This window comes from Meles meles, chromosome 11, assembly GCF_922984935.1.
Source record: "Meles meles chromosome 11, mMelMel3.1 paternal haplotype, whole genome shotgun sequence".
Classification (NCBI taxonomy): domain Eukaryota; kingdom Metazoa; phylum Chordata; class Mammalia; order Carnivora; family Mustelidae; genus Meles; species Meles meles.
The window spans coordinates 90,960,996-91,032,851 of record NC_060076.1 but is presented as its reverse complement, the minus strand read 5'-3'; the positions used below and the strand labels follow the sequence as shown (position 1 = coordinate 91,032,851).

At 45.3% G+C, this 71,856-nt stretch overlaps 3 long non-coding RNA genes across 3 annotated transcripts; all 3 read left to right on the top strand.

Moving 5' to 3' along the window:
• The first annotated feature begins 23,580 nt into the window (after positions 1 to 23,580).
• On the top strand, positions 23,581 to 53,674 carry LOC123953182. The gene is made up of 7 exons (XR_006820831.1): positions 23,581 to 23,648; positions 33,220 to 33,372; positions 33,523 to 33,788; positions 36,827 to 36,909; positions 47,146 to 47,451; positions 50,709 to 50,834; positions 53,542 to 53,674. It is a non-coding gene; the product is annotated as an uncharacterized LOC123953182 (long non-coding RNA).
• Positions 53,675 to 54,494: 820 nt separating this feature from the next.
• LOC123953183 lies at positions 54,495 to 57,018 on the top strand. The gene is made up of 3 exons (XR_006820832.1): positions 54,495 to 54,697; positions 55,905 to 56,258; positions 56,839 to 57,018. It is a non-coding gene; the product is annotated as an uncharacterized LOC123953183 (long non-coding RNA).
• Positions 57,019 to 57,713: 695 nt separating this feature from the next.
• Positions 57,714 to 60,141, top strand: LOC123953180. Its single transcript, XR_006820830.1, has 3 exons — positions 57,714 to 58,119; positions 58,215 to 58,436; positions 60,030 to 60,141. It is a non-coding gene; the product is annotated as an uncharacterized LOC123953180 (long non-coding RNA).
• The last annotated feature ends 11,715 nt before the right edge of the window (positions 60,142 to 71,856 follow it).

Genomic DNA, 71,856 nt, shown 5'->3' with positions numbered 1-71,856 from the left:
ACTCCTCAAGAGGATTGAATGGTACTATGACGTGTGGTTGCGTAGGAATAAATACCTGAGCCCCCCCAGAGCGTACACCCCAGTGATGAGCAGTAGGTGGGTAGGTAGCATCATATTAAAAGTCTCTTATTGAATCTATTGGTTGTGTGGGTCCTTATTGCTGTCAGAAGTCTCTTCACAACTTTTCTAAATGAGGTAGAAAAATAATGATGAATTTGTGGGCAGGACTGGAAAAAGAACCATTGAGAATGGTGACCGAGTGGCTTGGCAAGAGCCATTCACCACAGTAAACTCTAATTATAGGTTCTTTTTCAGATATTGAATCGATTTTAAAAATTGCCATGGCAAGTTCCTGACGTCACGCTCCACACTCAATATCCGGTCCTTTCTTCTCATGCTTTGTTGGCAACCTCCCTGGTCTGTGAGAGTTTCAGCCGTGCCTCTTCTCTCAGTTCTTTCTCTCCTGTGTCTCTCTGTCTTCAAGTTCTGCCCCCGCTCGAGGTCTCCCTCCTGTCTTCCCCACCTTCCCCTGTTGCTCGGATCATTTTTCATTTCTGTTCCTGAAGACTCCTTACGAGCCCCGCGTAAGTTGGATCAGGTGAATCTGAGCTGTCCATATCCCTCCTTTCTTCCCAGGTCAGAAATCACTAGATAACCTGTTATGGGAAAGAAAGAAGGACGTAAAGGAATATAGATGTGAATTTACAGTTCTTACTTTGTTTTTTAAAACAACCTGTTTCCTGATTATAGAATACGTGTCCATTTTAGGAAATCTAGCAAAACAGAGAATACAACAAAGAAAATATAATCACCCACAATCCTACCACGCAGGGTAAACACTTCCTACTCGGTGGTGTTTTTCTTTGATGTCTTCATTGTAGTTTGTGTTTGTGGAGCCCTTACTATGTGCTAGATACTGCGCTAAACATTTTGTGTATTTTATTTCATTTAATCGTCACAACAGCTCTATGCAGCATGATTTATATTGTTCTCATGTTAAAGATGAGGAAATAGGACCCAGAGAATGAAATTTCTTGGCCAGGTAAATGGGGAAGAAAACAAGCTGATGGCAGCCCAGTATATTAATGCCATGATATTAATGCTATGATATTAATGCTAATTAATAGCATGATATTGGTGCTATTCTGATTACCATTGTGCTTTGTTGATATTAGAGCTCATTATTTACATTGAATCGATTGAGGTGCCTGGGTCAGTCGGTTAAGCATCCAACTCTTTTTTTTTTTTTTAAGACTTTATTTATTTATTTGACAGGCAGAGATCACAAGTAGGCAGAGAGGCAGGCAGAGAGAGAAGGGGAAGCAGGCTCCCCGCTGAGCAGAGAGCCCAATGTGGAGCTTGATCCGAGGACCCTGAGATCGTGACCTGAGTTGAAGGCAGAGGCTTAACCCACTGAGCCATCCAGGCGCCCCAAAGCATCCAGCTCTTGGTTTTGACTCAGGTCGTGATCTCAGGGTGGTGAGATCAAGCCCCACATCGGGCTCTGTACTGAGTGTGGAGCCTGCTTAAGATCATCTCTTTCCCTCTCTCTACCCCTCCCCCTTCCCTGCCCTGCACACATGTGCTCTCTTTCTCTTAAAAAAAAAAAAAAAAAAAAAAAAAAAGAATATATGAGTGATCAAAGGATCGACTTTTAAAAACCTGGTGAGTTTTCTTTCAAAACGCAATTAAATGTGTATTAATGATGGTTCAAAATACATACATTTTAATTTCTTAACCCAGTACCATTTTGCCTTCTATAAAATGAGGCGAGGAATATTACCCATACCAAATGCAGTGAACTGAACTCCCTTCTTGTCATTTTCCTCATTTCTCACTGTTCTGAACCAACTGATGAGTTTATCAGGTGAGGGAACGAGAAAGGAACTCGTTTCCTTAACCCCGCAAAGGATTCACATTCAACTTCTCCACTCACTCCTTCGGTCCCTCTGGCAGAGTGACCAGCACCACGGATACCAGACTCATGGCTTTCTCTCTCATTTGGCTCTCCTGATATTTCCCCAGTGGTATTAACCATGAAACGGGCAGAAGTTGAAGTTCCCAGCCGACTTAGCAACATCTGACAGAATTACGATTTCCTTCATGGTAGAGGGTGGATTCAATGCATATGAAATTTGGCTGTTCTGTGGTATTTTATTAGTATAGAAGGTGCGTTTTTCTTCTATCAGTGATTTATGTCCTCTGAAATAATACTCTACCAGAGTATGATTAGAAGTTCTACCTCATCTCCATCTAAAAATGTTTGTGTGGAAAATGTTATCTGCAGTCTTTATACATGTGCAATTTTATAAATCTGCTTTTCCGCATAATGGTGAGAGACTTACACATTTTAAAGGGCCGCACGGTCCTGATACTTTAGAGGTATTTGTACTGTTTGTGAGCCCGTCAAATATCTATTTTCTACATGAGCTTCAGGGGGCGGTGCTGCAGAATTCCTAAAAACTACTGTCATTTGATTCCTGGATTTCTTATGAAATGTCATAAGACATAAGCACTCCTGCCAGTTATCAAGAAAGCAGAATAAATAAGCATCCTAAAGGGTATTTTTGCACTACTTGATTTCAAGTGCTAATAACAAGGTTAATTTAGAACAGTAAGATGTGGTGCTAGCTATAACATATATGAGATAGAAAGAAAGATGTTTCATTTCAGTCTCTTCCTTTTATGGATCAGAAAACTGAGTTTATGGTTTGTCCAAAGTCAACAGCTGAAAGGGAAGTCCCCTGCCTGGGCACAGCCAAATCTTCGACAATAACTTAAAGTAGAAGACGTTTATTTATTTGCTGTTCCCCAAAGGTTTGGGATTTAGAAAAGCCTGGAAGAATGAACACTTCCCAGCATCCATAGTGTTTACAGTGGAGTTGCCTCCCCTTTCCCACAACTTCTGCAACCAGGGGTCTTCCAGACCATTCAGGGGTCACAATTTTGAGTTGCTTTTAGACTTACAGAAAAACTGCAAGAACAGTACAGAGAATTTCTATATGTCTCTGTCCTGGTATGCCTTATTATTAACATTTTATAAACTGTAATGTAGTAATCATAACCAGGAAATTAACACTGGTATAGTGCCATGAACTAAAGACACCATTTGAACTTCACTTGGAAATTTCCAACTCCCGTCCCTTCGCTGGGACAGGAGTTGGATTCCATATCGTATTTCACTGCCATTTCTCTATGATCTCCTATACTCTACAACAGTTCCTCAGTCTTTCCTTGACTTTTGTAAGCTTGATGGCCCCAAAGAATACAGATTAATGTCGTTTACTCCACGCTGCTCCTTTCAAGCCTGTCTGGAATCTTACGATTCGGTGGAAGTCACGCACCCCATCAAGAACAGCACAGAAATGGTTCCTCATCCTTCTCAGTGCATCAGGTTGAAGCACGCCTGATGTCAGTGTGTAATGTTCTTAGTGATGCTGGTACTGGCGACCTGGTCAGGATGGTCACTGCACTTTTCCACTATAAAGTGACTATCCCAGTAACCAAGGTGGAACAATTTGAGCACCAAAGTAGATGAGGATAATATTAGATTATAACCCAGAAAAATAATATCCATGAGTTAAGAGTGACATGAATCAGCAATTAATCAAATAGACACAGTCAGTTCTCGTGATTCTCAGTAGTTATATTCCATAAAGGCAGCCTGTGAACCTGAATTACCGAGCCATCGCTCTTACGGGGAATACAGGTTTGGGTTCCTGCAAGCCTTGGGTCCAAACCTTTCTATCAGTTGATCCACACCTAACCTGATTTTATTTTAATTTCTGTTTAAAGACTCTCTTTAGTTTGTCAATTCGTTAACACTGAGCTCACAGCCAACAGCACTGTGACTCCTGCCGGAATTCACACACACGTTTTCTCTGTAAGGCACATCGTACCCTCACAATTTAGGACACTGGACAGCATGTCAGCACTATTCGGGGGGGGGGGAGGCATTTTAAACAGGGAAATCACCAACCAAAAGCACAAAAATGTGAAAAGTGTGGCACGAAATCGATGAAGCAAAGGACACCTGTTTATGCAGGGGAGCTGACGCAAGGAGGCAGAGTGTTGCCTTGCTGGACCTCACGGGGGAGTGTGCGTTTCAGGTTTGTCACGGCTCTGCCCATGTCCACAAGGGACCAAGAAAGTGCTGTGAGTATAAATTGTAGCCTGAAGGTGAATTCTCAGATTCATAATCTGTGAATAATGAGGATGGACCGTATGTGGAGGAGCAGTGATAGCTCTGGTTTGCAGTAGAACTCCAATAAATGCGCAAAGAATGAAGGACCCAGAGAATCCCCACCCCCACAGGAAACCCCCACAGAGATCACTGTTGCAGATGGACCACCAGCGGATACTAGAACAGTGGGCAAAGCTAGAGGAAGAAAGGGTTTTGTGTAGTTTCAAAGGATTTCCCCCAAGACCTTAATTGACTACCGGGGGCGTGGGGGGGGTGAGAGAGGGTACATTTCTATTCATTTCAAATTTAATATTGCATGACTTGATTTTTCTAATATTACACAGCATTAGCAGATGTTGACTGCGAACGTATGTAAATAGGTGGTATGTTCTCACATTCTTGAAAAGGGGATCTCCACATTTTTATTCTATTTTCATATCTGGATAGTCAGCTAATTTCAGTAAAAGCTGTTCATTTATGTAACTGGAGAAAAGTCAAGAAGCCGTCACTTCACGGGCAGATCTGGGGGATGTAAGGATCGCTGCGTGTGTGAAATCATCCCAGGGAGAGGCGAGCACTTACTCTTCAGTGCCTCCACTGTGTCCTGTTGGATAGACTAGAAGTATCTATTTTACCCCGTAGATGTGTGCACTTGTCTCTTGAACAGGCTCTTTCCTGAATACAGTGGCTTCCCCCTCCACTTTTCTATCTCCAGTGGCAAGCACAGGGTCTCACACGCACTGGGTGCTCAGTAAACATTAACTGGACATGGGATGGCATGGGATGGGACATGGTGGGATCCAAGACGAAGAGCTCAGGTCTGCTGGCCTCCCACCATCCATATTTTTTCACAGGTGAATTTTTGTCCTTGCCATATTTTCCGATGCTAATGTTTATCTCCTGCCTAGGGTGAAAACAAGCGTGACCCTTGTAGTAGTAAAAGGCACACCGAAATGGAGACCTTCGTAAGCCCATTTGGTTCATGGGAAGGTTTTTGTTTCACGTATCTTATGTATCTTACGTATCTCATGTATCTTTGTTTCACGTATCACGTATCTTAGTTCAGATGTGATCTTAGGAGTATTATTCATATACCTACCTTTATCCTAATAATGGTAGTACTGTTATCAGGGATTTTGTGAAGCAGCTTATCTAAAAAAGGTTTTATTCTGGGGCGCCTGGGTGGCTCAGTGGGTTAAAGCCCTGCCTTTGGCTCAGGTCATGATCCCAAGGTCCTGGGATCGAGCCCCGCATCGGGCTCTCTGCTCAGCAGGGAGCCTGCTTCCTCCTCTCTCTCTGCCTGCTTCTCTGCCTACTTGTGATCTGTCAAATAAATAAACAAAATCTTAAAAAAAAAAGTTTTATTCTGAAAAATGTGTCATGGTTGGTTCTGAGCACTTGGATGGTTTCAGGTTGACTCAAATGCATTAGTCAGCGTAGCTAACAAAGGGAACAGCTCCCCAATTCCAGAGACTTAACACAGTACACTTCTTCTTGCTCGTTAACAGTGCAATGCAGTGTTCCTGGTTGGACAGTTGTGCCTCGGACAACGTTTCAAGGACTCTGGCTTCTTCTCTCTCATTGCTCTGCCCACCCCCAGGTCTTCAGAATCCTCTCCCCTCCACTGCAGGGTTTTCTGGCCCAGTCTAGGAGTGGTTTTCTGTCCTCCTCCCACATTCTCTTGGAAGTGAATCAATCATATTTCCACCCTTAACTGCGAGGCATGCTGGGAAATGTCTAACTTGGGTGCACAGGGGAAAAAAGGAGCAATTATTTGGTGAACAACCAGCTCGTCTGCCTCAGTAGCTCAGCCTGGCATCTCTCTCTCTCAATGCTCATGTCTCTTGTCCTCCTTATTCTTCTTCAGATACTTAACACTTGGTTCGTTGTATTCATTCATTCATTCTGAAACCCACTGGTACCATAAGGGGCTTCTGCAACATGGCAGTTGGTGGGTTTTTTTTAAAATATTTTATTTATTTATTTGACAGAGAGAGAGAGAGAGATCACAAGTAGGCAGAGAGGCAGGCAGAGAGAGAGGGGGAAGCAGACTCCCCGCTGAGCAGAGAGCCTGATGCGGGACTCAATCCCAGGACCCTGAGATTATGACCTGAGCCGAAGGCAGAAGCCTAACCCCCTGAGCTACCCAGGCACCCCCAGTTGATGGTTTTTAAAGAAAAAACAATGCAGGACCCACCCTGGAATTCAATCTGGTTCAGCACTATTCAGCTGTCAGAGTACTTGGAAGTCACGAAAAACAAGGCTGTGACTCCCTATCTCACAAAGTGTAAGTACTTTCAGCTACTCAGTACCTGAATTTTGCTTCAAGTATTTATTTGCTGTCCATTCATTTGTTCATATGTTATCTTTTTGTAGTCTGAGAACAGGCAGAAGCAGTTATTTAAGATTCAGGGGAAAATGTAAAGGCAAAGAACTTTAAATTCTCTCTCTGAATTTGATTATACTTGAAAATCTAGAAAAGATCGTTAGTCGGTCTTACTAGAGAATGACTTTTGAGAACCACTGGTCTTGTCTCCCATTATCTGTGGACATGATATTCCTTTTTTATTACTCTGTAAGCAGTTTGAATTTAGAGACCGCATGTAACATAAAAATTTTTTCTACCCCCTAAACCCTTACCTTATACACTTAACTGATCTCTTTTTTTAAGATTTTATATATCTTTTTATATAACCTTTATATAAATATATATAATTATATATATTTATATGATATTTATATATATTATAAATATATATAATTATATATACTTTATATGATATTTATATATATTATAAATATATATAAATATAAATATATATATAATTATATATAATTTTTAAGATTATATATATGTAAACACACACACACACACACACACACAAGAGTGCACATGCAAGTGGGGGAAGGGACAGAGGAGGGACAGGGAGGAAGGAAATCTCTAGCTTGTCATAGAGTCTGATTGGCCTCTGATTGACCGAAGTCACACAGTTAGGAAATAGTTTCTGATGATCAATTAATATGCCCAGAAAAAAGGTTAATACCATTCAATGCACCTGGTGTTTGTGGAGATCAAATGGAAGACTGTATTTAACTCTTGTGTAGACTATGAACTATGCAAGTATAGGTTAGTTCTAAGTCATATTCCTCAACTTTAAAGAAATCGTTTTCATTATTTTCCTACTGAAGTGTCTTTTTAGACATTTTTTTTACCTAATTACTTCCTCCTACCATGACATTTTAATACTACGGGTATGTAGCTATGAAGTACCATAGGATTGAGGGGTTGCGGGCCACACCCGCTGTGATATCCAAGAATTTTTTTGTCCCCCGAGAACCAATTTCATCTGTCTGGGGCAATATCCCCACCATTGAGAATGCAGATTTTAAATAATAAGGGAAGGAATTCTGAAAATAAGAAGGATTTTTTATGATGCTTTGATTACTTATTAAAATAAATGTAGCTTAATATCACCTGTACATTGTTGCACATTTGGCATCATACTGAGACAGCAAGAGGAAACTCAAAAATAATACCATTGATTTAAAATGCCTGCAGTCTCGGGACGCCCGGGTGGCTCAGTTGGTTAAGCGGCTGCCTTCGGCTCAGGTCATGATCCCGGCATCCTGGGATCGACGAGTCCCACATCTGGCTCCATGCTCAGCGGTGAGCCTGCTTCTCCCTCTGCCTCTGCCTGCCATTCTGTCTGCCTGTGCTTACTCTCTCTGACAAATAAATAAATAAAATCTTTAAAAAAAAAAGCCGCAGTCTAGATAAAGCTAACATGCCTCCAGCATTTTAAATGGACAGCGATGCTCATACAAATGAATGGAGATTTAGTAAAATCCGAAAATGCAAAAATAAAATCTGGTAGAGGACAAAGATAAGAGAAATTGAAGAGATGGAAGCTTTCTAGAGCGGCCGCTAATCTGAGTTTAAGCTCGCCATAAAAAGGAAACATAAAAAGAGGGTTTGTGAGGCAATAGGACGGAAGGAAAATTGTGCTGGATGAGGAAGCTGAAGGAAATGACATTCCCTTTTCTTTTTGTAGGCGACAGTTAATACAATAGCCACGTAGCTCCTTTTCCTGATTTGTTTGGAAAGGAAAGATGAGGCACAACTAAGTCTGCAAGGCTAGGCCATGTCTCACGTTGGGGAACGCGGGAAGCTTACCGCCTACAGGTCTCCCTTCCTCCTTCTTCCTTTCCGTTCCCGCTCCCGGACGCTGACACTGGGAGGTAGGCGTGAACCTCACTTTCCGGGTGCACGGCCGTCCCCAGATCACACAGCTGGTGTGTGTGTGCCCAGTTGCCAGGTCTCCGCCTCCGAGTCAGCTGGGCTGCCTACTGATGCTGCCTGGGCCTCTCTGGTCACTTGGCGGACATGCTGTGGGTCTTCACTGAGCATTTTTCTCCTGAAGAACGTACAGATGGTTGCCGGGTGTTCGGACGATGGATGAGCGATGGGAAATAGAGCTGCCACAGTGATCTGCATTCGAAGTTTTATGGTTTTCCCCTGCTCGTTTTTGGCATCTGTCAGCAAGTGGAAACAAAATTCCGAATCTCTGCTTCCCTGTCTGCAAATGGGTTGTTATGGTGCAAGGTGAGCGCTAAATGTTGACTCCACGGTGCGAGTACCATCCGTGTGAGCTCTGTGTAGTGTATCTTGAGTTTGTAGGTATGTGCGGTACGTCGTTGACCGCAGAGCAGTAGAGACCGAGGTGTTCACAGGCAGTGCTGGGTGTTATGCTGCTGAAAGGTGGAATTCGGTGCACTTATTTTTGTATCCGTGGGCCTAGACTGACCATGGGACCTCGTTGGTGCTTAATACATGTTTATCGAAGCAAAGGAGCTATTGTTTCCCTCCTCTACGTGGGGTGTCTGCCAAGTCCGTAACAATTCTCCCTTCTCTGGGAACCCAGAATTGGCACTGACTGTTTCTTCCCTGAATTCCTGCACCCACCCTCCCACCCCAGCCCTGGTTCACCTGACCATAGCGGCTGAATTTCCATCCTTGAGATCTGGAATTGAGACACTGCAGGGCTGAGGGCCAGTGTCTGTGGCTACACCCAGAGTATATAAATCCGGGGACTGCCGCAGAGCCATCTTACAGGTTGGAGTTGGGAGAAAGCTAGACTTGCAAACTCAAAGACTGAAGCCACCATACAGAGAAGAGCAGACGGAACATGGAGAGAAATTCTGGAGGGAGTTTGCCTGCCTTTAATCTTGGTCGCGTTTCCCATTCGGTTCCTTGAGACACCCTTGTGTTATTCTAGTAAATTCGTTTTTGTGTTGAAGTTGGTTCCGGCCGGTTTCAATTATTTGTGGCTGAAAGTCTTCCGCTACTCTCTCAAAATTTCAGGTTTCTCATTTCAGTGAAGGAGATCATACCTTGTGGAAAAACTGGAGAAGGAGGAGAGACCAAACATAGTTTAAGAATTGTGGGGCACCTGGGTGGTTCAGTGGGTTAAGCCGCTGCCTTCAGCTCAGGTCATGATCTCAGGGTCCTGGGATCGAGCCCCGCATTGGGCTCTCTGCTCAGCAGGGAGCCTGCTTCCTCCTCTCTCTCTCTGCCTGCGTCTCTGCCTACTTGTGATCTCTCTGTCAAATAAATAAATAAAATCTTAAAAAAAAAAAAAAAAGAATTGTAAACTGTCACCCTCCCCAAAAAACTGAATCAAAATGATCCCACATTGTATGTATTCGAAATAGATCGGAGGGGCTTGGTAGAATCGTGCTGAGGGCCTTGGTGCATCGTTGGTTTTGAAGCAGTGGGGACCTTTCCCTTCAGGGTGAAGCAGGGAAGCCAAGGGAGTAAAATAGTAGACACGAGTCGATGACACACCAGATAGTTCAGGAAAGATGCGTAAGAAATCCAGCCGTCCCTCCGCGCCTGCTCAACTTCACCGTCCTGTCCCGCCCATCGCCCAATCCTGTCCGTGGCTCCTCCGTCCACTCGGAGCGGTCATTCATTCTCAGGAGGTCTCCTGCAGTGACCTTCTCTAAGTGGACTGTGGGAAGCCACTCTTGCCACCAGGGTTTCCCTGCACCGGGGCCAGCACCGGGACCTGCACCGGGGCCAGCACCGGGGCCAGCACCGGGACCAGCACCGGGACAAGCAACGGGACCAGCACCGGGATCAGCACTGGGACCAGCACCGGGGCCAGCACCGGGACCAGCACTGGGACCTGCACCGGGACCAGGGTGGTCTTCTAGAAGTGCCCTCTGTGTCACCTGTCCCAGGAAGGACTGGCGGCGTCTTTCTTTTGCTCTGGCCCATAAATCCTGTAGGGCCCAGCTGCTGCCCTGCACCCATTGCTGCTGCCATCCTCTCCCCGTCCGTGCTTCTGGGTGGCCTCCTTTTCATTCCCTCACCCCACCAAGCTTTCTCCGCTGCTGGGCCTTTGCACACACCGTTCCCTCTACTGGAACCTTCATTTCTGCCGCTTTACCCGGCTTTCCTTGGCTTCTCTGACTCGATCACTTAATCCTAGCAGAGCACTGTACGCCCAATCTTTCTTTCTTTCTTTTTTTTTTTAAGATTTTATTTATTTATTTGACAGAGAGAGAGATCACAAGGAGGTAGAGAGAGAGGCAGAGAGAGAGGAGGAAGCAGGCTCACCCGCGGAGCAGAGAGCCCGATGCGGGGCTCGATCCCAGGACCCTGAGATCATGACCTGAGCCGAAGGCAGCGGCTTAATCCACTGAGCCACCCAGGTGCCCCGTACGCCCAATCTTTCTACCACGTGGCCTAGGTACACAGTGTTCCTTTCCTTTTTCTCCGTGTTTGGTTGCCTTTCTACTCTGCGGGGCTGTAAGCTCCACAGGGCCCGGAAACGTCTGCCTCAGACTGTTGTTTTAGTCCCGGCCCCTAAGAGGATGATCAACAAATATTTAATGAATGAATAACTATGTGAAAAGGTAAAGGAAAGAAAAAGCAAACAGTCTACCCCCCTCCCAAAAAGCAGCCTCCAATTTTCTTAATACTCTTTTTCAAAGACTGGTTTTATAATTCATTTGTTTGTAGCTCAGAGTTTTTCTTAGATACCAGGCTCCTGGTGAACGATATTATTAATGATGCTAAAATCCCTTCACAAGTAGGGGTGTGAGGTTATCAGCAGATAAAATATAACTAATGTCAGTAGGACTCCTAGGGCAGCCCACAGAGCCCTGTTTAACCCATAGTGTCTCTAAAACAGTTTTAAGTCCCCAAATCTAAGTGTCTTGTGTCCTGTGGTGATACAGGTAGTATGAAGGAGAGGGTTCCACTTACTAGTAAAGCAGATACGCTCTGAGATTGCTGTCTGGTTGGCTGTTCTGGTGGTAAGCACGGGACAGGAATAAAGGGCAGCCTTGGAGACCATTCAAGGGAGTAAGTTGCTCATTAGCCATTTGGTAGGACTAGCTAGGATAGGTCCCCTTTCCTTTCCCTTTGCATATGTATCTTTGAAACTGCATGTACTTAATCAGAAGACACAACCTACCCTGCTGGACAAAGACCTTTCATTGCTCTAGAACACAGACGTAGTCGTCCTTTGGCGGGGCACCTGGTGGCTTAGTCAGCAGAGCACGCGACTCTTGATCTCAGGGTTGTGAGTTCAAGCCCCATGTTGGGTGTGGAGCCCACTTAAAAAAAAAAAAAAAAAAAGAAAAGGAAAAAAAAAGGGAAGTGATTGTACTTTGGGCTGGAATTTCTGCATGAGCATTCTATCCTAAGAGGAAGAAAAGGAAAGGAGTTTCCACAGGCAGAAAGATTGTTACGAAGCCCTCAGAAAGCCGGAGAGTGAAGTCCCTTTGTGGAAGTCGTGCTGGATATTGATGGCTGAGGAGGAAGGTCGATGGTGCTCAGGGAATGAGAAGGTGGGAAGGGAATAGAAAGAAAACACAGCCTCCTTGTCTGAGAGTAAGGGACACACACATTCTGCTATTTCAAGGACCAGGTTTTCTGACCAATATCCCCAGAGCTCATGGCTGCACAGAAGGGCGAGTTACTTCGCGTAAATCTTTCTAGAGAATATCAGTTTTATTTTAGAAAGAATAGTCTGGCTGTGATGTTAAGGAAAACCCAAAATCCAGAAAATAGGGAGTTATCCAAACAGCTACATGGTGTGAGCTGTTTTCATGAAATGAAATAGAGTGCTCCGCAAAAGCTTTTTTGTTAAAATCCCATCAAAGAGGATTGCCTGAAATTAAACCCAGTGTTCTTTCCAAAGAGTTTTGCAAATACCATCCATGCAGTAGGGAAGCACAGGAATTCTGATGAGAACACATTTTTCCAGGACTCCTAACCCCCTTCTCTTTCACTTGCGAGGTGGCCTCTTATTCATGCTTGTTGGATGGAACCGGTGAACCAAGTACTTGAAACCAATTTGCTGGTTTGAGAACAGGTTATTGATTCTCCCAGCAGGTGTATACTGGGAAAATTGCATTGTTTAACTCTCCATGTGGATGATTCTCGTCTCATACTCCTTTAAGTCAGGCCGACTGAGTGAGGCACATGGATTCTTCTTGCTTTATTGTGGTCTTCAAAGGAGTTGAAAAGATGTCTAAGAGGTCTGACTGTTACCTTGAGTTAAAAGACTGCGTGTGCTTTTTGGAAACTGTCTGGTCAGGTGAGGGTTTTTTTTGTTGTTGTTTTTTTTTTTTGCCAAACTGTGCGTTATTTGGGGGATGGATATTGGGAGAGAAATTTACCTTGTGTCTTGCCCAGTACCAAGAGGACAATGGAGGTGATTGGCCCACAACGAAAATAAATAAATATATTTCTGGATCTTATTTAAAATGATCACTGCTTCAGCTCTTGGTGATTTATTGTTTTCACAACTGCAAAGCCCAGTCAATGTATTATATGCATCGTATTAGCATTTATTGATTATATGACCTAAATTTGTGTTCTTGAAATAGAAGGAAACTTCCTCCATCACTGATGGGAAGGAAGAATGGAGAGGATATGGTGTTGAGCACGCACATAATCCCCGAATGATTTTGTGCATTGGTGTTATTTCACTCAATAATAAAAGCTCACTCGAATCATTGATATTTAACTCTTTGGGTAAAAGTGAATAAAAACTCAATGCACTTCAGGTCAATATTTCTTCTGGGTATTGTTTAAGAATAGGTTTAAGGTAATGAAGCCACATGCTGCTGAATATTTCCTTTAAATCCTAGAAATGTGGGTTCTCTCCCATTCTAAACCTTCCCCTTATACTTTCCCCAGATGCATTATCGTCCCAGGGGAGGTTCACTACAACAGGAGGTTAACCATTCTGAACCAATCTGAGCAGGCTTTGTAGTGGGAGGAAATGATTTATTGTTCCCAATCACCATTAATAAGAAGACCGTTGTGAGCAAGTCTGCGGATAAATCTACAGCCACAGGGGAGGATTTTAATTTGTGACAGGGAAAATTTCTCTCTGCTTAATGGGGAGAGACATCTCTGACCCTTACCTGAATGGGTTTATGGTGAGCCATAGGCCCTCTGGGTATTTATTGACTTGAAACCAGGAGCCTTTCTGATACAGAGTTACGTTTTAGAAATAAAACTCCCAAGGTCCTCATTTGGGGTGGGCAGTTGGTGGAGAAAAGAATTAAGTTATATTTTATATTTTCCTCAAACATCTGCATTTTTGGCTTCAGTGTTTTTTTTTTTTTTTTAACTGACAAGTTATTTCTCCTTCGGGCCCCGTGGTTGATATAGAAGACTATCAAGCGGACCGGAGAGAGAACTAAAACCAAAGAAAGGATCTCAAAGAAGGCATGCCACAGGGATGAGAACTAGAAGTTTTGGCAAATTGGGCAAGAGCCAGAGTGCACAGGGACAGGTAGCCGTGGGGGAAATACTGAATTCCCTGTGGTGATTACTGGCACAGGAAACTTGTGAAACACGTGGCCCCACGTTAAGGGTCTCGTGTTGTAATTGCTCCAAGAATACACAGCAGGCCCACCAGCCACACAGTTAACATACAGACATCGTTACAATTCTAAGCCGTTGTACACTTTGGTGATTAGCAGCTTGGGGTTCCTTCTGCTGTGTTTCCTGAGAAAAACCTCCGGAGACTCAGCAGTAACTAAGACCGAGGCAGCTCTCGAGGTGTGAGGTTCATCTTCTTTTGGAAGATGGGGTCACCTTGGGATTCAGCCTCTAGTTGAGAGCAGGTCATGGGGAAGCAAAATTCTTCTGAGACCCAAGCGCAGGAAGGAGGGTATGGAGTAAGTCTTTCCCTCTTTGCTCAAGGGATGGACCAAATTTAAAGGTGGTGATAAGAACACTGACAGAATGTTATTTTTTATTTATTTATTTTTAAAGATTTTATTTATTTATTTGACAGAGAGATCACAAGCAGGCAGAGAGGCAGGCAGAGGGGGAGGGGGAAGCAGGCTCCCCGCTGAGCAGAGAGCCCGATGCGGGGCTCGATCCCAGGACCCTGAGATCATGATCCGAGCTGAGGGCAAAGGCTTAACCCACTGAGCCACTTAGGTGCCCCAGAATGTCATTTTTTAAATATTAACTGCTTTTCCTCCTCTGCAGTTCCTGTTGCCTCTGCCTCCTTCCCTCCCCATCCCACCCCAGCCCCATTTAGGCATCATTTACTCTATCAGGGAAGAAAGGAGTTTTACCAAAAAAAAAAAAAAAAAAAAATAGGGTGGAAAAGGGCTTTTAATTTTCAAAAGCCAAGACCCTAAAAGCACTTGGCGTAGTAATTATAAGATGGGCTGGAGCTAAGCTTCTAGCCTCTGGCAGAATGTGAAGTTTTGCAGGTGTACAGGTAGAGAGGTAGGGAGAGGTCTCGAGCCAGGGGGCAGGGCAGGAGCTCTCAGCTGTGGGTAGAGAGAGGAGGAGGAGGGAAGGAAGATGGTGGGGCAGAGGAGAAGCAGAGAAAGCCCTTGGATGCGGATAGCCTCTCTCTCCTCTGGAACGAGGCTTTGTGTCGAGCCCCTGGGAGAAAGCAGTAGGTACATCACTGTCCTGTGGGGCTCAAGGAGACTGCCAACCCCCAGAACAGAAGTGGCTCAGTGGTGTCCAAGACACCAGTCGTCTGAAGGAGTCTCTAGAACGTGAATGCGTCAGCCCAGCACGCACGTCTTGGAATGAGTCCCCAGTGCTCACAGGTGCCACCGGCGTGGTAACAAGGAACACACCGCCTTCCGCTGGCCTCTGAAGCACAGAGAGTCTTGGGAGACTAAGCCCTTAGCCTGTGGGTTCGGACTAACTCCAGATAGTGTCTGGAGCGCAAGGACTTGCAAGATACACAGGTGGTTCTAGAGACTTGGTTGGTGTGTTTGTGTGGACGGGGTGGGGGAGAACCCACCTGTTTGGGGTCAGAAGTGTTTTGAGTAAACCCAGTTCAGACCTCTTGACTCCTTCCCTGTTTTTTTCAAGGCATAATTCAAATTGCTTCTGTTCCCAGGCACCTTTCCAGACCTCTCCGTCCTTGTGTTCCTCCGGCATTTCCCACCCGGACCACAGCCCTTTATCAGAACCAGCTTCGCATCGCAGGTTGGGTTGGCGTCAGCTGCTGCGTGTGAACCCGGAAGGGCTCCGTCTTGTGTCCTCACAGCACCTGCCGTGAGTGTAGCATCCCAGGCCTCGTCCACGTGTGTTGGCGTCTGGGACATCATGGGGCTTCAGTACACACTTGTCAAATTGAATGTAAAATTCTAAAACACAGAATTACAGAGACATGAGACAGATCCTTGGAAGAATGTTGGGTTGACGTGGCTTTGATTCCCTCACTGCTTTTCTGTGTCTCCCCAACACTTTTTTTTCAAACCTTTTCAAACATGTGAAACAGCTCAAGTCTCCGTATAATGACCCCCAGCTCGTGTGATAGACTCAGTTGTATTCATGTGTCTGTGTGTATTTAGATATTTATGACATATTTCTTGGTCTATCCATCTACCCATCCATTGGTTCCATATTGTTTCTTCCTCACTGCTTTTCCAACACAACCAATGTCTGAGAGGCCTTCAGCTTTAGAGTAGGATCTGACTTTGGCCCCTATTTGTTGCACGACACTGGGGTGTTGCTTAACCTGACTCTGTTTCTGTCCTGGGGGTGGACAGTGCAGCCTACTTCTTAGGCTGTGGTGAGGAGTACATGAGGTGATGAAGTGTGTTCAGTACATGGTAGCAAGAGCATAAGCCTGAAGGACAGTGTAAATGTATATTTCAGCCGTCAGTACTGGTCGGCAACGGTTGGTGCCTCTTGCGTTCTTGCTTTCAGCCCCTGCTTTAGGCCCAGAAAGAAAAGAAATTCACAGGAGACACCGAGTCTCAGACTCTTTCTTGGATATAACCCAGAGGTCCCCGGATCTAAGAGGTGAGAGGGGGTCTGAGGTTTGGTGTGGAAACTGCATTCCCAAACGGCAGAATTTAAAGGCCAGAAATTAAAACTGCAGGATTAAAGGAAACTGGCACCATTTAAAGGCCATAGAGCTCAGAGTAGCATCAACAGTGATTTACTTACCCTAGGCAGGATGGGAGATGAGGTCTTGAACCCTCACCTACAATTCTGAAGAACATTGGCTAAAAAGATGGTGATTAAGGAGAGAGAGTCAGGAATCTCCCATAGCCACTGAAACCTCTTCCGAGTCCTCTGGTGGCGGGATTTGCCCATTTTCTGAGGGCAGGCCCCCATTAGGACAGAATTCTACTCTAAGGCTACAGACAATCCCCAAATCACGGAACCAGAATAGTGCCCAAATCGTTTTACTCCGGAAAGGGTCCTGCAAAGCTGTAGCCAGAGAGTGAAGGGCGGAACCAGCTCCCCTGTGGCCTCAGACCAGCCAGCATCTGGGACAGCTGGAAGGTTGGAGAAAGAAAATCTCGTCCTTTGTTTCCTGCCTGTGCTCTTGCCATGCCCATCCCGTGCCTGGTCGTGGCCATATCCTTCCTACCCCTTGGTTTAATCACGTTGAGTACAGAACGGTGTGACCGTGATGGCTTGGATAAAATCGGGGCCCACTCGCAGGAATTGTTTTCTGCTGCACACTCAGAGTTGCACGTTTGTGTTCGCGTGTGTCGGGAGAATTGTCCCTGCGTGAACTGGAAAATGCCTGGCGTCCTCCTCCTCCTCCTAAAGGTTTACAGCCTCTGTGACATGTCACACCAACCGATGGAACTCTTTGAAAAATACAAGTGCCTGCTTCCCCTCAATTCTGTCCCCACCCCTGAGAGTCTGAGCCAGTGGGTCTTGGGATAGTGCACTGGGATCTACAGTATTTTGCTTCACAGCCAGAGCTAAGAACTACCTCTGTACGGTCATGTCACAGAGCTCTCCTTCATAAAGACGGGGATGAAGCATGCCTTCTTTTGTGATACAAAATCTGGGTTGACCTTCCCATTTTTGCTTTGTCTTCCACCAGCTAGGAAAGCTAGTTGAAATGAAAAGATTAGGAAGACTTCTGAAGTAGAAAAGTTGGACATAAAGGAGAGATATGGGTAGCTCTTTTTGAGCTTTTTGAGGAGACTCCTAAGTGTCATGAAGAAGAACTAGTAGAGGGACACCTGGGTGGCTCAGTGGGTTAAAGCCTCTGCCTTCAGCTCAGGTCATGATCTCAGGGTCCTGGGATCGAGCCCCACATCGGGCTCTCTGCTCAGCAGGGAGCCTGCTTCCTCCTCTCTCTCTCTCTGCCTGCCTCTCTGCCTACTTGTGATCTCTGTCTGTCAAATAAATAAATAAAATCTTTAAAGAAAAGAACTAGTAGAGGTTATTACTCAGCTACCCTAGAGCAGGTAAAGGTTATAACCCAGGCCAGAAGGGCACAGGCAGATTGAATCACTGTATTTTACGCTGTAATACCCAGACTTCACATTCTAATATCCCAAGCATGTGTTGGCCAGGTGCCATTTGGGATTTTTGTTGTCATTTTCTATGCAGAACAGATTTTGTTACTCCTGGTGCCATTACTGGACAATGTCCCTTGGAGTTTCAGTCAGCAGACAATTTAAGGACTATTTGAAGAAAGAATCCAGTCCTTGTTATTGTATGAAAACCTATGTTTGCTGCTTAGATCAGAAAAGTAAGAACATCAAACCTTCAGATCGAATGTTACTTGTTCGGAAGAAAATTCTAGAAAAAATAGTGGAATGTTTTTTAAAGAAATACTGCATTCTTGATGCTCTTGATGGCACAGACACAAATAACATGTGGAAAATGGGAACAACATGCCAATTTGGAATTGAAAAGTGACCCAGAACAGTCAGATATGAAGGAGACTGGGGTATAATTGAATTGCTGGCATCTTTTCCTCTTCCTTAATGGCAGATAATAGCTATTCGTCTCAAAACCATTGGTGTCCTCTATTCAGTGTGATACGGTATTTGTGTTGGTCTGTATAAAGAATGCCAGATAGAATTCTCCTCTCCTGAAAAACGTATATAAAACAGAAAACTCCAACGGGGGCCCAGGGAATCACAGATCGATGTGTGTCCAACTTCCATAAAATAAGTTCTCCCCGAAAAGAGAAAGAACCAGCACCATACATTGACACAATAACACTCCTGAAGAAAGTAGCTGGTGTCGCTCAGAAGGAAGTCTTACTGTTTGAGTGCAGCTTTTTGGGAGAACTCTGTAGGCGTGTGAACCGGAAACTGATGGGCAGAGCCAGGCGCGCGGCTATCTGGAGTAGAACCCCGCAGGACCTGCAGCCCCCGGTCCCCTGTCTTCCACGTGCTCCCTTATAGTCGCTCTCCTATAAACCTCATATGCTCGTCTCCAGACTAACCATCTCTCTTTTCAAAGATTTACCTGTTTTTTAGTCTGTTTTTGAGCCGTCCCCATCCCCGAGCCTCTCCTCTGAAATACGTTTCGATATGTCCACATCCCTTCTCGGTACCGTAGATCCCAGGTCGCGGCTTCACGACTGAGGACAGACGACTGCATTAGTGACGTGCGGCGCACATCACACCATTGCCTTGTGTCAAGCTTGTGGCTGATCTCAGGCCTTTTCCACCAAGCCGTATCTCCCCTGTGTGGTGCTGCTGCTCATGGTTCTGTGGCGTGTCTTCCTGCCCAAGTTCACGATGTTGGAATTCCGCCCACGGTCAAGCACTTTGTCATCCGAAGGCATCCGTGCTGCCGTATCCCTTCCGACTTCCTGCTGTCAGAAGGCAGAGTCTTGCCTTGCTGTGTCATTCTCCACGTTCCGATTCAAGACACGGCATAGGACAGTCTGGTGCCTGTCACCTCAGTTCAGTGTGACCCCCGTTCACATCCCAGGAGTCACTGCACATCCCAAACGGCCCCGCCTCCTGCGTGATTAGATCTCGGGAGACCTCAGCAAATGCCTATGGAAACTTCACGTGTTTAATGTCAAGTCTGTTTTCTTACTCAATGCATCTAGATCTTGGACCGAAAAAAGGGGGGGAGGGGAAGAAAACAGAGTTAGGTCTAATGTGACTTCTTAGTGCCCTTCTTCGGCCTGCATGGGGCCTCAGAAATGGAATGAGTGACACAGACTAGGTCAGTGCTCCGTGAATATTTCTTGATCCGAGCATGATTTTTTATTGAAAAACAAGCAGAAGAGCTTGCTCATGGCTCTTGCTGTGAAAAAAAGACCATTTCTCTACACCTGCCCAGGACATCTGCTTAGGGAAGTCCCACCCCCCAGCTTAGGTCCACGCCGGAGTATGAATCGACTGTTTGCTAATCATGTAAATATTATTGCTGAAATGAAAACACGATTGAAGCCAGAAGTGTGAACCGAATGTAAGAGGTGCCAGCTCTGTAATGTAAGCAATTAATTAGGCATCATCTTTACGTCTGCTGATAGGTCCCAGGGTGTTAATCAAATCAAATATCACCAGCTGCTGAGACAACAGGCTCGTTCAGGAAGGATTCTTTGCACTGAAGGGGAGTGGGACGTGGCACCAAAATGACTTCCTGAGCCTTCAGGAGCTGAGGACCCTTCTGGGGGAACTGTGGGCATGTGCGGAAAACACTGTCTTGCGTTGGCTGAGGTGGAAAGGGCTAGACAGAGCTGGGCTCACCTCCTGGTTCTGCTTCCTTCCAGCCTTGGAAAAGAACAAGGTCTCCCTGAGCCTTCGTTTCTTCAACTGTAAAATGGAAGGGACAACTCCTACCTTATGGGGCTTTCGCGAAGGTAAGAGACTCTGCAGGTGGCCCGATGGGGCAATGCCCGGCCTGCGGGAAGGACTCAGCGAGGCAGTCGGGTGGTAGCGATGTGGTTGTGAGCATTTGAATGGGTTCCAAGCCCCACTGTGCTGCCTACATGTCTTCTTTGACCTTGGACATGCCCTTCACTTTCAGAGCTTGCTCTTCTGTCTCTGAAAAGGCAGGATTGGACCAGAAGGCGTCCCAGGGCGAAATGGCCATCATTCCACGACAGGAGAGGAATTGAGACACTTCGGTGGTAAGTGGGACGAGACACGGGCAGACTCCCCTGATATGTGGGAGGGCAGCCTCACCACCAAGGGTGACGCTTCCTAGGGCATTCATGTTCCTTATTCCGACCCCCCAGCCCCATCCCGGAACAGACTAGAGGCCGCCCGCAGTGAGCCATCATCTTCTAGGCCTCACCACCACGCCTGCGAGGCTTTCCTGGCAGGTGGGGGCTCACGACGGAGCACCGTGCGGTGTGCAGAGACGCTCAGCACCATGACAAGGGCACCTGGAAGTAAATTCTGGGAGGGAGGGAGGGCCTGTATTGAACTACTGGGAAATAACACTTCTTTTTCCTTGTTTTTCTTGTGGCAATTTAGTACATGGCGGATGAGGAGAGCTAGGAACACACAGAAGGTTAAAACTACCGTGCTTTGTAGGTCCTTCCAGCCGCTTCCATATAAAACGAAAACAACTGAGCATTACCACCCTATCTCAAAGTATACTTTTCTCGGCATTTCCCCCTTTCTTCATCACAGCCGTTGTAACTTTTGCCGGTTTCTGTTAATAGCGATGCCTTGGTTGTTTAGCAGAGGCCCCCGAGATAAGATGCTTGCCTCTAAGGCATCCGTACACAAAGCAATCAGGGAACAGGAAGAAGATTTTAGAATTTCCGTTTATATTTTTACCTCTTCTTTTTACAATTGTGTGTGTGTGCGTGTGTGTGTTTATTTCATATCATGTAAGAATACGGCTGGGAGGGGGTGCGGGGACACTGTTCGAGACTTGGGACTGTCACCTCCTGCCCTCCTTTTTTTTTTTTTTTTTAAGATTTTATTTATTCATTTACTAGAGAGAGGGAGAGCGCAAGCAAGGAGAGAGGCAGGCAGAGGGAGAAGCAGGCTCTCCACTGAGCAGGGAGCCCGAAGTAGGACTCGATCCCGGGACGCTGGGCTCATGACCTGAGCCGAAGGCAGACGCTTCACTAACTGAGCCACGCAGGCGCCCCGACTTCCTGCCCTCCTACCTCAGGTGTGGGCCTTCGTCCCCAGGCTGGCAGCCTCGTGAGCACCTGCTGCCTGCTTCTGTCTGTGCTTTCCGTCACATTTCAGGAAAGAATGAAGAGCAAAGGGTTTTCTCCTAGTGAGACTTTGCTTTTTGTTCAAGAAAGGACATTTTCCTTCTCAGGGATCAAAACAAAGAAAGTTGGCAAGTGGAGAATTTTCAGGTTCTCAGCTTCTGTGGCAAAGGAAGTCAGGGACACAGGGAATTGGGGATTGTTGTGGGTCTAGATCATCCGTTCGGTCAACTGCAGCCCTCCCTCCAGGAATACACATACATGTGTACACACACACACACGTACACACACGCATGCGCGCACACACACACACAGCTTTGCCAGGTGATTTCAGGGGATGGAGGGAGACCTGCTCTGTAGGGTCAGCCTGGGACCGAATGGATGCTCTGCTCAGCCCAAAGCCAGGGAGCGCGAGAGAAGCAGCAGGACAAGGAGCTGGAATAGAGAAGACAAGGTGAACCTCTATGAATGGGAGCGGCAGACAGGGAAAGCAGAGTGGCCCTGGAGATCATAAGCAGCAGGCAGGATAATAACAGTGAAAAAGAAATACAATGGCAAAGAGAAATACAAAGGAAAAAGCAGTCCTACCATGGGGAACAGGTAAACAGTCCTTTAGGTGTCTGAAGATCAAGGGCGTGCACCCCCGCAGGACGGAAGTCATCTCTCCGGGGCAGGTTCGGGGGACGGAGGTGGTGGTGAGGAGGAGGCCGTTCCGTAGAAGTCGGGCCAAGTTCTGAAAACTTCGGTAGAAACACAAGACGGGCATTAGGACTTCAAGGGAGTTTCTGCAGAAAGATTTGGTAACTTGGAGATCGGAAGTCTGATATCCGGGAATACCCGTCAGGATCCGCTCCGGCTGTAGAATGCTGCCACGTGGCGTTACGTCAGCTGTTGTAAATCCTTTCTAGTGCAGTTACACGTGGGGAGGAACTGGTCACAGTGCTCGCATGAGACGCGTTTCTGGTAACACATGCCTGAGCAGCACAAGAGCTAGCGGCTTCGCGGAGACGAGCCGTAGGACCCACGACCGACTCTTGCCAGGGGGACAAATCACAGACCCAGAGTCCAGTATCTTTGGACACTGTAGGTTGCAGGAGCCAAAAGTTTTTGAGAACAGTATGTGTTTGAGCCACATGTATTTTCCTCAAAGAAACTTGGTACCACGGGCGCCTGGGTGGCTCAGTGGGTTGAGCCCCTGCCTATGGCTCAGGTCATGATCTCAGGGTCCTGGGATCGAGCCCCGCATCGGGCTCTCTGCACGGCAGGGAGCCTGCTTCCTTCTCTCTCTCTGCCTACTTGTGATCTCTCTCTCTGTGTCAAGTAAATAAATTTTTAAAAATCCTTAAAAAAAGAAACTTGATACCAGAGAAGGATATTACTCTAGAAAATAAGTTAAAAAAAAAAAAAAAAAAGGAAAGAAAAAGGAAATCATGAAGATGAAGAATTCACTGATTTTTTTTTCCCCCCAGAGGAAGAAATACCCAATTTCTGAAAGCAGCCTGTATCTCGGAGGCACCACTTAGTCCACTGCAATTCGCTTGTATCTCTCCAACTGTATGTTTCATAGCGTCTCATAACCCCAGCAGTCCCTATACTCATCATCACGTGACCCTACTTCTGCAAGAAAGGATGGCGAGGCTGCTTAGGCAATTTAAGAAGACAGATGAGTGCTCGTGTTAGAAAAGGTACCATCTTCTGCAAAGCAGCAAGACAAATACCTCAGTGGAAAATGGGCAAAGAAGGGAAATTGAAATTCACAGAAAGGAAAAAAAAAAACCCAAAAGACTAAAAAAACAAAAACAAAAAGCTAACAGGAATATGAAGAGATACTCAAACTCATTAGCTGACGGAAAAATGCAAGTTAAATTAACAACATGGTATCCCTTTACATGTGCTAGACTGGCCAAATCAGGATTCTGCCGGGTGTTGGAGACACGGGAGCATGGGAGCCCTCACGCACTGCTGATGGGAGCGGAAAGTGGTCGAGAAATCCTGCAGGGGCTCTGGTCTGTGTATATTTCCTGACCCAGCAAGTCCGCTCTTGTGTGCGTATCAAGAAGGGATTCGCCCGGGCGCCTGGGTGGCTCAGTGGGTTAAAGCCTCTATCTTCGGCTCAGGTCATGATCTCAGGGTCCTGGGATCGAGCCCCGCATCAGGCTCTCTGCTCAGTGGGGAGCCTGCTTCCTCTCCTCTCTCTCTCTGCCTGCTTCTCTGCCTACTTGTGATCTCTCTCTGTCAAATAAATAAATAAATTAAAATTAAAAAAAAGAAGGGATTCACCCAGAGTTCACAAGGGTCCTCTATGAGGAAGGTGACAAGGCGTGTCAGCTTGCCTGGGACAGTCACAGTGCACAGCTGCCATAGCCAATGGCACCGTTTTCACTCTCAAAACCGTTCCTCCTGGGTCTAAGGGTTGTGTTCCCAGCATACGTGTGTTGGTGCTGGGAGCAGGCAGGGAGGGGGTCGGAGGCAGTTTGCGGAGGGGAGAGGCCAAATGTGTTGGGTTCCTGCTCTTCCGCAGAGAGAAGCAACAGAGTAGATGTACCCTTAGAAAAATATATGGGTCTTAAAAACACAGGCTGAATGGAAAAGAAGCAGATGGAGGCTTCTAACTATAGTTGCACAGCATTAAGGATTGATGCATATGAAACTATATGTTGTAGAAGAGCACAGAGTAGCGAAGGGACTTGCATTAAGCACATTGAAATGGTTGCCCCATTGGGACAGATGAGGCAGAGCAGTGAAATAAAAGGAAGGAAGAAAATGAAAAGGGTCCTCTTAGACCAAAGATGATAATGAACCGTTGAGAAGTGTGGTTATCTCAGGCCATAGTATCTGAAATCGAAAAGAAAGAGTCCCATCAGGATAGATAAAAGCAAAGAATTTTTTAAGCATTCAAAAAAATTAAACTAGAGCTTTCTTTCTTTTTTTTTTTTAAGATTTTATTTATTTATTTGACAGAGAGAGAGAGAGATCACAAGTAGGCAGAGAGGCAGGCAGAGAGAGGAGGGGAAGCAGGCTCCCTGCTGAGCAGAGCCTGAGAAAGGGCTTGATCCCAGGACCCTGAGATCATGACCTGAGCTGAAGGCAGAGGCTTAATCCACTGAGCCACCCAGGCACCCCAAACTATAGCTTTCTTGAGAAATTGGTATTTATTTATTGGTTTGCTTTTTTAGACTCTTAGGCTCTAAAAGACATTTAAATCTGCTTAATAAGTATCTTAAATAGGGGCTCCTGGGGAGACCAGTCAGCTAAGCATCAGACCCTTGATCTCAGCTCAGGTCTTGATCTCAGGGTTGTGAGTTCAGTTCCTGTGTTGGGCTCCATGCTGGGGTGAAGCCTACTTAGGGGGAAAAAATATCTTAAATAGGAAAAAAAATAAACATGCAGAATACAGAGTATACAGAACTAGAAAAGATAAGGCAAAATCAGGTGTGAAGTTAATATCTAATATTCACACCAAAAGATCCTATAGATTTTCCAGAATCATTCCAAGTGCTAAGAAGCAGCCCAGTTGTTCCCCATTCTGAGATCGGAGAGAAATTTCTCCCTTGGGCTCTCATAAGGAGGGCATCGTGTAATGAAACAGTAACCTAGAAAACTCATTGTTACAGAAAGACTCATCCCAAAGCCATGTTGAATACCTAAATGCTAATTTACTCTAACACAGTTTGGGCTCCTTGGATTTCTGCCAGATAACTAGGTTTCAGTTCCGGAATACTCGACGAAATGTTCCTATGAATGCAGTAAACTGGTGTGGCCCGCAGACATTTGGGCTTTTCCACTTGGTTATGAAACACAGGGCTATAAATTTCTGGTCATTATGGCATTTGCTAATGAAAAAAAAAAAAAAGAGAAAGTGTTCTTCTTCCAGATTCCATGAGCACCATTTTGCCTTTCTGCCCCTGAGAAGGGGGCAGGAGACGAAGAGAAAATGTTTTCCTCTATCTCTTCCTGAAGCAACTTTCGCAGCAATTACATTTTTATTGACTAAAAACCAAACATAGTGGTTACTCTAGTGGCTACGGGAAATTAAGTCTATTATGCGGAAACAGGTGCCACCAGCAGACCGAAGCCAGCGAGAAGCAGTGCATCATGGAAGGGTTTAGGGGCAGGTGTCTGCCGAAAGAGTCCACTCGGAGAGGTGACCTCCACATGGACCTTCAGGGTGTGTGGGAGGGAGTGTGAGGGGTCGGGGAGCCCAAAAGACAAGCTGGTGTTTGGTGCACTGTGGGTTTGGAGCAAGTATAGTTCATCAGATTCTTTGGGAACCTGATTGAATTAACCCCTGAGCACTGTCCAATTGTATTGGATTTTATTTTTATCAAGTGAACTCTGCTTATTAATTCAGTTTTTAAGAGCCCGAGAGAGGGAGGGATGGAAGGTTGATACCGAAATAGCGGTAATTACTACCTTTCCTGTACCCTGTATGTGACTTGGAAACTTGTCAATAGCTAGAGACTCTTTCTTAACCTCTGAATGTAGGAATGTAGGCTGGCTTGCGACTTGTGCCCACAGAATGTGCTGGGAGCCATGATGTGCCACTTCTAAGCATAGGTTCTCAAGAGGCTTTAAATACTTCTTTCTCTCTCCCTCTCTTTCCGTCTGTCTGACCGTTGCACAGCCGCAATGGAAACGCATCCAGGCCAACTTGTTCAGCGATGAGAAACAAGGCCCGTTTACTCTTACCGCTCTGGCTGATTGCCGGACTGTGCTAGCCCTGTGTTAGAGCAGCCAGCACGTGTGGCCCAAGCACCAGGGGAGCACAAGTGCTCGGAGCAAGCCCAGGAGAGAGCAGGGGAGCCTCTCCCAGGGCCGCAGAAGTGCCCTGCTACCCTGGATGTGTGAGCAACACCCCGTGCTAATTGTCCGAAGTCTTTGAGTTTGGACATGGTTGTTAGGCAGCAATAGCTAACTGATACAGGATGGTTCCCTGCAACCGTATTATAATTAATAGGAAAAAAATTTTCCTATGGCCATAAATAAAAGAATACAAACACAAATATTACAAAGAAAAACAATAACCACACCTTGACGTTCTGGTTTGTGTTTTAGGATCTTCTAAGCCAGTGAGCATGGACTCCCCTGAGAGCCTGAGTAGCTGTGAGGAAGTAGACAAACTATAGTTCCTAGACTTGCAAAATGGAGCATCAGACCCTAGACAACTGGTTTTTAAAACACTCCCGCCTGGGATTCCCAGCATGACTGTGAGGAGACGGCCATATGTCTGTCTGAGGAATAAAGTCTCTGAAATTTAAGTTCCCATTTTCCCCATCTCCTTCTACTTTACATGACAGAGGGTTGTTTTCCCTTCAAATATCTTTAATTACTCTTAAATTGCATTGCACCTGCTCCTGTGAATTCTCCAGCAGCTCCTTTCTTGGGGCAGTGTTTTCCACTCCGCTGGCTCACGTCTCATCGCCTCTCCTCAGGGAAGGGAAGCAGGGATGTGCACAGAAACACTCGTCACAAGTGAAGCTGGAAAACAGCAACTTTTAATTGGGTTCTACGGTGGTTTCTGTGGCCACTTCTGACCCCTGACATTTTCTTTCCTTTGAGTTTTGTCATCAGTTTTATTGTGAGCAGTTTGGTTGGGCTTCATGTTTACAGCAGGAAGGAGAGGCACAGCGAGACCGGCCCCTCTCTCCTGTGAATCCCCAGTAACAGCATCTGTTACACGGTGGCTGAGTCTCATTATTGCTGCTGCTGCTGGGCTGCCAGGTCTTTTGAGAGCAGGCGTGGAGGGCTCTGGGATTCACTAATGACTCCTGGAGAGGTGCCCGAGGAGGGTTACCATCTTGGGGAGGCCATTGTGAAAACGTGCCTGTCTGTGTCCTGCAGGAAATGAAAGAATCCTTCCCTTTCAGCACAGCTAAAGGAGGCAGTACCAGAAGCCTTAGGACCTCTGTACAAGAAAATTAGGTTTCAGTTTGTAAAATACCTAGGAACTTTGTGGATCTTCACGTTCTTTCTCCTTTTCAGAAATTAAAGAATTAGAGCAGTGTGGGATGATGATGTTTGAGATGGGCCTGGAGTGCTTGGTTTCGATGCGTCCTTGGGTTTCCTGGCTCTGTTGTGTGAACTGTATGCTTCGTGGCCCATGACTTGAGTTCTCGGAGACTTCACTTCCTACCTATGAAGCAATAATGATATTAAATTTGTCATGAATATTAAGTTATTTAAATGTGTATAATGCCTAGCATGCTTGGAGCATAAATGTAGTTGATAAATGTAGTTCATTTGTGCTTCCTGTCTTCCCACCTTTTCTGAGTTTTAGCTTTTTGTTTGTCTCCTTGTTGTCTTGCTTGTATATGTGTATGTCTGTGTGTGTGTATGTATAAATATAAATATATATGTGTATGTGTGTGTGTAAACTTTTTTTTTCTTTGTAGAATGAAGGATGTGTTTTTGGAAAACAAGAAGACATTGATACAAAAATCTTGAAACTGTACTTTTTACCTAATAATCTCACTTATGTAAATGTGTACTGAGACAATGGACCCAATTTTTAGAAGTACAAAGGTATATAGTCATAAAGAGATCCTGTTTTTGCTTCAGAAATATGCCCTTCCTGGTCATTTTCCTGTTTACAGTATTCTTTAAAAAGGCACTGTCTTCACACTTTTTTTTTTAATCATTTGTGCTATTCATTACTTATTCTCATTATTGTTTCCATGCAGTCAGTTAATTCCTATCCCTTCCCCAAATCATTAAAAAAGAGACCAGAATTAATTCCCCATGGGCTCAACATGAATCACTTCCTTCTAAAAAAAGATTGTCAAATAGACTTATTTCTTTAGTCTATGCAGCTAGTTTCCAGGAGAAGCAAAACTCTGGATTATAACCCATCTTACATGTTTATGCATCTATTGGGAGATATTTCATAATAATAAACTATGACAGTTCCTCATAATATTTGGAATTAAATGGTCTAAAAGTACACTAAGAAAATAGTCCAGAAAGCATTCAAAATAAAGAAAAGGGAATTCATCTTGACTAGTCACTTGCTGCTTGCTCATCCCAATGCTGGGGTTTTCCAAGGAATTGCTTTTATAAAAACAAAAACCCCTGGCCATAAGCATTTTAATCCCCCATTTCCTGAAAAGGAAACTGAAGCTCCAGAATTTCAAATGGCTTGCCTACAGACCAGGAATTTGAACAAAGCATTGCTGGACTTTAAAATCCATGTTCTTCCTTATTCCCACCTGCCTCCAAGGCAGTTGATTCTTACATCGGCTATACATTGTACTCATTTAGAAAGCTAAAAAAAAAAAAAAAAAAAAAAATACCCAACACAATACTGAAAAAGAACAAGATTGGAAGACTTATACTATCAAATTTCAAGATTCGAGTCATCAATGGGCGCCTGGGTGGCTCAGTGGTTTAAGCCTCTGCCTTCGGCTCAGGTCATGATCTCAGAGTCCTAGGATCGAGTCCCACATTGGGCTCTCTGCTCGGCAGGGAGCCTGCTTCCCTCTCACTTTCTCTGCCTGCCTCTCTGCCTACTTGTGATCTCTCTCTGTCAAATAAATAAATAAAATCTAAAAAAAAAAAAAAGACTCGAGTCATCAAGACTTCAGTAATCAAGACTGTGCTCATTGGTGAGACAGAAGACACAGATCAGTGGAACAGAATAGAGAACCCAGAAAAGACCCAGACACCTACAGTCAACTGATTTTTGACAAAAGAGCGAAGGCAATGCAATGGAGAAAGCTTTTCAACAAGTGGTGCCGGAACAGTCGGAGTCCTTACATAAAATAAAATTTTAAAAATGAACCTAGTCCCGGACCTTACACTTCTACAAAAATGAATTCAAAATGATCATAGACCTGAATGTAATATACAAAACACTTAAACTGTTAGACTAAGACATAGGAGAAAAGCTATGTGACCTTGAGTTTAATGATGAGTTTGTAAATATATGCTACAAATCGTGATTTTTTAAAGAAAAATGGAGAATTCAGACATTGTTAAAATTAAAAACTTCTGTTGTCTAAACCCTGTAAAGAGAACCAAGGGACAAGCCACAGACTGGGAGAAAATATTTTCAAAACACATATCCAATAAAGGTCTTATATCGAAAATATAAAAACAACTCTTAAAACTTAGTAAGAAAACAATCAGAGTTTTGAATGAGCAAAAGATCTGAACAGATGCTTCACCAAAGAAGATATACAGATGGAAAATTGTGGCATGTAAAGAGATACTCAACAGCATTTGTCATTAGGGAATTACAAGTTAAAACAGTAATTGATGAAATTTTAGAATAAGGTGAGGTTCAGTGGGGTGGAGGCCAGAGCTGAGGACCAAGAAAGAATTCTTGAGACACCTTTGGTGCAAAATGGTGGTTTATTAAAGCACAGGGACAGGGCCTGTGGGCAGAAAGAGCTGCTGCCCCTGGGTTGTAAGGGGTGGAAGCTTCTGTGTGATGAGGTTGGGGAGGTAAGGTAAGGGGGGTTTCAACAGAACTTTCATATGCTAAAGAGGACCTTTAAGATTCGGGATACCAATGACCTTGCCATTGTCAAGGTCTTTTTTTCCCTTCTTAGCAAAGTATTAACATTAAGATAGGTGGGAAATTCCTAAAGAATATCACATATGTCCCACCCAGGAGTGGGGGATGGGGAAAGTTGCAGGGTATCAGCTTTTGTCCTCAGACAGCCTTCTGTTCCCTCATCAGTAATGAAATAACGACACATCTATTATAATGGCTAATACATCTATTTAATGGCTAAAATTAAAAAACTGGCATCAGTTAGCTAAAGCTATGGAGCAACAAAGTAGTCTTATTGATTGCTGGTAGAATGCCAAATAGTATAGACACTTTGAAAGATAGTTTGATACTTTTTTACAAAGATAGGTGTAGTCTTACAATATCATTCAGTGATTGAACTACTACTACACATTTACTGTTTTGAAAACTTATATTCATACAAAGAAACCCTACATAGAAATGTTTATAGTAACTGTATTTATGATTCCTCAAACTAGAAGCAACCAAGAAGTCCTTCAATAGGTATATAGATAAGTAAGCTCTGGTACACATCTATATAATGGAAGATATTAAGCTGTTAAGTGAAAGAACCCAGTATGAAAAGGCTATATATTTTATGACTCAGATTACATGACATTCATGAAAAGGCAAAACTATAGAAATGGTAGAAAGATCAGTGGTTTCCAGGGCCTCAGGGGAAGGGTTGATTAAGTGAAGCACGGAAAATTATTTAAGACAGTAGAACTATTCTGTATGATAACTATAATGGTAGATATATTATGCATTTGTCAAAACCTATAGAACATTATAGGACAAAGAGCAAACTTGATGCAAATTTTTTTTAACATTTTACTTTATTCAACAGAGAGAGCACAAGTAGGCAGAGAGGCAGGCAGAGAGAGAGGGGGAAGCAGGCTCCCTGCTGTGCAGAGAGCCCCATGAGGGGCTCGATCCTAGGACCCTGAGATCATGACCTGAGCTATAGGCAGAGGCTCAACCCACTGAGCCACCCCGGTGCCCCAAATTTGACACAGATTTTAAAAAGTTATTTAGTAGGTCGGGATCCCAGGGTGAAATGCAGAACTGTGACAAAGCAATGTAACTGTATTGCAAATGTATTGAAAAACCTCACTGAGGATATGGAGGAGAAAATGTACTGACCTCAGTAACCTTGGAAATGAGTGCAGTCTGAAAGACTAGAGGCAGAAGGAACTGTATATAAGCATTGTGCTGTAGTTGATAAACTTGTTTCCCATGAGGGTACAGGTTAACAATTCTGATACCACTATGCATGCATACTGTAAGTCAACAGTTAAGTAAATGTATAGACAATGGTGAGAGCCAAGTTTCTCACTGTTGGTGTGGGATGTTATAGAAAAGCAAGAGAGGCTGGAAACATCCAAGTGATAATTGGATTAGAGTTGGAGATGTCAATATGGACTCATATTAGCATAATATAGATACAAATAGTTACATACAGAAGTACTTACAGGTATGTATATATGCATAGGTTAGTATGCACACACATAACTTCCTTGATCTGTTGACAGAAAGACCCTAGAAGCAATGTCACCCCTGTAGCAATGAGCACACCTAGCACCCAGATCTTGGTTTCTAATATCCTTCTCCAGACAAAGGAACTAAAACTTGGATAAATGACTGATTCTAGGATTAGGGCAGGAAATACCCAAGGTGAGCATGGAGCATCTTATGAGGCCCAGAAGTAAGAAGGTGCTCAGAAAACCACCACCACCACCAAAAAGAGACATAGAGCCAACTAAAAGAACTCCTAATAGCCAGATCTGGAATGCTGAAACAGCAAAACGAATAAATTAGTAGTAGATTGAAACTCAAAGTAGAAAATAAATGTATCTATATGATATAAATAAATGGAGGAAAATAGCCACATTTGCTGTATCGAAGAATTCTAAAAATTTCATGTAGCTCCTAAGCCCCAAGGAAATGGAATATAACCCTGCATTCCTTAAGTGTGGGTTGCACATGGTGACTTCCTTCGGAAGAGTCCAATAAGATCAAAAGGACAAAAGACTAACTTTGTACTGGAGAAACCTGACAAACACTGTCTCAGCCAAATGATTAGGGTCAACATCACTACTGACAAGTCATGTTAACATAGGTGTCCTTGATCTGATGTGGTAAGAACGGCTTCCTCTTATGGTCTTCTTCCCAAAAGCATGTAACCCCAATCTGATCATAAGAAAAACATCAGACCAATCCCAACTGAGGGGCACACTACAAAATATGTGGCCAGTACTCCCCAAAACCAATAAAGTAATCAAAACCAAGGAAAGTCTGTGAAACGCTTGCAGCCCAGAAGAGCCTCAGAAGATGGGGATCCTGGATACAGAAAAGCAAATTAGGGGAAAACTAAGGAAATATGAATAAAGTGTGGATTTTCATTAACAATAATATAGTAATATTAGCTCCTTAGGGGCGCCCGGTTGGCTTAGTCGGTTAGGCATCTGACTCTTGACTTTGGCTCAGGTCATGATCTCTGGGTCGTGGGATCAAGCCCTGGGCCCGACTGTGCGCTCAGTGGGAATCTGCTGGAGATTCTCTCTTCCTCTGCCTCTCATCCCACTCATGTGCACGATCTCTCTCTCTCTCGTTCTCACTTTCTCAAATAAATAAATCTTTTAAAAATATGAGCTCATTCATTGTAACAAATGTACCATACTCCTATAAAATGTTGATCATAGGGGGAAATGGTGTGGGGTACATGGGAAATGTCTGTAGTCTCTCTGCAGTTTTTTCCATAAACCTCAAGCTCTTCTCAAATCAAACATTTATTTAAAAGTATTTATAATGCCTGGTGCTACCCCCAATTCTGATTTCCCCTGGCTGTGGCCCAACCCCGAAGACCTTAGAGAGCCGCCTGGGTGATTCCCGTGTGCCTCCGGCAAAGGACCCTAAAGGAAGGGGCGGATGTTCCCTTCTCCTCTCTTGTCTAATTACAATCAATGCTCCCACCTTGTCCTTGTTTAAACAGCAGCGTGACTTAAAGATTTTGGTGGTTTGACTGAAGCAGTTCTTTAAACGTACAGCCAGAGCTACGGAATTTGGAAAATGATATTTTTCATTAAATAAAATTTCTTCTCCAGGAGGCTTCAAGGACCGTAAACAGCTGAGGAAAAGAGTGAAGGGCAGACGGTACCAGGCGCGTCATCTGTCTAAATCCGTGCTCAGCGGGAGAGCCTTTCCTGCTGCTCTGCTAGCCTCGTGTGCACGGAAGTGAATCATCCCCGAGGTTTTAGGTGCAGAGGGTTTGGCTGTAATCCAGTGGCGGGTGCATTCTCCAGGGTCTGCTTGAGACCTGTGACGTAAAATCACCACAAGCTGGGGAGGGCCGGTTCAAGGCTCAGGAGCTGTGAAACTGCAGCCAGCCTTGTGTTTTTCTCTTGCAGGAAATCCGGCAACAGAAGTTCCCGGGGGGGATCCCATCTGATGCCGGAGATGACCGGCTCCCCCAGGCAGGGACTTGACGCTCTTGACCTCGCGCTCTTGAGCCCAGCACCCAGACCAGCCTCTGTGAAGAGACAGAGCCCGAGATGCGACCTGTCCTCACACACAGACGGTCGTGGTGCCTATTGGAAATGGCGCGTCTGTATCTTCTAGACTTTCTCTGTTTGCTGAAAACCCAAGGCCAGGAAATTGCTTCCTGTGCCTGGAGGTATGAGGAAGAGTTATTCCCCCCATCGTTTGCTTTCTCAGAAGATAGAAATAGTCATTAGTAGAAATTTCTGCTTTTTTTAAACCTGTAAATATTTATTTTTAATTTTTATAGTTGCTTTTATTATTTATTATATTTTATACATGACTATATTTATGTATATTATATACTAGAATATATATATAGAATATATAGATATTCTATACTAATATAGAATATACTAATATAGAATATCTATACTATATATAGAATACTATAACTATATAATTAAATTAAATCAATAATTGATAATTGATAATAATTTAATAATATAATAATTAAACAATTATTAAATAATAAAATAATAATTAATAAGTTAAATTAAGTTAATATTTAATCTTCTATAATACATTAATGGTAAATTAATAATATATAATTATATAAATAAGTATATATAATTATTTTAATAATTAATTTATTTTAAACCTGTAAAATATTAAGCAACCAGAAAATATTTATTGTTCTTACACATAGTTCCTACACTATGCTAGGCACTGAGGGGGACATTCGGGAAGCTAAAAATTAATTGTGGCCTTTTATTCTTTCATCTAAGTAATGCTTGAGTGTGTATCGAGTAACAGACATCTGGGCACTAGAGATTAAGAAAACTAAGATTGGTTTCCTTTCTTTTTTTTTTTTTTAAGATTTTATTTATTTATTTGACAGAGAGAGATCACAAGGCAGGCAGAGAGAGTGAGAGGGAAGCAGGCTCCCTGCCGAGCAGAGAGCCCGATGCAGGGCTCGATCCCAGGACCCTGAGATCATGACCTGAGCCGAAGGCAGCGGCTTAAGCCACTGAGCCACCCAGGCGCCCCTTGGTTTCCTTTCTTAAGTAGCGTGTAGTTCAAGAACTTAGGGTCTAGGATGGGGGTTCCCAGTTGGAGGTGATTTGCTCCTCAGGGAACAGGGGAAGTGTCTGGAGGACAGCTGGTCAGCACTGCTGGGATGGTTGGGAGATGCTCCTGACATTAAAGGAGTGGAGACCAGGGACCCTACGGAACATCTTCCGAAGCACAGGACAGCCTCCAACAACACAGAATTATAGGCCCCAGAATGTCCCTAGTGCCAAGGTTGACAGTCCGTGCAAACCCAGTGGGCCCTTCCTTAAACCAGGAGCCCACTCTCCAGGTGTCAGTTAACAAAGCAAACCGTAAAGCCTCCTCCTGCCCTCTCTTTGCCAGGAGGGGCTGGGACAGGGGAGGAGCCCCAGCTGAAGAGAGAGGAAAGGTTACCATCCTGCCATCCACGCAGGGTACGGTGGCACCGATCGGAGGACAGTCAGCGTTCTTCTTTTGGTTCCCAGAATGGTAACTAGGATATTCCAGGACAGAGGGCACGTCCAGTTAAATCAGGCTGCTCCACAGATGACCTGAGCCTCCTCCTTTTTATTAAGAGCAGCCGAGTCTCTACCGTCAGCCCCTGATACACAGGCGTCTTAGCAAAGCTGATCTTTGAACAGCAGGGGTGGGAACTGCACGGGTTCACTTACACGTGGGTGTTTTCGATAGATGCAGTTAAGTACTGTGAATGTATTTTCTCTTCCTTCGGATTTTCTTAAGAGCATGCTCTTTTCTCTAGCTTTACTGTAAGAATGCAGTAGATAAGATGTATGACATACAAAATGTGTGTTAATTGACTTTCTGTGATCAGTAAGTCTCTGTTTACTAGTAAAGCTTTGGGAAACTCAGAAGTCGTTCAAGGATTTTTGACAGTGTGGAAGCTCAGCCCTCCTACTTCTGAGTTATCAAGGGTCGACTGTAATATTATTGAAAGTCAACGACACTTTTAAAGTTTAAACATAGCATTTGCTCCTTGGTTGAAACTACTATAAAACTTTTGTATTGTCTAATCCTGTGTATTACTTACCAGTTTAAATTTTAAGTGGCCTTGCAACCATGCTGCTCGATATAGCCACTGGCCACATGTGGCTAAACTTAAATTAGCTGAGATGAAATACAATTTAAAACTTATTCCATCACCACACCGGTCACATGGAAAGGGTTCACTGGCTGCACGTGCCTATTGGCTGCTGAGCTGGACAGCGTGAACATTTCTGTCGTCACAGAAAGTTTTACTGGACAACACCACCTTATAAGCCTTTTTCTAAGGATGCTTGCCAGCTCGCGCAGTTGTTGCTAGAACGGGCTTGTTTTCTAGCCGCTGAGACCCCAGGGCAAGCACTTTGCATCATCTCATTATCACTGTCTGTTAGAAAGACCTGTTTTGCTGGGAGGGACCGTCTTTTGTCAGACATGCAGTTCTGTGAAGGGTTGACGTCATGGATGTTGGGTAATATATTAGATGACTGAAACCGATTTTCCAGAAGGTGTAACAGTGTAAAATTCAGTAGATAACCTCTAGAAGGCATTTCTGATCTAAGTCAAGTGTGCATTGTTAAATATTAATTCCATTAAGGTATGTCAGCAGGGAATTAAGATATGTGACCCAAATAGATTTCTTTCTAGTAATTCAGTATGATAGAGAACTGGTGCTCAGTGGATCTTAACCGGGGATAAGTCAGGAAGAAGGGAGGAGGGAGGCACAGAAAGACCCGGAAGCCCCTGCACAGTGAATGGGTTGGCCCCCGTAGGGTTTGTCAACACGGTGGGGCAGGTAGATGGGTACGGAAGGTCTATTTTGAAAATATTTCCCCCGTAAGTCTGCTGTATCCAATCCAGGGGGGTATTGTTTAGAGATATTGAAAGAAAATGATTAATGTGCCTCTTTTCCACTGTATGATGGGGGCGGGTAACCTTAAAAAGAAACCTGGGCTCCACCTCTAGGTAGAATTCTGTGCCCTTTGGGTGGTCCCAGATCTCACTGTCCCTCTTTCAGAAGACCCACCGGTTCTTTCCAGCAACCCCTCCCCCTAGGCCGCATAGGATCCGCTGGTTTAGAACCACTGCCTCAGGCACTTCCTTCCAGTATCCGTGTCTGTCTCGGGCAAGCTTGTGCAGGCTGTCTATCACAATCCCTTCTTGGATGTGTTTTCTTATCAGTGCCTGAAGTGATGATACTCTGTGCTGCTGATCAAAGAGGTGTCACATGTCCCCGGGACACGGTGGCCAGAGAGGACACTCGGGTAAGGAAGCTCAGGAGCCCCATTTGTAGTTTGTGCTCAGGTTACAGGGTGTACTTTGAGAGGAAGGTGGGCCGTGGGTGTCTGAGCAGGGCTAGAAATCCTCTCTAAGAGGCCCTCATCAAGCCCTTGGGCAACTGTTTCGGTTGAGATTTCAGTTTGGCCCTGGAGTTGGGGTCGTGTGTGTTAAGATCAGAAAGCTGTTCCTAACTGGAGAGAAGCCTAACCGTCCATCCGATGGAGAGCCCGCTCTGCTGATGGATAGAACGCTTCAACACCCTTATCCCAACCCTCGTTCAAACTGGAATTTCACACCGTGTGGTCAAGGCATATTGGGCCTGAATGGACCTGTCTGTGTTTTTCACTTTTGTTTTTTCTGTTAATGCATTTAACATAGCTCTAGTCCATTCCACATTCTCTTTATCCTTGGTTTCAGATTTTCCTTTGGCAGAAATTCAGTTTTCCCTACGATATGTAAAATGCTGATCACTTGGGATTTTAAAAGCATAAGGTGGGACTCATATCATGGGGAAACTATCCAGAATATAAAGTCCTTTCGGTGGCATGTTGCACAACATATGACATAAGCAAAAAATGTTCTAGCATCCCCAGCAAACGTCCAGCCCTAGCTTCCCGCGCCTCTTCAGGGCAGCAGAATATGTTGGCTGTGAAGGTAAAAAGAAGGTATGAAAACAAGGAGACTGGAACAGGTTATAAATCAGTGGGTTTGGTTCCATCTCTGAGAAGCCTTTGTGAATGTTTCTCCATGGGGTCTCCCAGGACTTGGGATGTCAGGGGTGCGAAATGCCCTAAGATTCTGGAGACCTGTCCGGGTTTATCTTTCCTAGAGAACCCAAAAAAGAAGAAGGGGACTCTTAAAGCCATGTTTAGTTTTGGCTTAAAAAATTCAGTAATCCGGGGCGCCTGGGTGGCTCAGTGGGTTAAAGCCTCTGCCTTCGGCTCAGGTCATGATCCCAGGGTCCTGGGATCGAGCCCCACATCGGGCTCTCTGCTCCACGGGGAGCCTGCTTCCTCCTCTCTCTCTGCCTGCCTCTCTGCCTACTTGTGATTTCTCTCTGTCAAATTAAAAAAAAAAAAAAATCAGTAATCCCAAGGAAGGGAGGAAGGAAGATCCCAAGGGAGCTTCCCAAGGGAGCTTCCCAAGGGAGCAAGGGAAGGCAAGGGGTCAGAGGGAGGGGAGGGGAGAGGAGGGGAGGTAAGAGAAGGGAAGATAAACTCTAGAACGGCTTGCTGGGACTGCGTCATTCATTAGCAAATATAAGTATCTGTTATACGCCAGACACTGTGGTACGATGGTGCTATGTGACACGATAAAACATATATTTGATCCTTGTCCCCAGTCCTGGCTGGTGCAGAGCTCCTAAAATCCTTGCGATTTTAAGAATGTTAAGAATATCTTTTGTACACCCATGAGGTGACTGAACGCAGGTCCTCAGATCGCTTCAGGATAGGGTTGTTGACAAGGAACCAATCGTATGAAAGGGCTCGACCGATCAGCCTGGCCTTCAATAGCCACGGAGGAGAGAGGAGCCAGAGATTTAATTCAATCATCAGTGGCCAGTGATTTAGTAAATGGTTTAGGAATGAAGCTTCCAGAAATGCTCTGAAACAATGAGGCTAATGGAGCTTTCAGGTTGGTCAAGACGTTGATGTGCTGAGAGGGCGATACACTCAGCAGGTTAGAAGTTGTAGTTATCAGCCCGATCCATCCCTCCGTACCTTGCCCTGGGAACCTCTCCCATTTGGCGGTTGCTGAGTTGTAGCCTTTCTATCGAAACTGTAGTAGAGATTAGAGTGCTTTCGTGAGTTGTTCTAGCGAGTTACTGAACCTGAGTGGGAGTCGCGGGGACCTCCAAGTCTGTGGTCAGTTGAACAGACGGTTAGGTTTCCTGGGGACCCCATTTGTGGCTGATGTCTAAAGTGGGGGCCTCTTGTGGGACTGAGTCCTTAATTTGTGGGGTCTGTGCTAACACTTGACTAGTGTCAGCCCTGGATTGAATTATTGGATACCCGGTTAGTGTCAGAGCATTGGAAAACTGATCGGTATTGGGTATTGGAAGGACGTAGCTGGGGATAAGATGGTGAACAAGAGCGGACATGTTTCTGTTCTGTAAAACTTATAAATACCTTCATGCATCTGTTGGGTTATTTCGTGCTGTGGTAAATTTCACCTACCTCCAGATCCTCTCACCCCAGTCTTTAGAGACTGACCCTTATGGACCACATCCATGGGCACCCTGCCCTTTGTCTCTGGTTGGACTTGACCAAATGGGAAGCCCTGGTGGGAAACTGAAGGGAGGGGGTGATTGAGGTCACTCAGGATACTTACTCTCCTCACTTCCTCCTTGGGAAGATGCCTTGGGCTCTGTCCCGAGACAGAATCCCACTACTCCTTTCAAGACAGCCTTCTCTCTATGGCTTCCTCCTCCTTCCAGCTTCTGTAAACCACTGCTCCTCTGTCTCCTTGTGCCAAGGAGATGGGAACAGTGCTTCAGCTCCTAATCCTGGATTATCGCCCCCACAGTTCCTTTTTTTTTTTTTAATACCCTAGGTACACCTTTGTAAAGTAAAAAAAAATTATTTATACAGAATAAATAAACCTTACTTGAATGATTCTGATATGGACGAGCCATCTCATTGGGACCCTAACTAATAGAAGCACTGTTCATTTAAATGCCAGACTTGTGGCCAAATATGTTGATTTTTGTTTTAACATCGTGGATGCTAAACCAGCCATTTAGCTGCTACTTAAGAAGGTCACCCTCGTTAGCAGTGATACAATCACTTCACAGAATGCTTATCTTGGTACATCCTTTGGCCTGAGAGCGTGCATTCAGTGAGGGAAAGAGAAGGGGAACTAGGCCATCGGTTCTGTTTAACAGCATTTGCAAGTACAATTTCAGTTGCCAGAATGCTCTTCGTGCCCATTATGGTTCTGGCATTAGGGCTGTATTCCAGGCTTGGGATATACAGCAATAGCCCAGGATTTATACCAGCATGATACAATCTGATGAGAGGCTGATAAATGTTGTAGAAAGCGATTGTTATTAGCTGTTTTATTGGTGAAATAAAACAGGATAGTAGCACTCAGAAGCTCAGTAATTGTGCCTAGGACATGTTTCCTTCCATGTCAAGCATTACATTTATTACGGGTCTTTTCGTGTGAACCTACCCCCCTCCCTGGAACCTCCTCTAGAATTTCTCAAAAGCTGGTTTTTCCAAATGATGAGTGTCTGTAAAAAGATTCCCATTTGTAAGTTCGCCTTTCATAGGAGTTACTTTGAGCCTCCTTTCGTCCTTATTTTGCTTTCCAAAGCCATTGCTGAAATAAAAAGTTGGGATGGCCAGACTGGATCATGAGAGATGGCTTCAGCCTGTGTGTAATAGTCCATCAATCTGTGGATGAGAGGGAAAGCTTTTCTTCCAAGACGGTAGATGGTTACATGTCAGAACTGGTGGGAGGAACCTTCATCCTTGAAAAAAGCACTTTCACAGGATTTTCCCCCTCATGCTCTAGCGGAGGAAACTGAGACCCAGAGATACCAGGCGGGAGACTTGCCTGAGAACATGGCTCCTATTAGTGTATCGGGGCTGCTGGGACAGAGGGCCACAAACTGAGTGGCATAAATGACAGAAATGTATCGTCTCTGAGTTCTGGAGGCTACAGTCCAAAATCCAGGTGTTGGCAGGATCGGTTTCTTCTGAAGGCTGGGAGGGACAAATCTGTTCCCAGTGTCTCTCCTGGACTTGTCCATGGCTGTCTTCTCCCCACGTTCATTCGCATCATCTTCCCACTAGGTGTATCTGTGCCCAAATGTTCCCTTCTTACAAGTACACCGCCGTATTGGGTTAAGGCCCATCCTAATGACCTCATTTTAACTTGATTACCTCCCACAAGACCCTGTTTCCAAAATGAAGTGAAATTCTAAGGTACCAGTGTTAGGACTCCAACGTGCGAATTTGGGGAGGTTACAAGACAGCCCATTACAAGAGCTGCCCAGATACTGCCTAGAACCTTGGTCTTCCAGTGGCCTTGCTTGTTTCTTCCCTCCCTGCACCACGTGACTCTTAGTATTCGTACTCTCCTCGCTGCAGAGAAGATGTGTTCTTTTTCGTGGACGTAGGGTACAGAGGTGGGTCAGAACCTCCAGTTTCTCAGACATTTCAAATCAGTTTAGAAGAGTATCATGTCCAGGTAAGTTCAGAGGAGTAAGGATTCTTATTAACACAGCCTGAAAATAAAATCAGCTCGGAGGTAAGCAACACATTTTTTATTACTATGTGGCCGATAATGTTGAAACTTTCGAGCGAGAGATGAAGTTCTCCCAGACTTGTCTCATAAACTGCGGCTGATGCTATCATACTGTGATGAGAAACGTGTTTGTCCAATTGTTTTGCTCTTTGATGTGGAGCTCTCTGTCCCCGGGGCAAAGACTTCCACGGAAGCAAGCCTCCCTTCTAGATGTCCTGTGATGAGGCTTTGGCCTCATGAGGCAGTGCCCAAATCCTGCATTTTAGGTTTAATTCTAAAAATCATTTTGTCAGCGCGGAGATGTTCAAAACATCTAAAGGGTATGAGGCAGCCACAATGGTGTGAGATATCTGAGGAAAATGTTTGCACATTTGTAGGAAGATAGTTTTGTCACGTTATTCCAAGTGGTCTTTTAGAGAAGGCAGATCTAAATAAGATAAATTAAAAAAAGGCTTAGAGTTATTTGTTCATGTACCATGTCACCAAGGTCAAGGTGGCTTGCTCACTGTTGCCTTAATGAAAATCGCTTTCATTAAAGGTTGGAACAGAAGACAAATAACAGGGAGTTAGACTCTTTGGTAATGGTCTCATGCTCCCCGTGCTGGTGGAGCCCACCATGCTCATTTTGAAGGTGGAAAACCTGAGGATCAGAGGAAAAACATCAAAACATCATCCGCTCAAGTACGCTCCCTCCTAGACCAATGTGCCTCTCACCCGGGGCAGCAACTGGGATGTAGACACAGTGGACTGCGGGGCCATCCTGACCACCCCGCACACTCACTCGCGGTCCACGTAGGTCTGGACGAGGCCAACTTAACTAAGTCACAGGATAGGCCTTTTGGCACTGAAAAGAGGTAGTGCCCCCCAAATCTAGGATTCGCTCCCATCCATCCCTCTGCTTTTCAGCATCTCCCGAGGCATCACCAGCCGTTCAATCTATGCCAAGGAAAAAACGTTCGGTGGTGAAACGAATTTGGAAGATGCCACAGAGTCCATCTCTCTTTAGCTACTCATCGTGCGGGCTGCAGTATGGAAGCCTCGCGCCATGTCTTGCCATGACAAAGCCGTTTGACTCTCCTCAATCACGTGCTTGTCAAGTCATCTGAGCGTGGAACCATTTATTTCTGTAAAACCTGTAAGTTGCATGCAACACATTTTGAGAAGTGCTGTCTAAAATTTGCATGAGTTGAAGAGAGATATGGAAGAACAGTGTATATACTGGAAAAGAAATGAGGTCAAGTTCATAGACGGCTGAGCAAGAGCTCTGCAGAGACATCCCTATGGACACTTGTGTGACCGTCCTTAGAATCATCCACAAAAGATTCCTTGTGGCCACTGGCAGGGAGGGCTGGGCTGGTACGCTGGGCTGGCCAGGCTTCTCGCTAATGAGGTTCTTTCTTAATTGTGAGGGTGTGGGTGACTATGTGTGTGTGTGGGGGGGGGGGCTGGATAATCAGATGGCCTCTAAAAGAAGTATTGGGACAAGAGTGAAAAGGCAAGAAGTGGCTTTGGCCTTCGTCGTGGATTTGTGATGTGACATCTCTGTTCCTCCATGGGTGAGAGTGAGTGTTACTGCATAGCCCTGGATCCCTCTGCCATCAGGCGGCCCCTAAGGGACCAGGAGGTCTCCCTGGACACTTGGGACCTCAGCAGATGCTGTCTGAAGGTGGAGAGGGGAAGGAGGAAGTTCTCAGGCTGATGACATAATGTCTAAGTGTTTGGATCACGTCGGGAGGAGCTGAGTGTTGGGTACAAAGGGCCATGTCACGGCTCAGGGAGATGTGAATGGACGGTCAGGCTCCCAGCAGCAGCCTGACTAGCTCTGCACGAGGCTGTAGTCACAGGTTCCTTGAACAAAGACCTTCTGGTTTTATGACAGGAACCATCTTGAGCTAGCTGAAGAAAAAAAAGATACTTTGGGACGATGTTTGAGCACGCGGTGGAATTTAAACAATGGGAACAGCCAAGTCTTAAGAAAGTTCAGAAGATGACAGCTCAAGGGATCTGTCTGTAAATCTCTCTGTGAGTCTCGGCTCTTGTTTGGGCGAAGGGTCCACTCTCGTCCATTTAGACAGGACACATCTGTTTGTTCAGGAGAGAGTGGCAGTACCTTGATCTCAAGGAAGGCTGGTCCTCTCTTCAGCCCCCCCCGGGATGCATTGTGACTGAATTGGTCACAGTAACCTAATTTCCCGTTGTCAGTAACTGGTCTCAGAGGGGCCATATGACCCTGGATTAACGCAGAAGCTAGAAATAGAAGGAGGCTGAATACAGATGCTGGGAAAGCTATTGTCTTCCCAATAAAAAGGAATGACAGAATCGTGGATCAGTGCTCTTTCTTCCTTTGCTTTGCCCCTTCTCTGGCGTTCAGACATGATGCCCGGTGACACAGCAGCCATGTTGGGACTGTGGCATGACGGGCACCAGAAGAAAGCTGTGTGCTAGTAACAGAAGGTGCAAAGGAGAATGAGCAAGGTCCTTTTTTGGTTGAGGGGCCACCCCGATCCTGGACCGAACACCTCCTGACGTGTACTTATTTGAGAAGAATGAGACCCTGGTACTTGAAATCACTGCACTTGAAATTACCCAAAATCATTTCTGGGTGAAAAGTTACATAGTATGGGAGTAGATGTCAGGAGCCAGCCCTGAGGACGAGAGAGGGAGTGTCCGATCTTTTTTTTTTTTTTAAAGATTTTATTTATTTATTTGACAGAGCGAGATCACAAGTAGATAGAGAGGCAGGCAGAGAGAGAGAGAGGGAAGCAGGCTCCCTGCTGAGCAGAGAGCCCGATGCGGGACTCGATCCCAGGACCCCGAGATCATGACCTGAGCCGAAGGCAGCGGCTTAACCCACTGAGCCACCCAGGCGCCCTGGGAGTGTCCGATCTTGAATGGGGAGGTACCCAGCAGTGTCTATAAAGGCCAGCTTGGAGCCTTGAGAGCTCACCAAACCCACTCTGCACCAGTATGCACCTGTCCTGGGTAGAATTAACCCTTTAATGAACGAATTGTACTAACTGTATGGATCCCTTGTTAGCTGCTAGATATTTTTGTTTTTTTTCTGGTGCTGGGGATAGACTGGGGAAGACAGAGAAGATGCTGGCTCTCATTTCCCTATAGGGACCGGAGGCAAGGAACAATAATAAATGAAGGGGATAATCGGAGATAGTGAGAAGTTCTGGATGCAATAGGAAGGGAGCGTGTGATGGAGAGTTCTGGGAGGTGTGTAGGTGGCCTGAGATGGTGACAGCTGACACGAGCCTTGAGTTGCAGAAGGGAGCCAGGTGCCAGAGACGAGGCCCAGGCCTCCCGGGAGGGATGGGGCGCAGAGCCCCAGGCAGGAATGAGCGTGGCCTGCTAGAGACACAGAATGGATCATTAATGGGCGTCCACGGCGAGGGACTGTGGGAGGCCGCCCGTGCTCATCTTGTTGTAACCGTTCCGGCCACTTGGCTCATGGGCTTGTGATGTAGCTCGAGGCTGCTGACCAGGCTTCCTGTGGCGCAGGTGACATTCCCTGTCCTCTGTTCAGGCCGTGAGAGCCCTGGGAGGGGGACGGCTGGGGCGGTTAGTCACGGGGATGGACCCTCCTTCCCCTTGAGAATAGACCCGTCATACTCAGCCACTGCACAGAGGGCCCCCAGCGTCCCAGCTTCCCTTGGAATGGCGTCAGGCCCGTTCTGGAAAGACGAGCAGAGCCTTCAGTTCTCTCAGCACCAAGCCCCAGTGACCTGCGTGACTCACAGTCCCCACACTTGACCTGCTTTCCTGTGGCAAGGCCAACGGCAGAGAGGCAGGAAGACTGGCAGGGCGCTTGGCCGTGACTCCCAGCCTGGTCGTATCTGACGTCATCTCAAGTGATAGTGATCAGTGAAGCGGTCACAAGAGGTCACAGGGCTAGAAACTCCCCAGAAGTCCTCCTGCCCTACGTTCCCTCATGTACCTGGTGTTACCCTGAACAAAAGTGTGGGAGGCCTCACCCCGACTTCCAGCTGGCTGCCTGCGGAAGCAGGTGTTCGCCCAGTTCCAGGCGAGAATCCAGTTCTCTTTTCTCTAACTCTTGAACTTGGGGTGGGGGCGGTGGTTGCGGTTAGGAGCACTGTAATTATATCATATCCCTGGGCTGGGAGACTGCCTCTCGGGTCCTGTGTCATGAGTGGGACCCTAGATGAGTGTTTACCATAGGAGAGCAAGCCAGCCTGCAAATACCCGAACTACCCTTGTGAAACCCTGGTTCACTTCTCTTGGACCTGGGACCAAACCCACCACAAAATACCAAAATTGGAAGACACTCCAGTGATTAATACGCCTCCTCTTATAGATGGGGAGAGGGGGGAAATGAGCTGGCCAAGGTTCGTCCTCATGCTGCAGAGCAAGGCTCTTTGGGAGGCACATGGAACTTTCTCGGATGTTGACCGCATTCTGCTGTGACGTGCTGCCTTGACTTACGGAGCAAAGAAAACAAACTTGCGTGTCACCGATGTGTATAAAGTTCTTTGTTCCTCCTTCCGAGTTGAATCTCTGTTCCTCTGTGATAGGCATTCACTGTTCTCATTTCACAGACAAGGAAAGTGAAGGACATGAATCCGTTTAGTAAGTGGCAAAACTGAACTCAAGCTCAGGCCTTCTGGTTGTTATTCGAGAGCATTCCCAAGTCTGTCTCCCCGTTTGTCCTCTGGGGGTTTAGGGGCAGAGCAGAAATTAGCTGTAAGTGTCCTCGGGTGCTAGGAGCAGGGACCTCGGGTGCTAGGAGCAGGGTCCTTGGGTCCCAGGAGCAGGATCCTCGGGTGCTAAGAGCAGGGTCCTCGGATGCTAGGAGCAGGGTCCTTGGGTGCTAGGGCCTCTAGGGGAAAGGATTCTGATTTTTAGCAAACACTCTTGCCTTGGCATGGGAATACTTCCCTCTTAGAGCCCCTGTATCTGAGGCAGAGTTCCCACAGATCCTATCATAACTGGGTGCTGCCATCTACTTACTTTAAATGCCACCTCTGGGACAGAATGGCACAGAAAAGCCCAAGCCATTATAACCAACTGGCTCTGTCCAAATCCTGGCTCCAGCACTCACTCCTGGTGACCTGAGACCTCTATCATTGAACCTTGTGCTGGCTCAGTGTTCTCATCTGTAAAATGGGGCTAAGCAGTAGTACCTTCCTGGGACGGTGGCTACAGACTAGAAGAGGTAAAGCTAAAGCTCTTAGAAGAGGAAGCGCTCAATAAATGTCAGCGGCTGCTTTGTTGGCTCTCCCCACAGTGGAAGGAATCCGGTCACAGATGTGAGTTTTCCCTGGCGGTACAGAGAAGATACGTTCACCGCTCCTGATGTCGGATAGGCATCCCAGGGTGAGAAGTATATAAAGATACACTCATGAGCGGTTCACAGCTTGACTCCGGAGACTGAGCTCTCGCTCTACTACAAGGGTACCTTCTTCTCTGTCACCATCTCCCCTCCGACAGCAGAAGGCCTTGGCTGGCTCACCCGAGAGGCTACATCTTGCCCGCAAGTTATGCCTACAGAAAAAAGAGAAGTAGGAGCCTCTTATGTAACTCGAAGAGTACAAAAGATCCGAGGATAAAAGCCACTGCCCTGAAATTTTCCAAAGCACAATAAATCCCTGCCTACCATTCTCTAGTCCTTGGCAAGGCATCCTTTGTCTGGCTTTTGTAGACTAGGAAAAAATTAACGAACCCACTCCCATTAGGTTGTGTATTTGTGCTGAAAGGCTACTATTTCAGTGGGGTCCTGTTGTCTAAAATACGCCCCGTGTTTGCTTTATGGTTTCTCGGTGATATTCTGACTTTAATTTGATTGCTTCCTGCGAATTGGTATCGTCCCTGGAGCAAAGCTGATTCTCCCTCTCCCCTGTCTCTCTCTCTTTTTTTTTCCAGCCTCTACTTTTTTGTTTAGATCATCTCTCTCCTGACCTTTTAGCGGCTCAGCACTTTTTTTTCCCTTCTTTTTTTTGCAGTGCACGAGCAAAGCTGGAGAAAACAGAGCCAAGACACAAACTGTGAAGCAACAGCTCAACCTCCCAGAGTGAGTGGGCTTCATGCTATTTCTGGCCAGAGCAGATGTGGCCTCGGTGGGCCGTGGGGAACAGCATCCCTCAGGTAAAAATAAACTCGTACCATTAGGACCCAAAGGATGCCGATTCCTCATTCCCAAGCAGATCGTGAACTGGGAGCCGTGTGGAAAGACAACTGGTTTGGGAATCCGACAGGGCTCTGCCCTGGATTTCTTCCAGATTGCGCTACCAGTCGGCCATCTGGTCTCGGTGAGTGCATGACTTACATGTACATGTTAAAAAATCAACAACCACAAAAAATAAGGCAAACGCAGTAACAGAACTGAGTGCCGCCATGGAGTGCATTCTAGGCAACCATCCTAACGTTTCGACCAGCTCCCTGCAGAGTAGCGGAGTACTTGGCAGACTCCTCCTCGATTCCATTTTCTTGCCTCCCAGCCCAGAGACAGACACTGCCCGAACCTTCATGCTTTCCTGGACACCCGCATCTTTCAGCTGTGGGTGCTGTCATTCTGTTTTAAAACTTCAAAGTTTTAAAACTTGAAAGTAAATGGAAATACACTTTACGTTCTGCCACTTGCTGTTTTGTGGGTGTGTGTGTTTTGCTTTTTTGGGATTTTTTTTGTTTTGTTTTTTTCCCATTGAGCTTAGATTTCAGCAATATTGCTCTGGTCCCTTCGTTTTAACCGCTCTGTGGCATCATGCTGCACGGACAGCCCACCGTGTGTTTCATCGATCCTCTTGTTGATGAACAATTAGGTTGCTTCTTGTTTTGTACTTCGATAAACAAGGCTTCAGTGAATGTTCTTATATATTTCCTATACTAACGTGCCAGTGTTTCTCTTAGACGGTGTTTTGTCAGACTGTTTTGTCTATACCCACTGTTAAAGATACACCCTCCATGGCCACCCAGCCCATGGGTTACACTGTGTGTGTGTGTGTGTGTGTGTGTGTGTGTGTGTGTGTGTGTACACATATATGTGGAAGAAAAGGTTCTCAAAATAGCGCCCACATTTTCTATTCAGTTACGATCCAGTTTAGTGTGGCCAAAAGAAAATGTATTGGTTACAGCGTACTGAAGGGATCCTCTGAGCCCTCTCTGTGAGGCGTTGGGTAAACACTGTTCTGGGACACGTGCAATTGCTGGGTCATAGGTTATACCCAGTTTCCAATTGAGGCTCTCTTTGTGAGTCTTCGTGAGGTCATGTTAAGCACGAACACGGATAGTTCCCTTTAGTTAGCATTCTAGCTGAGGAAAGAGGCTCTTAGGTCATTTCGTGTGTCCTGTGGCTGGAAATGGAAGTCCTCTTTTGAGTTTCTGGGCATTCATTTTTCATCTGTCACAAGATACCAAAACAAAACAAAAATACTAGACTCCAGTATTTTGCAGACTGCTTTCTCATCAACCCTCGGGGTCCTGGGAAAGACTTCGGGGTCGGCCACAAAGTGTGGAAGTTGGGGGTGGGGGGTAGAGTAGGGAACAGAAGTAGGAGATGGAATCCTGGGCTTCTCCCCGTAGTTCCTTCCAAAGGATTCCATGGTCATATTTCTCCACTGTATTTCCATTACACTTACTTCGCCAAACGGGGGGAAAAAACTGTGCAGGCTGAAAATATTCTTAGAACCAAAGAATGTGGCAGTTGAGGGGCAAGGGCTCTGGCAAGCAGGGCTGGCCACCTAAGAGTCGGTCTGTCCCTCTGCCACCGTGGGAGCTGACATGGACAGGGGGTTCTCAGCTCTGGACACTCTGCAGCTGGGGCGGCCACCATGGGGACGGCCGTATCTGTCCCGTCCTATGGGCTCCATCCACATGTGGCTGCTCTAAAAAAGTCTGTCTTCATCGTGCTTGTTTATTCTGTAAGGACGTAATAGACGTTTTTCTGGACGTCATTTCTGCCCCCACAGACTGTTCCACGTGCTCACAGTAAAGCTCGTTTGCTCAGCGGGGAACACACACAGTTAAACCATTCTGTTCACAGAGATGAAATTTTATTATCAGTTTAATGAAACTGTTCAGCTCCTCTCCGGTTTATTTTTGCCTTCCCAAATATAGTAAGGTCATAAAAAGAAGGAAAGAAAAAAAAATGGCAGTGAGCTGGTAGTGAAGTGACTTCGGGGTGGGCAGATGTTAATTTCTGCGGGACCGTGGATGCCTTCCGGAATAGGCTGCCTTTCTGTCTTGCTCCCGGCACCTCCCGGGCTGGATGCCTGCCTCCTCTAGGAGGGCAGCCCTTCGCCTCCATTTGTCCTGCTCGCATTTCATCTTCCTTAATCACTGTTTTCATCACATCACTCCCAGGCTCAGAAACCCCCCAGGGATCTTCATTTCCCACCACGTGAAGTCCAAAGGACGCAGCCTGTTTCCAGGGCTTCTCCTAATCTAGTCTTTCCTTACCTCTCCGCCTTTATTTCTTTTGCCAGGTGCGGTTCTGGTTCCTGTGGCTTAGAGATAATGGAGTTTTTGTACACATCACCACCCATCTGCGCCCCCCCCACCCCCCGCCGCCCCAGATTTGAAATCTGCATCTCTTTTTTTAGAAGATTTTATTTATTTACTTGAGAGCGAGAGAGAGAGAGAGAGAGCATGAGGCAGGAGGGGCAGAAGAAGAAACAGCTCCCTGTGCTGAGCAGGGAGCCTGATGCGGGGCTTGATCCCAGGACCCCGAGATCATGACCTGAGCTGAAGGCAGACCTTTGACTGACTGAGTCACCCAGGCGCCCCTGCTTTGTTTTTCTTAAATTCAGCCTAGTTGCCTTAAACACAACAAAGCAGCGAAGAATGCTTCCCTTGCCCATAGGCTATGGCAGTGTGGCTGCGGGACTCTCTGGGGACAGCAGGGGAAAGGAAGCAGTTTATGTCCCTCTGTCCCTCCGTATCCCAGGAGAAGATGAGGCACTGAGAGAGGTAACTGTTCACCAAAGTCCTTGCTGAAAAGCTCTGCGGGTTTGACAAGACAGGCAGAAGGCACACAACTCCGAGGACAAACACGGAAGATATTCAATTTCAAGACAGGAAGGGCTGGTTCAAAGCCTTTGGAGAAAGGACCGCCCTAGCTCAAGCCACAGTCAGCAGGTGACTGAGCCCCGGAAAAGATGCTGTGGGGGCCGGTAGAGGAGATCCGGAGAAGGCTAACCTACTGGGGCAGGCTTAGCACATCCGCAAATATTGTTTCTTCAACTTTGTATTTTGTGTGTGTGTGTGTGTGTGTGTGTGTAGTGGTCGTGTCCTTTGTTTTTCTAGAATAATTTCCATAAGTCCTCATTCATCCACTTAGCAGCTGTATGATTTGGGGCAAGTTTCTTTACGCAGAAAGTGGAAGAAATAACGGTACATGGCTCATGGCGTCATTGTGAGGACCGAGTGAGCCAACGCTCAGAAGAGGACAGCACGTGGTCCGAGACCAAGATATTAGCTATTCTTACTCTTACAGTTATTAGAAGTACAGGTAAGCGGTTCTTCGTCTGAGCGGCTGCTGGAATTCCACCTTCTCTCACAATACCCTCAGGTCACTTGATGTGAGTGAGCATTCACTCTGCGCTCAGTACCTGCCGGGCACTGAGGGGACATGGATGAGTCTGACATGTTGACCTTGCCCTTGGGTAACCTGCCTTCTAGCAGGGAAGACAAACCTGTGAGTAGATGACATCAGGTTTTTATTTTTATTTGTTGATTTTTTTTGGAGATAGAGCATGCGTGCGAGGGGGAGGGACAGAGAGAGAGAGAATCTTAAAATCGTAAGCAGACTCCACACCCAGCATTGAACCCCATGAGGGGCTCGACCTCACAGCCCTGAGATGACCTGAACCACAACCAATGTCAGATGTTCAACTGCCTGAGCCACGTAAGTGCCCCACATTCTTCTAGCTGAAGGCTGGGGGGGCAGGACCGACCAGCTAGTCACCACTAGCCACGTGTAGCTGCTGCGACTAAGTTGAGATGTGTTCTCTATGTAAAATACACATTGGATATTGAAGAAAATGTAAAATATCCAATAATAGCCAGCATGGTATTGATTACCTGTTGAAATGACGACATTCTGGGTATACTGGGTTAAATACAACATAATTTTTTTAGTTGAGGTGTAGTTGACACGATGTTGCATTAGTTTCAGGTACACGACCTAGTGATTCAACAAGTGTTATGCTGTGCTCACCCCACGTGCAGCTTCTGTCCGTCTCCATAGGACGCACTCACAATACCACTGACTCTGTTCCCCGTGTTGCACCTTTTATCCCCGTGACGTATGCACTCCGTAACCAGAAGCTTGAACCTCCCACTCCTCTGCACCCATTTTGCCCATCCCCCCACCACCCTGCCCTCTGGAAACCATCAGTTTGTTCTATTTATGGGTCTATTTCTGTTCTTTGTTCCTTTTTTTTGTGGATGACACATATAACTGAAATCATGGTATTTCCCTCTGACTTATTTCACTTAAGATAATACCCTCTAGGACCATCCATATTATTGCTAACACACTACATTTTCTTTAGCCATTAATCAGCAGACTCTTGGATTGCTTCCTTATCTTGGCTATTGTAAATAATGCTGTAATAAGCATACAAGTGCTTACATCTTTTCAATTCAGTATTTTCTTTTTTTCTGGGTAAATACCCATGAGTGGAATTAGGGGATCATATGGTGTTTTTATTTTAATTTTTGGAGGAATCTCCATACTGTTTACCCCAGTGGCTGCACCAGTTTACATCCCCAACCACAGGGCACAACTGTTCGCTTTTTCTACTTGTCCTCACCAGCACTTGGTGTTTCCTGCCATTTTTATTCTAGCCATTCTGACAGAAGGTGATACGTTGTGGTTTTGATTTGCATTTCCCTGATAATGAGTGATATTGAGCATCTTTTCACGTGTCTGGTGATCATCTGTATGTTTTCTATGGAACTATGTCTCTTCATATCTTCTGTCCATTTTTAATCAGATTATTCGCTTTTTTTTGGTGCTGAGTTGTATAAATTCTTCTTATATTTTGGATATTAACCCTTACCAGATATATCATTTGCAAATAACTTCACCCTTTTAGTAGTTAGCCTTTCTGTTTTGTTAATGGTTTCCCTTACTCTACAAAAGCTTTTTATTTTGGTGCAGTCCCAATAGTTCATTTTTGTTTTTCTTTCTCTTGCCTGAGGAGACATGTCTAGAAAAATGTTGCTAAGGCCAGTGTCAAAAAGATGACTGCCTTTGTTTTCTTCTGGGAGTTTTATGGTCTCAAGTCGCACATTTAGGTCTTTAACACATTTTGAGGTTTGTGGGTTTGTGTGGGGGGGGTGTGGGTGTATAAGAAAGTGGTCTAGTTTCATTTTTTGCATGTAGCTGTCCAGTTTTCCCAGCACCATTTATTGAAGAGACTGTCTTTTCCTCATTGTCTATTCTTGCCTCCTTTGTTATAGATTAATTGACCCTGTAATAGTGGGTTTATTTCTGGGCTCTTTATTCTGTTCCGTTGATCTATGTGTCTGTTTTTGTGCCAGTACCGTACTATTTTGATACTAGAGCTTTGTAGTGTATCTTGAAACCTGGGATTGTGGTACCTCTAGGTTTGTTCTTTTTAAGATTGCTTTGGCTATTTGGGATCTTTTGTTGTTCCATACAAATCTTAGTATTATTCGTTCTAGTCTTGTGAAAAATGCTGTTGGTATTTTGATAGGGATTGCACTGAATCTGTAAATTATTTTGGGTAGGATGGACTACCCAAATCCATTGGAGGTTCCTGATAGTTAAACGTGTGAATGCAGTCATATATACTCTCCTTGGACCCAAAGAATGAGAACGTATCAAAAGCTCTCACCTTCCTCTAGGATTCTCATCATTAGGTCTATATTGTAGTGAGCAATTTTAGGCTGCTATCTGCTCTCTAGGACTATGTGCAGAAGGGAATATCCATCCATGAGCATAGAATACCCACTTGTGTCATCTTTCATTTTTTCGTGTTTTATAACTTTTATAGAATATAGGTCTTTCATCTCCTTGGATAAATTTATTCCTAGATAGTCTATCTTGGTGCTGCAATTGTAAATGCGATGGTTTTATTAATTTCACTCTCTGCTACTTCCTTGTTACTTCCTTGTTAATGTACAGAAATGCAACTGATTTCTAGGTATTTGTATCCTGCAACTTTATAAAATTATTTTAATTGTTTCTTAGTGGCATCTTTAGGGTTTTCTGTGTACAGTGTCATGCCACCTAGAAATAGTGACCATTCAACTTCTTCCTTACTTTCCTTACCAAAAAAAAAAAAAAATTGTATTCCCGTTCCCTTTTAATTTTTAAAAACTGCACTACTAGAAAATGTAAATTTATGTGGCTCCTGTTCTATTTCTATTAGACAGCAGTGGTCTCCGGTGACGCAGGGTGCTGTGGGCACCCAGCGGGGCAGCATGTCATCCAGTCTGGGGTGAAGGAATGCTGCCTGGAGGAGCGGACGCATCTGAGCTGAGTCTAGAGGTGGAACAGAGGTCATCCAGGTAAGGACACATCTTGAAGATATTCTGGATTGAGGTACCACGAAACCAAGGGAAAGTGTGGTGTTGGGGAGGAGCCCTGGAAGGCAGCCGGTCGTTCCCCAGGTTAAGGCATTATGAGTTGGGGACTGGACAATGCTGAAGCTGCCTGAGAGGTGAGGCCTGGTGTCCCGCCACTTAACATCCAGTAGTCATTAAATGCCCTGGTCCTTGCCTTATATGGGAGGGCTGGTTAGGTCTCCACTCTTTGTTTGAAGTTTTGGACGATCAGCTGTTACCAGCTGGAAGTTTATGTCTCTACAAGAATAAGGATAGGACTAATACATGTACGTATGCTGCTGGGAAGGCTGGATGCCACTTTCCCTTCTGCACATAGTCCTAGAGAGCAGATAGCAGCCCAAAATTGCTCCCTAGAGGGTAGACCTAATGAATGAGAATCATAGAGAAAGCTGAGAGCTTTTGATATTTCTCATGCATTGGGTCCGAGGAGAGTATACATGACTGCATTCACCCCCATTGATCACTGGTCTCCTGGGACTATTTCCCACCCCCAAATTCTCACCAATAAGGAATACAGCTGACCTTTGAACAACACAGGTTTGAACTGCGCTAGGCCACTTAGATGCAGGTTTTTTTTTTTTTAAAGAGGACAGCACTGTAAATGTATTTGCTCTTAATATAATACATATATAAAATATGTGTTAACTCTGTGATCAGTCAGGATTCCAGTCAACAGGCTATCGGTGAAGTTTGGGGGAGTTGGAAGTTGTACATGAATTTTTGACTGTTGAGAATTGGTGCCCTCCACCTCTGTGTTGTTCAAGGGCCAACGGCATAATCATTTATCCGATGATGTTAATTTGGAAGCTCATTATAGCCGTTCTACCCCAAATCACTCTCAGGTCTTCTGCTATTAAAAGGATATTTAGTAGGTCACACAAGGTGAAAGAGGACTGGCAAAAGGAGACTGTGCAAACGCAAGTGGATGGAGAAGCTGGAGAGTGAGAAGACATCCTCAAGGTTTGCTTCCCACTCTCTGCATGTGACTCACACAGGGATCTTCTGAAGATGCCAGTTCTAATCCCTTAAGCCTAGGGGGTGGGAGCAACAATCTGTATTTTTATCCAGCTTGCGGGTGATGTCAGTGCCGCTGGTCTGTGGACCTCGCTTTGAGTTGCAAGGTCTACAGGGTCCATTTAGTGCACTTCTTTACCATGGCTGGAATTTGCATGGCGACAGCCGTGATGAGTCCTTGGAAGGCCCGGAGGGAAGACCTAGAGCCTCCTTTGTGCTTTGCGTCCTCCTCTGTGGAGTGAGTCTAATTGTTGGAACAGTTTTTCCTGTCCCTAGATGCTCTCTGGGAAATTTCTGTGCATTGGTCATTCTATTTTTGGGAACCCCGAGATACGGAACCTGATCTCTGTTTCTCATGACAGCCAGGTGGAAATCTGGAGAACACTTTTAGGTTTCCCTTAGTTCTTTTCAGTAGATTAAATCTCGTCTCCTTTAGCTGTTGATTCTCTACTTCTGCCAGAGTCCTCCATCGTCTTGGCATGTTGCTACTCTTTGGTATCATTGCTTCCAAGCCCTTTAGTGGACTGAGCTAGAGAAATGTGTGTATGCTTATGTGTCCAGTTATGGTCCATGTGATTTTATGTGTCCATGCACCTATTCATCTGTAGAAAACCCTGAGTCTACAGTGATAATTTACTCCAGTTCAGTGCACGGGCTATTATAGCATTTTCGCTTTCCACGTTTATAACTCCCTTCCTAGGTGTAAAAAACCCACCCTCTGATTATCTTGAAGATCATTACCCGTGTGACCGAACCCTCGGGTAAAACCAGTCCTTGGTCCACCTCCACCGCTCTCTCCCCATGCATGGTGTATGTTCATGCCACCCAAGTTCCAACACCTTCCCACTTCCTTTGGGACCCAGCTAATAGCTTCTGGGATGAACTATTTGGGAAGGGATGAGAAAGGGGGCCAGAATGAGGAGGAGGAGAAAGTTGATTTTCTCTTTTGACTTCTAATTTAGTGAATTATGCTAACAGGTTTTCTAATATTGACTCGTCATTGGATTTCCACATTGTGCCCTGCTTTGATTTTTCTATGCTTTCATTTAAGATTTCTTGGCAAGTTAATTTATGTTGCTGATGTGAAAAGGCTTTGTAATGCTAGACATTTCCTTAGACATTTCCTTAGATTCATCCTTTTTGATTTCTACAGGGGGAACACAGAGCTTTTCCTGACTTCCGTGGATTTCTCCAGAGCCTTGGCTTTTGGAAATTCTACCAGAATGACGGCTGCATTTTTCGTGGTGGAAATTATTGATATGTCTCAAAAGCAAGGAATCAGAGAATATCTGTTTTCCAGAGGTAATATATGACTTCCACCAAAGCCACTACCAGTATTTCTAATACCTTAATGAGTTTTGTTTTTTTTTTTCCGTAAGAACAGAACTAAGATTCCTAACATTTCCTGGAATCTCAAAAGAAAAAAAAAAAAAAAAAGGAAAGAAGAAAGAATTCAACGAGATACCCATTTGTTAGCCCAACGTTGGAAGGGATCAGCCTTTGATTGGTGAGCAAATCAATACCAATACCACTATCCTTCATTTCTTCATATCCACCCTGCCCCCAAAGATTTTCTTGGAACCCACAAGAAGGTGAATTGAAAAGATAAATCTGCTTTGGAAAGCATTTGCCTTTTAAACAGAGATGGAGTTTGGGGAAGTGCCATGTAGACATTTATCATTCTACAAATCATAATTATTGTCCGTAACCCGAAACCTGGAGCAGGTTATGATGGTTAAATAATGTCTGTAGTCTTGCTCTTTGGGATGATCATTACCACCCCGCCTTGGGTCTTTTAGGCCTAAAGTGCGTGTGTTGCTTCTATGTCTCTGAGTAGTTAATTCTGGAGGCAACCATGTTGCAGATCTGATCTCCATCCTCCAACAGATAAGGCCTGGATTGCTTTCCTTTTTATACTTCATTATTCACACTTTCTTCCCCATCTCCCACCAGCCCTCCCACCATTTCTATTTAAGGAAGGTATTTATTATATATGTAGATTTCTCCAAAGAGACCTACCTATGCACACGCACATATACCCACAGTCCATGTGCACATCTCTGTATGTTTGTTTTTTTCTTGACTAGGTCACTGCCGAGAAAAACATCCGAGTATGACAGAAGCTGGTAACAGAGATGAGAAGGATGGTACTTATTGGTTGCTGAGGTTTAGAATTAATTTTCGCCATAATAAGTTGACTGTTGGGGAACTGTGCCTCTCTGTGAATTGCACACTTCAGCTGTGTCCCTGGCTCTGGTCACCCACAGAGAGAGTAATTATCCAAATAAGGAAATGCCTGAAAACAAAGAATAATTAGAAGTAGCCTTTCAGAAGCATGCTCGTTTGTGAAACGGGTAGGTCACATTCGTTTTAGAAGCACACCAGCTGGGATATGGTCTGAGCCCGTGATTAGAGCACTCGTCCATTCAACCAGCAAACGTTTACTGAGAGCCGGCCACAGGCTGGACACTGTCCTAGGTGCTGGCTAGGTACTAATAAGCAAAGAGAAATAGGATCCCTGATGGTAAATTTAAAACTGGTTCCCCCCCAAACAGAAGCTCTGATTTTTCATTTTTGCCAGTGTAAATATGAAGATTCAGAGTGAAAATATGAAAATCCTCCCACCATAGCCAGTTTCAAGCTACCCGTGTTCCTCATTGCCTGGCACATAGAAACTGGCAGCCATTATTATAGTCATATCTTGATCCTAATTCGCGTCATTGGGCTTGCTGTAACAACATAAGAAGAAACTCATGACCTACAGGGGAAGTCTAAGATGTACTCAGGGGTGTGTGTGGAGAAGGGTCTGAAAGATGCACGCTGGATTTGGTACAATAACCTAAGAAATAGGACATCCCTCTTTCCTTTTTACTGAAAATCTGTAAAATGCAATTTTCATTAGTACGTATTTTATAAGTTTTAAAGAAAGAATTTACAGTGTCCAAGTGGAACAAGGATCACTTCCACATGATCTGGGCCCGAGAGTGACCAAATGCCGAGGGGATACAAGCCAGTTGTTGGGAGAGAGTCCTATGTCCACAATATATGAATCATTGCTCAATGACTGTTCAGTTGTTTTCCTGGTGAAAAGCGACTTAAACTGTTGGCAGAAGATAAGTACCCCCGTTGCTGTAGGAAGAAAACCACCCCCAAACTAGCTTAAGCCGGTGATTGTGTTCATTTTGCTCACAGGTTTGCAGTTTTTGTGGAGCATGGGGTGGGGGAGGACATTGTGTCCCTTCCACATGGCTTCGGGTGGACTGAAGAAGTAGAAGACAGTGGACGCTGGGTGTGGGCGGGGACTGCCGTGGTTCTGTGGCTGCAGTAGCTCCCTGGGGCCCCTCCAGGTGGCGGCTGGTCTCCCAAAGGTGAGTGTCCCAAAAGAGAGCCAGGTTCAAGCTCTATCAGTTCTTATGCTCTAACCTTAGAAATCCCACAACATCTTCTCTCCACGTCCTCTTAGGGTGGTCACAAAGCATCACCCAGGTCCAAGAAGGGGAAAAAAGGCTCTACCTCTCTTGGTTGGCAAGTTCTGCAGAAACGCATGGAACTGGAATACTGGTGTGGCCGTTTTCGGAAAAGACAACCTGCTCCAAGAACTTCTCTCCTTTTCGACGTCATCAGCACCCCCAGCTGCAGAGAAAACATGGAAGTTAGGCAGATGGTCTCTGGTGCCCAGTGGAATGTGAGTACTGCTCCTTAACGCCAAAAGGAATGCTTTGTAAAAGCTGTAAATTCTTACGTGGGAAACCCAGCAGATGTTATTAGCATTGTGTTCCCCATGCCTAGCGCAGGCATGGTTTTTAAGTTAATTTCCATGTCAGATTTGTCTTAACTGCAAAGCAAATGGACTCCTTACAGAGATGGTGGGAGTCTACCTTTGCTGGGTTGGACTCCGAGTCTGTATTTTTGTCTCTAAGCTTACTTCTCAAATGCAAACTAAGAGCACAGAAAGGAGATTCATGAAAATGAATGTTTTTCAAAGGAATGTTAGATATTCCTCTTAATGCATATAGGTGTCCTTATTTCCTGCCAGCCGCAGGATAGACCAGGCCAAGGTGAGCTTAATATGGCGCTCAGAAGTCCAGTGCTTTCCTCCTATTATTTACTTATTAAGGTTTGAGTCCGTCAATTCATTTGTATCCACAGTGTCCCTTGGTTCCCACTGGAGCATGCATAAATAGAAGATAGTAACAGAAAAATACCAAAGATGTATGGATTACCCATAGAGTAGTACTTAGAGAACTGTCAGAAAATACCCAATTAAGGCAGTCTACAAGATTTGAATCTTACTTTATGGTATGAATTGGTCGCCCCAAACCAGTTGTGAATTAGACATGCAGGGATTCTCATTTGTAGAGATATTACTACTGGAAGTTTGTATTTCTTTGAGCATATCCAACTTCTTGCCTTATTTCAGAAGAGGGGGTCACTGTGTAACAGAAGTCTCAAAAGCCAAGCTCTTTTGGCAATTGATTATTCATGGATGGATAACTCAAATTGAATTTGAACAAAGTTGTATCCCCAAATATCTTCTTGTTCAGGCTGAAGACAACCGTGGGACATTTCAGACAATATTTTGGTTCTCAGAAATTTGTTGAAATTTTGAGCAGTCCTTTTCGTCCCATAACGGCAGTGCCAAAGAGCAAAATGTGTAAACTGACTGCGAGTATTGTCCCTGCTTCAGTGGAATTCAAATATTGTGTCTCCAAATATTTCTGTTCCTTGACATATCCTTGTGAGGAATATTTGCTGATAATCCCGAGCTCAGACAGTCTGTCTGGTGGTTCTTTACTTCGCCTAGGACAGCTTTTATACAGCTCATTCTTGGGGCTCACTTCCGCTTCCCAAAGACGCAGGCCAATAGGAGCCCAAGGAATATAGACCCTTTAGGGGTTCCCCTTCGGATCCTGGGAATCAGCGCAGTCTTGGGAACAATTGACCTAGGACATTGCTAACTCCTGAAATTTTTGTGAAGTTTTGCCTTGATAGAGGTTCCTGTGGCTTGGGGCAAAATGGTGTTACGATTCCATTTCTATCCTTGGCAAACATTTTACAGTAGAAACTCAGGAATACACTGCAATTTTATATATTGACTCACTTCGTAGTAGAAGTTAGAGCTTTGAAAAAGAGACGGGGAAAGGCATTCTAGTTCATAAATCTCATCCTTTCCCTCTTGAGCTTTGTGTTTGGGCTGAAAATTTTTCTTTAATTTAAATATTCAATGTAATGCTGGTAATGATTGTCATTACTTGCTGGATTTTTTTTGATTTCCCAGGCCCCTCCAGCTGGAACTCATGAAACAAACAATTACAAACTAAAGTGGCAATTACTGGATAGAACCACAAAGGATAAATAAGGTTTCCAGGGCATCTGGGTGACTCAGTTGGTTGGGCATCTGCCTCGGCGCAGGTCATGATCCCGGGGTCCTGAGGGCGTCTGGGTGACTCAGTTGGTTGGGCATCTGCCTCGGCGCAGGTCATGATCCCGGGGTCCTGGGATTCAGCCCCGCGCCAGTCTCCCTGCTCTGCGGTAAGTCTGCTTCTCCCTCTGCCGCTCCCCTGGCTTGTACATGCTCACTCAAAGTAAATAAATGACATCTTTAAAAAAAGGTTTCCAGGGGCGGCTGGGTGATCTCTCTCTGTCTGTCAAATAAATAAATAAAATAAAATAAAAGGTGTCCACATCCACAGGTAGAAAAGTAGATAAAAGAGATCTCCAGGTAGAAGGAACATAAAGGCACAAATGCCTTGGTTGTTTAGCACACTCACGGACGGGGAACAGCTCAGTATAACCAGGATCCGTTCCCATATACATGGGAGGTATCGGTGGCTTGAAATATGCAGTCCTCGGCCATGGAGGCAGAGAACTCTATCTTACGTTCTGTCTCCTATTGTCTGGAGAGGCTTTTTGGAGAAATGTGTTAAGATGGATTCTGAGGTTGCCTCTGGCTCTGAGACGGATTAGGGCTCAGAAGATGGGACAACAGTATCAGCCACATATTTTCTCTTTCATACCCTCTTTTTTTTTTTTAAGATTTTATTTATTTGACAGGCAGAGAGGCAGGCAGGGAGAGAGGAGGAAGCAGGCTCCCTGCTGAGCAGAAAATCTAATGTGGGCTCGATCCCAGGACCCTGGGATCATGACCTGAGCCGAAGGCAGAGGCTTTAACCCTCTGAGCCACCCAGGCACTCTTTGTCATACCCTCTCTTAATTTGGCGCATATATATATATTCAGTGTCGTTGTCCTGCACTTGATTCTTATTGGGCTATCTTTGGCAAGGGAGTTTTGCTTCTGGTTGCCATCTGAACCCTGCTGGTGGACACTGAGGCAGGACTGCTGGAACCTACGAACCAGTGAGAATCAGGTGAAACACAACCCAGTGTTCACCTCGGAGCTTCTGAATGAGTGATCCAGCCAAAGGCATGACTGATTAACTATTAATCTGGTTAGTTGTTTGGATGTCCATTTAAAAGCTGTGGGGCACAGGCATATTCTGGTTTTTTTTTTCCAGAAGAAAAAAGAGATAAAGTAGAAATTAGATCCTAGTTCAGTGTTTACCAAGGAAGTGCACATTGTTGAAGCCAAACACCCGCATTATTATACATGTACTCTTTGGTGACTCGTTTTCGATTTAGTCGTCTTTCAGAAACCTATCCAAATACTTTCCATGCTTCTAAGGAATGTAAACATGTATTTACCTACTCTAAGTTGCAATTTATGTGAAGCCTCTTTTTGTTGTTCCTGTTTGTATTTATGCCTAATAATCTCATTGGGACAAAATATATATATAGGCTTTCCATTAGTATCATTTAAAGATTTCATATCTAATTCGCATGTTCTTTTCAACTCTAGGACTTTCTTGGGCGCCACATTTTAGCACTGTAATATCAAGATGTGTACATCATAATATCTGAAAACCTCTCCCATAGCATTTCCTGTCCGTTCCAACTCTCACCTCCCACTCCCTCCCCTACTACTAGTTATTAGTTCTATGCTGTTTCTGGGCCATTCTATTTTTTTTTTAAAGATTTTATTTATGTATTTGACAGATTGAGATCACAAGTAGGCAGAGAGAGAGGAGGAAGTAGTCTCCCTGCTGAGCAGAGAGCCCGATGCGGGGCTCAATCCCGGGATCTAGGATCATGACCCGAGCCGAAGGCAGAGGCTTTAACCCACTGAGCCACCCAGGCGCCCCTTTGGGCCATTTTAGAATTGAGGAAACAGGGAGAGTGCACGCCCGATGGATGGGTAACACTTAATGACGCTGCAAAAATGGGAGAATAAAAATGTGATAGCTAAGACAGAAGATGTGTCCTTCCTCTTCGTTTTGAATGTGGCTCTGCGTATGACTGACAGCCGGAAGTCTGACAGGACTCTCCCACTGTGTCTTAAGGTACTGGATATATATCTTTCATGTTCCTTCAAATACTTCATTTCTAACATTTTTAAATTATTTTGGTGTAGTAAGATAATAAGGTAAATTGGTTATGGGCGTTGGAGCGAACCATTTTACTTCTACCTAGAGACTAAGTTCCAGACCTTACAATGTCCCCACAGGGAATGGGAAAGGTTTTCCCGTTCAGCCCAGGCTTTGAGAATGGAGCCTGGTCCTCTAAGAACATTCTCCTTGCTTTAAGTCTCCTGTTGGGCAGGTGATGCTTATGGCAAGCTCTTATACACTTCCTGCCCAATGATTTGGACCTTAAAATAGCAGTCTTCCAGCCAACTTAAATCTTCTCGTTGCCGCAGACAGGTAAGTTGTGTAAGGCTCAGCAAAGTACGAGAGATACTAGGGGGTCAGACCACAGTTCAAGCCTCAGTATTACCAGCTTTTAGATTTGGGACCTGTCTGGTCACTCCACACCTTTAAGCCTTAGTCTCTGATTCAAGCCCTGCAGAAGATAGTCAGCGTAAAGGAGGTTTACGCACTCGGAACGTGTCAGCAGCAGCCTCGGTGCTGGGCATACAGCACTGAACAGACTTCGTTCCGACTCCCAATGAATCCTGCTCAGGAGAAGATCCAAGGAAGAGTTGCCAGAGGGAGAGCCCAGCCTTGGTAATGGGGTGCCCTGGGTAGGTGAACCTTTAGGAGAAAATCCTTCAAGGCTGAGACAGGAGTCATTATGAGCGCCTAAACTTTCTTCCCTGCAAAATCGGGACACACCTGCCTTGTTGGGTTAGAATGAAGAAACAGACATGAACATAACATCCCAAAGCTGTGCCCAGCAGTTCGCTATTGGGTCAGAAAACATACAGTGAGGAGTGGCCATCCTGAGCAGTGGGGATTAAAAAATGAGTAGGGGGGCTGTCCCCATCCTTCTGGGTCACAGAGGCAGGTAGTCGAGGCCTAGCTCGCTGGGCTGCCCTATTCTTGCTCTCGCCCCACGTGCCTGTTCATGTGTCTCGAGAGCACCTGCTTAGGAGGCCAGGAACGCTTCTCTCTAGTTCACTAGCACACGCTCACGGCTTAGTTCCTAGTGGACCTTTGCTACAGGCCCTGTGCCTTAGAGCAGAGGCAGCTCGAACCCTGCCTTATCCCCTCCCTCTTACCTTCTCCCGCTTGTCCAATGTTCAACAGCCAGACCCTGCACTTACCTGCCTGCTGGTCTTCTCTGGCTAGCACGGGCCACTCAGTCCGCACCGGAGGGAGGGAGCCGCGGAGTGCTGGGGAGCTAAGTCCCACCCCGTGGCTCCACATCCTCTGCTCTCTGAGGAATGCGTTCTAGTGACCCCATGACGATAACTCGATTGATCATTTACCCTACGATGGCTGATTGGCCTTCCTTACCTTACTTGCCCCACTTCCTTACCAGTGATTTCAGGGGATCCTCCCCCCTTCCCAAATAAACCACTTACATTGGAATCATTGCCGAAAGGGTTGTCCAAACTGAAATATTTAAATGATCCCGCTGCCTATAAAGCGCCCATCGCTCATGATGGGAACTGAAAAGGTCACGTACACTTGCAGCCACCAGTGGGGACGTGACCTGTACTGTGCTAATCAGACACACCCCATCCACTCCCTTAAATGGGAAGCCCATGTCATGAAGGAGGAAATGCCCAGACTGGATTCCGGGGACAGACAGTAGTAGAGACAACAATGTGAGTGGGGGTTTTCGGCATCCAGCGTCCGTGGTACATGTGGTGCCCCCCCCCCGCCACCCCCCCCCCCCACCGCCATCCATAGAGCATGGCTTCATTGAGCAGTTCCCCTGCGATGTTTCTGAGCACTGCTGAGCACCGCTCTTTCCCTCGTACTCTCACAACCTCTCCTCCTCTTGTCCTTTCAGAAATTCTTTGATCTCTCCGGTATCTTTTATGACAAATGCCTTTCCTGCCAACATGTCCGGTTTGTTCCAGAAGATAAAGCCAGGAACACTGTCCTCTACCTCTTGCAAGCAGATGGGATTTAGTACAGAAGGGGACAGAAAGCTGGAAAGCCAAACAGGGAGCAATGAGGTAACCCGCAGATCACTGACACCTGGAGGCTGCCGTCACCCCTGGGGCTGGAGGGACCGCAGAGGGAGGGAGGGCAGTGTCTGGCAGGAGCTAGAACCACACGCAGGGGGCTGCTGGCCGAGGTCACCAGTTAGGGTCCAGGACCCGAAGCTCCATAGGAAGTGGGTCAGAGAGAGTGGAAAAAACATCTGGTTTTTCTTCCTTTCCCCCCTTCCAGTTTTACACCATTCCACTCTAAAGTTGAAAGTAAGCAGACGCTAGAGGGCAAGGGAACCTAGAATACAGAGCAGAACAGGGAAAGAGCCAGAAATAGACCAGAATGCCAACAGGCAGCTGACCTGCACAAGTAACGGGAGCTCCCATACTTTTTGGCTGAATGAACAACGAGAATAACCAGAGAGAGGGCTGGGACCAGAACCCTGTGTGAGACCAACTCTTAAAGGATGGGGGAGTTAGATGATTGCCCCTGAGGAGACGCGGTCAGAGAGCTAGGAGGAAAGTGAGGCGGGAATAGTGTCCCAGATGCCACAGCTCCGAAGCCACCCTATCTGCCAGACTCCTATAGCTGGATTTCCACCAAACAGACCTCTGAATTATTCATTGAGTCTAGACAGGAGACTCAGAGTGCTTATCCGTGAGCTTTGGGTATCATCGCTTCTAATCCAGGCTATTCCCTGGGTTACTGGAGTTATTAAGTGAGGATAACAGTGCCTGCCAACTTTCACTGGGCAAGGTGAGAAGCAATGCAAAATGGAGATTTTTAAATACTTGGCAAGATAGAGAACCATGTCGCAGCAGGAACCTTAATTGATAAAGTAGAGACAAGTGCATATTCACTCACACAGTTGGCAATGACGGGACCGTCTTACATGACTTCCTTGAATCGATCATCTTTGTTAGCAGCAGCGCAGAAGAGAAAACAAAGCTCTGTGCTTGGGATTTATGGGAAGGAATGTGGTATAACAGAAAGAGCATCCATTTCAGATTCAGGAGAACCTCATTCTAATCTCACCTTGACTGCTCCTTAGCCTTGTGATTTGAGACGTATTTTCAACTGAGCTTCAGTCTCTTCATGTTTAAAGTTGATTCTGTGCTGGGCATTATGCTGGAATACGGACTTGCCCACATGACGGCCACTTCATCGATACTTGGTCCCATCCTCAATGTCCTTTGCTTTTCTACCACAGCACTAGCGTAGGAATGGGAAGGTAAGAAAGTAAACTAAAATTCTTTCTACAAAAAAATGGCTGTAATGAATCAGGTTTATGGGCAAATGCTTAAAGGAATTAAAAACCAAATCTCAGCCCTCCTGCTTATTGTTGAAAGCACCAAAATCCATGGTATTATTCATCCAAGGCCACTTACTCAGAATTTCAGATGGTCTTTGAAAAATTTATCCATATGGATTTTGCTTCTTTAAAGAAAATCGTCATCTCCCATGGCTGCAGTAAAATGTGTGTTCACATAGTTTGAGTGGGATTTCATTTTTAGGGGGTGCCTTGGTGTTTCTGTGACCCCAGCAAGGGCTGCCCAAGCCTTTATCACATGGCTGCTTCTTGACGCAGCTGGAAATATGATCGCCTCAAGGCCCATCACAAACAAGCAGGACCTCTGCTATGGGTCAGCAGCACCAAGAAGTGTTGCCAAGGTACAGTACGAAACACCAGACCCCCAGGTCTCCCTCTGGGGTTCTGGAACAGCGATCTTTGGCTCAGCTGTGGAAATTTCAGTTTGTTCGTTGAAATCCAAACACACCTGTCCCCTGGACAGGAAAAGGCCTAATAAAGGGACTTCCTCCTTGCTGGCTAGTCTTGGGGTTTTGTTCAGCCCTTAAAGGCGGTGTGGGGGCCGAGTACCACAATGCAGCCTTGCCCTGGATGGAAGCAAGCCCCAGAGATGGTCACTGAGGTAGGAAAGTACCAGCCAGCCTAGATACCTAGGGGCTGCAATGAGGGCACTCAGAACTTGCCTTACCTTTGAAACATCAGACGGAACTCAGACAAAATCAGGTCGCACTTAAACTTTATCCTTGTGTGGACAACCTGTATGCCTTTCCTGTCATTCTGCGGCCTGGCCCTTGGCACAATGCCTTTGATCTGTTTAATTTCAGAACATGACAGGGATGTTTATCCCTTTGTCAGTCATACGCCTTTAAATCTCATACTTGTCATGACTTTGAGAAAATAGGATTTCTAACCAAAATTTATTATTATTAAAGGAATGGCTGCAGTATCAAGCCAAACTTAACCCATGTCCTGGGTGGCGGAGATCAAAAAGAAAGGTTCTCCCCATTATTTTTTTAAGGCTAAGTTGCCCCAGAAGGCCCCTTTCCAGATAGAAAAAAAAAGTTTTTCCAGGGCAGGGGAGACTCATGTCCTGGGACTGTGGAATGAAATGGCCACAGAGGATAGCTTTTCTTTTGCATTGCTCCCCGGCAGTGCAAACTCAGTGTATAGGGCCGCGGAAGCAACCTGGAGGCCCCTGTCAGAGGTCAGAGCTCTGGAATGACTATAAAAGCACCTGAGGCTGCTGAGTTGCCTTTTACAATTTTTTAAGCTTTATTCATTATTTGTTACCACTGGCCATAGTTAACGATATCCTGTTCTTTGAAGACCACGTAACCATGTTTAGCCCTTCATTTTAAAATTTATTTCCATATTCTAAATAGAATGTTACCTCTGCACATGTTCTATTATGGTAGATAATGTCTCCTGTTTACCGTCCTTCCGATTTGTCACAGGACCTTACAACATCTGGATCATCTGACCGCCGAATGGCCACTGTTGAGCCAAGGAGCCTATTACCATGTTTCCCTTCTTGCCCAGTTATTATTTTCCCTAGAGCTGAGGGTTTGGCCATTTTTTTGAAAAATGCCTCTAGTTTTCTCCGTACGTGCTAAGTCTTTCCAGTGCCTCCACTAGCGTAATACTCAAGGCATTGTTTTTTGTTTTTAGCACATTAAGTGTGATAACTGACTTAATTTTCACAGGAGCTCGGAGAGGTAGGTACGTCATGGGTCCATTTCATTCTGTGAAGCACAGAGGGTAACTGACTAGCCTGGTGAGACCCTAAATGGCAGGCAGGACTGGAAGCAGGATCGTTGGGCCTCCTGCAGCCCCCCTCCCAAGCTCAAGCAACACAGCCCTTGGTGTAACTTTCTGCACTAGAAAACCCACCAGATAATCAGTTGGAAACGTTTTGGAAGGCTCTTTCTGCTGTTCATCCTGTCACCTGGTTTCGCCTGGATCGCGTGCTTTCTACCCCTCCACCCCTGGTCCTACTCATCCAGGGGATTTCTTTCTCTCTCTCCTGGATGGATTCCTGGTTTTCTGGGTAGCATTCCTTCTTTCTTGGTTTACCTTAGAGCTTTGGGGGGAGCCATCCTTTAGAAGGCTTCTCAGACTTTTTAGGTCTTAAATATTAAAAAAAAAAAAAAAAGGTTTGCATTCTGTCTAGAGAGCACTGGGTACAGTGTTCACAGCCATTCTTACTCTCAATCATTGGGATGTAACCCATATTTTTTCCGTTATTGAAACTTAAAATGATGGTGGGTCTTCTCTTGTGCATTGTGCTGAGTGCTCCAGCGTCCTTTGGGTCCAGAAAATATCATTGTAGTATTTCCCTTGACTTTTCTCTTCCAAACCCTATTGGTTGGTTGTTGGGTCCCCTGGTTTGGCCTTCTGGTTTCCTCTATTTTTTCCGAATTTTTTTACATAATTTTAGCTCTCCTATTTAAATTTCTAAGAATGCTTTCTTATCTTAATAATAATCTCAGCCTACTAGCCTCCTGATCTTGTTTGGAGAATAACCAACTTGCCTCTGTGAGGTCCTTAAATACAGTTTAATTAGACTTTCCTTCTGAGTTTCCTCTCTTCCTTTCTTTTTTTTTTTTTTAAGATTTTATTTATTTATCCGATAGACAGAGATCACAAGTAGGCAGAGAGGCAGGCAGAGAGAGAGGAGGAAGCAGGCTCCCTGCAGGACAGAGAGCCCGATACGGGGCTCGATCCCAGGACCCTGAGATCATGACCTGAGCCGAAGGCAGCGGCTTAATCCACTGAGCCACCCAGGCGCCCCCCTCTCTTCCTTTCTTGTTTTGAGGTCCCTTCCTTTTATGTTGGAGGCTTTCTTCAAATGCCAAGTAATTCTCAGCTTTCTCTTGAGATTTTAACCGTTGGGCACATAAATGCTGATTGCAAGGTCTGTGTAGTTGGACATGGCTTGCCAACTGCCCGGTAATGGGATAAAGATTTTTTTTCTTTGTGTACATTATGTTGAAATGCAGTGCTGGATGTGGGGGTTCCTGAAACCCATCCGGCTGTTTCTGCAACGTGGACTCGACACCCCTGCCATGTTGCTTGGCCACTGTCTTCTCCTTTTCTGTCCCCACTGCTAAATTCTTAGACATTTTAATGGAGGACAGTTTGGTTCCTGCTGACCCCTGTCCTCAGTGCCCTCCTCTTCCTACCCCTAATCAGCATCACAGTTTTCCTAAATGAAGATAGTTCTAATAAAAAGAATTACTGTTCAATCTGTGCCACAAACCCAAACATCAACTATGGAGTGAAAAACTCTAATACTTCTGTGATAGCTACGGATAAACTCGACTTCTGGACTGATGCCAACTTACATGTAATTCTTGTTTCCTTACAACGTGTAATTATTGCATTTAGATCCATTCCACTTATTAAGATTATTACATTTATCTTGAAGTACATTAATCTTGTTGCAGTGACTCTGCTAAAACTGTTTGTTTATCTTCCTGATGAGTGTGCTTCAGATTTTCTATGTATTAGAAGTCCTGTCTATTGACTTTTGATGGAACTCTCTAGACCTCTTGGCAAACTTATTGTTAAGGGCTCCTTCCCAAGCCCCTAAGTGCTGTCGAAACAATGGTTGTAGATATACCTGGACCTTATCCATGATTTCCTTTACATGGAATCCAACTCTTGATTTTCTGGCCTTACACTGGGTTGTTTCCTGCTTCTTGAAGCTTCCCTAGATTCTACTTCCTTCTCTGGTCCATGTACTCAACTTGACCTCTGATGTAAGACTGCTCCGGGATCCTGAACTCTCCCTTCTCCTCTCTACTAAGTCTCTCCAGGGGATGCCATCCAGCCCATAGTTTTATGCTCATCACTATGTTATATCCCTTGGACCCCTATTCTAGTTTCTGGCTTAACAGTGTCACATGGTTGGCATGACCAGTACCGAACTTCTGAGGTACTACCGTCAGCACCCACACTAACTATCCCTTATATCCCTCTTTCTTCCCATCTTGGAAAATGATGCCAACATCCAACCAGTTGTTCAAGCCACAAATCTGACAATTATCCTCGATTCTTCTCTTTCACTCAACTCACAAAAGCCATTTATCTGCACAGTATTGATTCTACTCCAGCAAACTCCTTGAATCTGTCCACTTCTTTGCATTTCTAGGACTCTCGCCTCAGACAAAGACACATCATACTTCTCCTGGACTACTACACAGGCTTCTCACCTGGTATTTGTGTGTCCAGTCTCCCACATAACAATGATAGTAAGCTTTTCCTCAGATCAGAAATTGGTTTAAAGTCTTCCAAAATGTCTATGTCTAAATCACCATCCATCCTCTTGCTGGTTTCTCACAACCCCAAGCATTCCCTCTCTGGAGTCTTAATACTAGCTCTTCTGCCTAGAATGAGTTAGTTCTCTGTCATTCATACATGGCTTAGTCTTCCTTGTATTCTCATTGAAAACGTCCCCTCTTCAGAGCATCTTTCCCCGGGCACCCCCCTTGGATACCCACTCATCATCTTTCCCATCAGCCTATTTTAATTCTGTGGATAACACCACTATCTGGTGTATTTTATGTGTTGATTGTCTGCTCATTGCGCCTGCCAGAATGTACATTCCTTAAGAGCAATGACCTTATCGCTCAACTTAGGTGGATTAAAGGCACTTTAGAAGTGAGAAAATCAGAGAGAAAGGCAACTTGCCAGAGATCATGTAGATAACAGGCTATTTGGCCTATCGCTTCAAATGTGTTCATTGTCTTAATGACCCCTACTACAGCCCATAGCTACTATTTTTAATTGAACTGTTGGTTCCACCACTTGGATCAGTTTATTTTCTCATTCTAAGGTTTTACCTTATCAACATTATCCCACTTGAGGGTTCTGTGACCAGAAGCCAACGATGTGTTGTTATTGGTCATCTTTATCCTGAGGCAGTTACAAGCTTGGTTTATCAACTTTGAGAACTTTCTTTTTGGCCCTTCTTTCCTGTTGACCCACTAGAAACCCACCTTCCTGCCAAACCGCATACTTAATAGTGTTCATGCATAGGGTGGAATTGTAAATCCACAGGGTGATTATGGTTTGGTGGAAAGAGCTTTGCCTGGGGAAACTGGGCTTTTCATCTGTTTCTGTTAACCAGGAGCTATCTGCTCTTAAGGGAGCCGTTGATACTCCCCAGCTTCAATTTTGTCGCCTGTCCAGCTCTGCTATGAGCAGAGGAAAATTAGAACACTCTCAGTCTCTCCCACCCATCTGTTTGGAATAATACATATGAACATTTACTTCCCAGGGATTAAGTGAATTCATAAATAATCCAGTTAGTTGGATTAAATGAACTCATGAATATAAAAATATTTTGTTGAGTATAAAATGCACTACAGATGTGGGAGATTAAATGTAAGGGACTGCTCACAGGAATCCCTTCCTAATGCATTCAGTATATGGCCCTCAGTAAGCATGATTGTTTCAAGTCCCTGTTAGAAGCCAAACTTTCAGAACAACTGTCTTCCTATCCCGTGCCCTTCTGAAAGTGTTGTACACACAGTAACCAGTCCAAGTGGTAGAAAATGAAAACTGAAAGTTTGCTCTCACCTCTAACCCCACAAGTATAATGCCCAGACCCAAGCAGTTATGCTTAACCTAATAATAGCCCAGAACTTGACAATGAGTCTGCCATTGGTACAACCTCTTTACAGATGAACTCCTTTGGACGCTCTCAACAACCCTGTGGCTCAGGGATTCCTGTGACCCTGGTTGTATATATGAGCAAACCGAGTCACAGGGATGAGAAGCTGTTTGCCCAGGGTCACACAGCAACACACACTCATGGGCACTCACACAGCCTGGCTCCCAAGTTCATACTCGGAGGCACCTTTCCGAGTACCTGTGGAACATTCCATTGTATAATGTATCCTACTAAGATTTTTATAATCTCTCCTAAATTTTTCAGTGTTCAAAATGAAGTACAAAACATAGGAAACTTGGACTATCCTGGACAACCTAGTGCTCTGGTGCTTGTCTACAGCTTACGTTTCTGTAAGGGGAAAGTGGAAACAAAGGACGTGTATACTGAATGTCTCAGGGGCTAACCACCAGGCTGCCTTCCACACTGAAGAGCAATGATCACCTGGGGTCTGCGGACCCCCCGAGTCACAGAGAGGACATGTGAGTTTTATGTGCCTCTGTTTTTTTCTCTAATTGCTTTTTAAATCTGAGTGCTCTGCTGTTTGAGAAGGGATTTTACCACACAGTAAACACAACTCTCTGGGAAAAGCTTCTCCTACTCCCGTGGGCTGATGTCTCCACTCCTGGGCAGGGGGGTGAGCGGGCATTGGCGACCTCTCTGCTTGTGCTGCCTGGTACCC